This window comes from Triturus cristatus, chromosome 3_1 (genome assembly GCF_964204655.1).
Source record: "Triturus cristatus chromosome 3_1, aTriCri1.1, whole genome shotgun sequence".
Classification (NCBI taxonomy): Eukaryota; Metazoa; Chordata; class Amphibia; order Caudata; family Salamandridae; genus Triturus; species Triturus cristatus.
Genome location: NC_140583.1, coordinates 617,609,044 through 617,681,132, shown reverse-complemented (window position 1 = coordinate 617,681,132; position 72,089 = coordinate 617,609,044).

The window sequence follows — 72,089 nt, the reverse complement described above, 5'->3', positions numbered from 1 at the left end:
TTTCGATTATATGTTCTACATTGGCATCGTCTTTTTTGATTTAGTATTTCTCATTCATGTTTTTGACCTCTCTAGATTGATTTATTGAATTTGCTATTTACCATATGGAGCATGTTTTTTGGCCGTTCATGCCTTGATTTCATTTTGAATATTTTGGTTTTTTCACATTTATTGGTCCGCGATTCTGGTCCCAATTTATCGTTTTCCATCAGCCTTTTCCATTTAATTGTTTATTAGTTATATGTTTTTGATTTTGTTACCTGGTTCCATTGGTACATGCTTGTCGAGTTAAATTACTTAGGCTTGTCTATACCAATAGACTTCTCTCTCTTCTCTTTTTATCAGTTTGTCTATATGTTTCGCTATCGGTATATTTGCTTTTCTTACGGGCCCAGTCTGTTACGCCCTCTACCTTGATTCGCTAACGATATGGGAGGGGCCTACCTGGAGAACTCAAATTCGGCTTTGGCGATAGAGTCTCCCTCGCAACCATTTTCGTGGGATTCGCGCTATTTGGATTACGGCCGATTGAGCTCCGACACTGAACCTAATTATCAAGGTAATTTCTGTGTGTGTGTGGGGAGGGGTTTTTTCGAGTCTGGTCCTCTGAGTTAGCTTTACATTTATAGCTCGGCTGCTCTTTTCGCGCATCAGTCTGGGATGTTTGGTTTTGATTTATTTTTGTTTTCCCTTTTCCCCTTGTTTACATTTTTCAGTTAAATGACCTTTATGGCCCTGCTACCTTGAAAACGCCGCTTGTATCCTGCGATTGCTTGCCTTTCGAAGCGGGCTCGTGGACCTTTATGGCCCTGCTACCTTGAAAACGCCGCTTGTATCCTGCGATTGTTTGCCTTTCTAAGCGGGCTCGTGGAACAGTTATCTGGGCTCAGGTGAGCTGTTTTTCTTTCATCAGGCGTTTTACATTTATCTGATTATCTCCTTCGGTTTATAGGTAGGAATCCCCCTAATGTATCAGCTTTGTGTCTGATTATGAACGTACAGTCATTCTTTAGTGAATTGCTTGATTCCCTCATCGTCTTTTGTGAGACTCGCGCTTGATGTTGAATAACACTGCTCCACCCAATTAAGAACCTACAGCGTTTTTGTATTCATATCTACATCTTCGTTTTCTGGTTTCCTTTCTCTAGATCCCAGAAGGGCATCCTTTTGGATTTGTTCCCCGTTTACCAAACCGAAAATAGGATAGAAAAATAGGAGAAGTGGGGACAGCGTTTAATCTATTTCCTGTCAATATCTGCCTGATTGATCTACTCCTAGAACCTTTAGCTCCTGTGGAATCTAGGTAATTCCTTTTTTTATTCCTTTTTTTATTCTTTCTTTTGTTTTCTCTACACTTCTTGTGCTGCTATACCGACAGAAATGTTTAGGTCAAATGCAGTTATTTCTTTTTTTTTTAAGTTCAGCATCCTCTGACCCATCCCGTACGGATATCGAGCAACGGGTGCTTATTGCTTATTTCTTTCATTTTTTTGTTTTTCTATTTTTAGTGGAATTTGATTTAGAACATTTGCACGGAACATCCTTGTACTTTTTCAATTTCAACGCAGGTAAGCTCCTATGTGTATATATATCCCTGCGCCCGTTTATGTCTGTTTGTCAGTTTGCATAGTTCCTTTATAAAGTTTAGATAGATGCCTTTGGATTCGTCCTTTTCATTGTTTCCTTCTTTCATTTTTTTATTTTTTCTTCCATTTTTTTCACCCGCTCTTTACCCTTTCAATTGCTGCTCTGGTGCCTGTTTATCATTTTCTAAATCAAATGGTATTAAATAGAAAAGTTTATCCATTTACCCTTAAGGGTTTGACACTCATGTTGGAGTTTATCACTTTTGGTCGCCATATGGCATACATTTTGTTCGTTATGATGATTTTTGTGTCTCTGTATATATTCCTGATGTATTTCTTTGTCCTATTTTATTTTTATGTTGATGTTTATTCTTATTTCAACAGGTCCCATTTTGTGGGGGTTTGTTTCTTACGCCCTGAAGAAGGTGGTACTCCTGAGTTGGAGTTGTCTCACCGAAACGCGCGTCGGCGTTGTTAATTAGGCCCTCTCCATTCCCATTGATTATGTACTCTAGATAAGTGTTTCGACATTTATCCTGAATAACCATCAGAATACCTTGGGATTACCGATGCTACTGCTTTGAGTTGGGCCCACGAGAGTCTTTGGTCTTTTGTTGAATGAATTATGTAATGTTGTATGAATGTGAGCTGTTTGAATTTGAGTGTATGTAGTTTTGATCAAAAACATTCCTTCTCCTTTCTCCCCTGATTGGGAACCTGTTTTTGTCCTCCATTCTGTGGCATATTCTTTTTTGTATAAATTTCAGATATTTATTGTGTGTGTTTAACACCTTTATTTTTTGTTATAATGCACTATGTGATTCATTCATTGTGATTATGTTTGTAAAAAAATCCAACAAATTCTATTTATGTATTACAAAAAGTGATATTAACAAATGAAATAAAAAAAGAGTTGTATTATTCAGTTTGGTGACTTCAAGCGTTTGCATGCCATATTACCTTAATCCGATTTGAGTGTCATTCTCCGCTTATTTTATGTATGATACACTGTACATCTCTCAATTATAGGGGTAGAGTTTACTCTGTTGTTGCTTGGTTGCTAGGAAGGGACACTGGTTCCCTAGGAAGTGGGTTTCTTCGAGTAAGAGTATGTCTGGGTCGTATCTTTGGGTGTATTTCAGGGCTGCGGTACCCATGATTTTGTCAAGCATGCCATTAACGTTCCATGACAGAACTCAGAGGGGGTTGCCCTTATGTAACCTCTGTGTCATAGTCTATGTGTGGGGTCGGGAGACTACTGGGGTCCAGACCCTCGAGGGGCCCAGGCCAGTCTGCAAGCAGTTGCAATTTGGGGTCCTGTCTTACGGTTTGTGGAATTTATGTGTGTCTGTGCTGGTGAGAGGATGACGTGTTGTGAACACTCAGCAGTAGAGAACTAAAACATAGGACAATGGTCCCAACCCTCCTCCCTACTTCTCCCCACCCTATACTTCTGGAACTGAAGCCTCTGTCTCCCTGTAAAGTTCAGTTTAAAACTAGCTTGCTTACCAAAAACGTTTAGCTAGGAGGTTGCGTGGTGGACCCCTCTCATAGTTCGGATGTGCACGATGCATCGGCAGGTTACTGTGATTTTGTACCATAGTCGAACTTTTGAGCCAAACACCAAGCAGAGCTTGGACATCTAGCTAAAGTCTTTGGAATGGTCATTTCTGTGTTAGATCGCAGGGCTCCGGGACAGGTCCGTTTTGGTGTATCAGCTGCTCAAGGTCCTGGGGGGGCTCCCTCCCTCGGGTGGGACCACTAGGGGGTCAGATCATTGCTGGGACCGAGATCAGGCAGACTTAAGGTGTATTTTTCTTGTTGACGCTTGCCAACTTGACGTTGACGAACGCGAGCGAGGAAATAAACTCTGCTATGCTACGAGAAGTGACCGTTTTTTAGAACTCTGTGAGCTCTGCGTAACGTGGATTGCGGAAAACTCCGTGAGCGGAGTTCACTGCCCAGAACGAATATCAACAATTGTTTGATAAGAGGATGAAACATGTTATGTGATGTTATATTATGTTATTTTGTGTTAAGTTATATCAACAATTGCATGATGTGATGATAAACAACTCAATTTCTCTGCCTTCTCCAATGATATTTAGCACTATTCGTTGAAAACTAGATTTTAAGTCATTTTCTGCATCTTATACTGGTTGCCTGGATTCCACATATGCTATTTTTTAAAAGTGATCATGCTATGTTATAAACATGATCCAAGGCAGACGTAAGAGTGGAGTGATCATTTCTTTATCAGTACCTATTAATTCATCAAAATGCGGATGATGATCGAACCTCTTAGACATAAGTTGGCCAAAGGCCCCACAGTTCTTGACATGCCTCAGTCTGGCTTCAAGTGTACTAAGGGAACTAACCAGGAATTATGCAATTCTGCAGATAGACATTTTATGAATACTCATAAATTTGCTGCATTTGTCACATAATCCCCCATTTGCTGCATAATTTACCAAAAAGCAGATACTAGTTCACACTAATTAAAGAGTGCTGCACGTAGTTCTGCACTGTGCCTGATTCATTGCAAAGATCACCTTTCAGTCGCTGATTGCTGCATTAAGGTGTTAAAACGGTACTAAGAGTCACAACTGTGTCCATACATTATTATTAGTTGTTCAAGGGACAACATTGAAATTATACTGCAACAGACGTTGCCACATTATATCCTTTGTTGCCAAAAAACGTCGTCAACTCTGCAGCCTCATTTTATTATTTGCTTTTCCTCTGTTGCATAATTCCAGGGCCCTGGGTATACCCAATAACTGAGATGGAAAAATTAGCCAATCTGATGCACACAGTGGGTAATTTTCCAATACCTACGCATTCAGATTTCTAACATGTCATTTTTTCCAAATGAAAGTAGCATCAAACTATACATATTTCCATTCATAGCTAAAATCTTTGGGTTCTTCCACACCAGCTTCTTTATAGTTCCAGTGTTTAAAGATGATAATTGAATAAATCCTGACAATAGAATAGCTTATCAAGATTGCGCACCAACGTTTTGCACATGGAAAGGAATTTTGCGAACTAACCTATATGCTAATAAATTGATCTAAAAAATTCAGAATCATAGTGGGTTGCAAACCAACCTACTTCAAGAATATTTATGAGATAGGGTATAAATTGCAACTAAGATTGGATCCATCATATGGACGGTGGCCTACATGTCTGTGATCACATTTTAAAGAAAGCCAACTTTTTATTTTAATGCTGCCTGCTTTTCTTAAGGGAAACGGGGCTAAATTTTAAACTAAAACATTTTTTGAATAATAATTTTTGAACTGGCAGTGGTCCCGTGAACCCACGCCACAACAAACTTTTTGTTTAACATTCACAATGGCAATAATAGGTTAATGCTTCCTCTAAGGTGTTGATAAATTGTCAATATTGTGTGCCTGGAGTTTGGTTGTAAAGCATTGAGACAACCAATAATGAATTGCTATTTGGAAGGGATGCTCTAAACACTCCCCTTCCAAACAGCAATTTGGTATGGATTTCTAAATGCATTTTGTGATCTGGTAACGTGTTACTGAATTGGAAAATGGGTTTAGCGCATCTATGCACATGGTTAAACACAACATTTAATAAATGTTAGTAAATGGAGTACCCATACGGTAAATATTTATCTGGTCACATCACTCCAAACTGCTTGTCTGACACATTCTTAGAAGCCCACTCTGAATACCTAAAGTACATTTTTTAGCAAATAGAGAAACCCTAATACATTCATAAAGATGGTATGGTATGGCAGGCGGTCCAAATTTCTACCATACAAATCATATAATGGTTCCAAAATCATCAATGGTCTATTGATAGACCAGCCAGAGCAGAACGTTCCCATGAAAATCTGTGCAAACTCCCTCTATCAGATCATTACAATATATGCCTCACTCACCGTTTTCTTCCCATGATCACAGGGCAGCGTGCATTTTATATTCCAAGAAAGTGTTTTTTTAAGAGGGCCATCTTTGCATAAAAAATCTCAGAGTTTTATTTTCCAGGCAAAATGTACACATTTATCAATTTTGTTTGACGTTAAAGTCTTGTTTTCTTTTTTGTCATAGAATTTTTGGATGGTCCACATCTGATTTGAAACCAGAAGTCAGGTGGTCACCCTAAATACGTCTAGGAAACCCCTGACCGATCCAAGGCTCAGAGAAATACCTGCGACCCATGAATATCAATAAGCACTACTGTGATGATGTTATGTTAGTTGCTCTTGCAATGAGTATGCCACCCAAAGTTCACCCCTGAGAGCTGAAGGGAACATGGGAGGAAGGAGGAGGAAAGAAGGAGAGAACAGTAGAGGGAAGGAAGGAAGTCAGAAATGAAGGAAGGAAAGAAGAAAACACAAGAGGAACTAGGAGGGAATAGAGAATAAAGGGATGGTAGAGGGAAGGAAGGAACGTGGTGTTAGGTTGGTTGTTTTCATTGCACCTCTGTCATTCTAAGTCCACTTTATTGCACTGAGGGGCAAAAAGTTAAGGAAAAAATGAAGTGAATAAGGAGGCATACAGGGCTTTTCTTATGGATTTATATGGGGCACACAACATGCCTCATTGCTGGGGGCTTAATTAGATTTGAATAGAGTGGATTGCGGTAGAGTTAGGCTTTTTCATAATCAATTGTTTCACGTGTAAGGGTGGATTTACGAGTTCCAACTCCCATCGAGACTGCATTTTGCCAGGATGGGCTCTGGAACTTCCTGCAGGGAAACAAATAAACAAACCTCTTGGCAAAGACTGAAGAGAGAAAATATGGGAGAAGAAAGACCAACAAGACAGACGACCTGGATATAGTAAAGGAAAAAGACTGGAGAGACTCAGGAAGGAAGAAGAAAGAGTAACAAAGAAAGAGAGAACAGACTAACAGGATAAAAGGGCAAAGTGGAAAGGGATCATAGATTAGAGAGAGACAGAATGAGAGAAAAAAAACATCAAAACAGAAAAGGCAGATTACCAGGATATAGTAAAGGAAAAAGGCTAGAGAGAGACAGGAAAGAAGAAGGAAGAGTAATAAAGAGAGAGGAGGCAGACTACCGCAATATAAAAAAGAAGGAAGCACAAATTAATTATTTGGCGAACAGGTAGAGTGAGATGGGGACTGCCAATGGGAACTACAACTCTGTTGAAGTGCCCAACCTTGTCAGGAACCATGAGGAATCTGTGAATCCTGATCCAGTCCCAGCAGAGAGGACACGGAAGATGAGTGTGGAGTCTCCGCCACACTGGAGAGACCTGCTGATCAGCCACAGTACAGGGAGTTTGGGTCTAGGGACCATAAATAGTATATTGAAGAGAAAAGGGGGCGGGTATTGAAGGGTAAGACAACCACAGGCTGGCCCCACAAACATAATAGTGTTTTAGCATCCTTCCCTCTCCCAGGCCCACAGTCCAGTTCAGCCTAGGAAAGAAAGTATGACAGATGACCCTCAGAATTGAGGTTACAAAAAGAAAATAAACATATAGGAAAAGGAAATAAAAACCGAGAGGTGTTAAGTAAAAGGAAAATGAAACAGAAACGGAGAGGTGGCAAGTAGAGTGTTTTGTTTTTGTTTTGTTATAATGCAACTTACCTGTTGTCTTTTGCTATTGGGGAGGAGGCCTCAACCTAGAAGAACCAACCAGTGTTTTAAAAAAAAATCTTTTTATTAAACAGGCTCATAATATCTTATACAATGCATTACAAGCACACATAATTTACTGTTTCAATACATTGGTGTCTATAAAGTTTAATTGTAGCCAGCACCACATTTAAAGTACAGCCCAGTTTTGTTGGGTTATCACATCCTTAACTTAACATTGGTTAAATCAAACAGTTTAAGACTTGGGTTTGCCTCAATTCACAGATTTCGCCTATTCCCCCTGACTCGCACACTGCCAATATCCCTCCTAGGTTTCTATAGGTCTCCCAGGGGGACCATATTTTATCAAATTTTTTCTTATATCCCCTGCTATTGTATATAACCTTTTCCGCCTGGTAGCACCAGTCAAGATCAGTCTCCCATTCGGTCACAGTTGGGGAGATGCATGACCCACATTTACACGCTGTGTTACGCTTAGCCACTCCGGCGGCGGTGTCGAGCCAGATTCTCGTGTACCTCAGCCAGTCTTCCTCTCCCTTGATCAGCAGCAGGAGACCCTTGGCCTCCAAAGGCATCTCTGCTCCTGTTACCCTGGAAATTATTTCCACCACTCCCTGCCAATAGCGCGCGACCACTGGGCATTCCCAAAGTATATTAAATAATGATCCCTCAGCTTGGCATCCTCTTATGAAGTATGCTGACTGTACTTTGCCCCATTTGTATAGTAATGTGCAAGGCTAGTACGAGCGATGCAGAATTCTAAGCTGCATCAGCCTAAATCTAGACCTCATTGCTATCTCTCTAGGACCCTGGGTCTACTCTCCATCTTCAAGAGTGCCCACATCTGACTCTAAAGCTGCACGCTGCAGGTGTCAGGAGATCCGGCATATTATAGATTAGTTGAACCAACCAGTGTTGAGGAGGAAGAAATAGCAAGGATTGCTTGAGAAAGCACTCATAGACTTTTCTTTGGATTAAGACTCTTTTTCGGTAAAAAAATAAGATGAGAATAAACTGTTTGTGAATCCTTACCCATTCTTAGCTGTTGTGTTTAAGCCTACGTCTACAATGAAGTGGAGCTCTCAATGCACATCTTCACTAGAATAGGCTATGTGCCTCAATATAAGAATCACAAAATGGCCTACCCTTCCTCAAGCAAAAATAGGACTACTTTTCATATAGTGAACCCTCTTTCGGAGAAAATGCACATTCTTGCACCTAATTCATTTGGTTGACCTGTACAGAGGTCATTACATCTCTCCTTCCCTCAGATTCACTTAACTATCTTAGGGTGACTTACTGAGAAAGATAAAAAAATGCTAAAAGTGCTCCTTTTTATGGTAAAAGAGAAATACTAATATTATCACAATAAAAAATCCATAGCAATTTTATTATAAAACTAAGAATTATAAGAATGATTGCTTTTTGTACTATTTAATACCTTACAAAGACTTCTAAAACTTAAAGTAGAACTATTCCTCAAAGATTATTTTTACTGTAACTATGCAACAAAATACCATACTTCAGAACAATCTCCCTTTAGAATATGTTTCGGATCTTCAAAACAATCTCTAATACTGAATACTACTTTAGTTTAGTGAATAACACTTTCATTTGGCAATTTCTAGAAAAAACCAAAATGCACAATACATTGTTCATAAAGTGAAAACAGGAGGACGCAACAGTAAAATGTCGAAGTTGCACACTTTCGAATTAAGCAGTTTCTGTTGAAATCCCAACTCCTCGTTCCTGACCAAAGTGTAATCCTAGCAAATCCCGCTGCCTCTCTCTACAGCTCTTTGCTTCGCTGACACACATTGGGAACCAAGAAGCATTCAGTTAACAGATTGTGAATTTAGAACAAAAAGTCCTATTCATATGTGATTCAGTGGACTACAATGACGTCACATACATAATGATAATGCTGCTTACTTTTATAATGTGCACCAAAAAAGTGAATTGTCTGTTGTTGTATCACTCGTGACAGCATCACATGTGGGTGTATTAACGCAGGTGGTTTTTAAAGTTTTTATTACATTGCCACCGACAGCAAAAAACAAGTATACAAAATGAATCAAACTTTTCTCCTTACCAGAGCCGAACAGGAACCCAAAATCAGCCCTGGCAAAAATGTTATTCCAGCCACCCCAATACCCGGAGGCCGAGCCTAAAGATGAACCTATAGGTCTTTCATGGTTTGGTCCTGGCGGTCCATAGATCTTTCAGAGCAACCCGAGCCAGGAGCTCGCTGGGGAACAAAAAGAGAGGCAGAATGGGCAGTCGGGGCCACTGTTTTTCTATGCATTATGCAGTGCAACATAAGGGCCCACTGTTTATCTATGCATTATGCATTGCAACATAAGTACGAAATCCATAGAAGAGATGAGGATGGAACACAAAAAATGTACACCACCACGAAGACCAAAATACCTTAAAACACCCCTAAACCCATGACAACTTTGTCCGTATCTTGTGCACGGATTTCTTCATTTTGCAGTTTGCTTTTGGTGACAGCGGCAGTCTAACCTCCATTCAAAATAGGCACATCCAAAGTTCGAACAACAAACCTCCGACATGTGCAGTCTAGGATTATTTTTTGATCAGACAGTTGCACATGCTTGTATAAATGATAACTTGTTTTTATGCAGTGTTGTCATTTCTAAACGCTGCAAATAACGAGTCTTATAATTACGCAATTTAATAGTACCAACCTCAGACATATGAAAGAGCATTATTCACCATTGAGCAACTAGTTTCCAGAGCCATACTGACCATAAGACTGAAGAGCCCCTTTCACTATTGTGGATGTGTGCATGACTGTCTTACTGTACACAGTGACAATTCTGCTGCATGCTAGCAAGGGTAAATGTCTACTCTTGGCTCTATATTTGCTGATTAGATCAATGCACTTGTGCACGGACATTTTGTGAGCTGTCTCTGCTTTTCCGAAGCAACCCATATGCTAATAGGTCGTTTCAGAAAGGGCCAGATGTACGAAGCAATTTACCTCTTGCAACCGGCCCATCGAGCCGTTGGCGACCGGTAAAATGCTTTGTGGCATTTACCAACCCTATTTTCTCGCAAAGTAGGGTTTGCAATCGCTATTAGGAAGGGACGTGTCAAGGACGTCCCTTACAAAGAGCGAGTCAAATGTTTTGCAACTGGGAATGCCGTCACAAAACATTTGCAGTTACCACCAACTTCAAATTGGTAGTAACCCATTCGCAAACGGTAACTCCTTCCCCTTTGTGAATGTGGTCGCCAACATTTTTTAAGAGCAGGCAATCGTCCTACGGACTGCTGCCTACTCTTAAAAAATGAAAAGGAAACTTAATTTTTATTTTTTAAATGCATCCCGTTTTTTAAATGCATCCCGTTTTTCTTCAGGGAAACAGGTTGCATTTCAAAAAAAAAAACTGCTTTATTTAAAAAGCAGTCACAGACATGGTGGTCTGCTGACCCCAGCAGGCCACCATCCCTGTGAGTGCCAGCCATGCCCAATGAGTCGCAAATTGCGACCTGCCTCATGAAGATTAATGAGGCAGGTCCGTTGCGACCCATTGGGAATCGCAAACAGTATAAAACACACTCATGCACATGCATCAATGTAGGCTTTTGCGATTCCTTAATTGCAATTGTTAAGGAATCGCAATTAAGGAATAGCAAAAGCCTATGCATGTAGGAATCGCTATGAAATTAGCGATTCCCAAACATTCCTTAATTGCGACGTGCAAATTGCGACTCGCAATTAGGGAATTCCTTCCCATTCATTCCTATGGGCCTACAGGCCCATAGGAATGAATGGGAGATGGCATGCGAAATTTGCGAGTACCAATAGGTACTCGCAAATTGCGCATGCAATTTCAAGGGTGCAAGGGTGTCCAAAGGACACCCTGTTGCACCCCTGAAATTGCTCTGTGCACACATGTTGCGTACACACATGCTACACATGCATGTGTGTGTGTAACCTAAAGTTTTTTGCAAATTACCATCAAGTTCAACGTCATGCTAATTTGCGCCCCCTAGTAGCGAAATTGCTATTTTAAAGTGGTTCTTGCATTGCATTTAAGGAATCGCAAATTGCGATTCCTTTGATGCAATCGCAATTTGAGAATTCGCAATTAATTTCGAATTCTCAAAATGTGAGTGCCTTGAACCTTGATGCATCGCAAATACCCCTTTTGCGCTCACAAAAATGGTTGCTGCATGTACCTGACTGTTGTACATAGATGTTTGTAGCAAATCCAAAAATCCTCTATTAAGAAATCGCAAACAGAAGTCTATGTACATCTGGTCCAAAATCTTTAGTCTCAGGGAGTCCCAAACCCCCTGCCTAATAAATATTAATTAAGCAGACCACAATCCCTTGGCCTTTGCCTGTATTCCCAAACGGGAAACATTTTTCTGTTAAAGGAAGCCATGTTCCTTAAAGGAACCAGTACTGCTTTTACAAAAATATATATTTCCTGTTTGGGAATAAATCAGAAGGAGTCGGCATTGCTCCAATGCCTGCTCCCACGCCGAGGTTGGCTAGCAGGATTCACAAAGGGAAAGCTGTTCCAAGGGACACCTCCTTTGCCAATCACTTACCTCCTCCTTTGAGCTGTTGGTAACTGATCAATGTATCCCAACCATAATTGCGGTCACAAACCAATGATAAATACCATTTTGACTGGTAATTAGCAGGAAGTGTCCATTTGACGGCCCTTCCTTGGATCACAAAATACATTTTGCAGTCAAAAAGCCTTTTCTGACCCGTAAAACGGGTTTTGTAAATAAATAAAAGGCATTTAGCAGTCGCAGACCCTCTGGATTTGCGAATTGCAGGGCTTGCAGCTGCGCAGTGACTTTGTACATTGGGCCCAATTGTCTCTTTTTTCCAAAAAGAAATGCTCTGGCCCGCAGCAGGTGTCCACGAAATTCTGTGAGGGCAAGCAGCTGCCCGTCTCAGCGAGGGCACTCTCTTACTCCGCGTTTTGTTTATATTCCTTAAGCACTATTTAAGCAGAGGGCAAGGACCTACTGACCAGAGAGAGTCACATGCAAGGGCGGTGAATGGTCACAGAGCGAGTCTTTCCTCTCCCCACCAAACCCCCCGATCGAACCGCCTCATAATCTGCAAGAAATGTCAGGGAATTGAAGAACCCTTCACTAAAGCCTTTTTTCAAGGTCACATGATATCAATTCCTTTGATGACTTCAGGATCAAATCGCATGTGAGGTCACTTTTTGTGATATCGTACGGGTCAGGGGTCACGGGATGTCATGGGATGTTGATGTCATCGGAGTTTGAAGTTACCTTCTGCCTCAGACCTTTTGGTGAATAATCGACGCCCATGTGTACAAAAGCGACTGATTAAAGTTTGGAACATAATATCGATCACGTATCTTAAGTTTAATTCGTGGAAAGAATAAACATCGACACTGTACTTGAGAATACTAGAAATTAAGCTGTTTAGCAAGCGAACTGTTGAAATCAAAGAGATAAAGAACTGGATGGAAGAGAATAAAGCTATAAGCAGGCTAACATATAAAAACACAAATAGTACACGTAGTACTTCCACCAACTAAGCAAAAGTAATAAAGCAATTCAAAGTAACAGTTCGCAGTAAAGGCCCCAAAAGATCTGAAAAATGTAAACACAATTGAAAGAAACCATTTTTAAAAAGAAGGTCGCAGAAAATCAGATCACAATAGGCGAATCCATTTTTGGTATCGATTACTGTGCTATTTTCCATAAAGAACCTAATTAGGAGAGATAATTTAATAGAGATAATCGCCACAACGTTACCACTGGTTACCAATATGAATAAATCTAATCATAGAATCGCGTATATACACTTTAGATTTTACCCTGAAGTTGTGATGATAATCCCTGTTGATTCTAGATGGTTCTAGCCCCATCTAGTGGCCAAAGAACTGAAACTCTGCACAAAGCAAGTTTATTGCAAGCTGGGTTCATTGATTTTATTTCATGTGTGTTCCGGGTGCTCTAGGGACCTGTCATTTTGTTTCATTTTATGCAAACATAATCTCGTTTATTGGTCATTCCATACAATTCATAACGCATGTTTTTCTTATGCTTAATCTGATTGCATAATGTTTACTTTAAATAGTCTAGCGGCAGCTGTGACTGAATACATGTCCGAGCCATGTGCACCCAGCAAACCTTGCGAACAACCTTCACAGAGAAGATCGTCTACATGTAATACGCGTAAAACACAAAATATTCGCAACAATTACGTGTATTATGTGTGAAAAATAACACAGTTTTGCTTACCCTTAGTGGTGGCCATGGAAATAATCAAATGAAAAATTATTCCAGAAACCTAAAAATTGGAGTGGTGTTGGCTGAAAGGGGTTGGTGTTAAAAGAGACAGAGTCAGTGTTAAGTAGGCTTGGCTCTCAGTGCATATGCATTATTTTAACAAGCTCTGGGGCGCATTTACAAGAAGCTAGTGCTGCCACAGCATAATTTTTTTGACGCAGCGATGGCGCAATCAGTGTTCCACACCGCTCAGTATTTACAAACTGAGGCTTTGGCCCCAATGAGTCAGTTTGTAGAAGCCTGCGTCACAATATACCTGCAGCAGATATAATGTATGCAGGGTAGGCATTCCCATGTTACAATCCACATAGAAATGACGCAGTATAATTGACAACTTTCACCGAGTCACTCTATGACTTTACTGCGTCAAAATCCCTATGCCTTCTCAAACCAGGCGTAAGGATTGACGCAGGGATTTTAACATGGGACTCGCTTCTATGTTCTATGTTCTGACACATCTCTGGAGTTGCATCAGTCTTGTAGTGACCAGCTGTTCACTGTTCTAGCGTTTCTCTGTTAATGTAAATACCAGCCACTTCCCGAGGGCTGGCTTATAGAATCACCCCACACCCATCCATCACAGGTGTCACAGGAGATGTGGCCCTGTCAAAAAAAGGGACCGGCCGCACATGCCCTGGGCCAGTTCCAGACACCCTCTATCTGAGTCTGTGTTGTAACTGTTCCTTTATGGGGGCCTAGGGCTCCGACACATTACAACCAATACCAACAATGCATCACTTTAATGCCAAAAGATGCATCAGAATTTCTGGCGCATCTGTGAACCCTTGCGCCACGAAGCACTGTATTGCAAATACAGTGCATCCATGGCATCGTTAGCGCATTTGCGGCAGGTGCAAGAAATCTTATGCATCAATGCCGATGCGTCAGTCCTTGTAAATATGCCTCTCTGTCCTTAAAGACAAAAAGAAGAGGAAATGCAATGATATTCGAGCTTTCATTACTACTCACAAACATGCTACATTTTAAGAAATCATCAATTATAAAGGCACTTGCTGAAGAGATCTGTTTGTAAACGACTGGTCACAGGTTTGAATAGTTATAAAATAGGTGAGAATGATAATGTGCCTTTTACAGAACATGCATGTAACATGTAGGTCTCATGTTAGCATTCTAGTTAGACAGCCCAGTGGGTTAATGTGCTGTTGTAGATAACATTATGTAATTTGCAGATGACTATTCCAAACTTGATATACCAGCTGAAGAATCCAAGTGTCAGCTGCAAACAGGGCTTACATTTGAATCTTGCAGGTTTTAACTCAACTTGATTAAAAAGGTAATTTTTCTTTGGTTAGCAATCATTATCTAATAATACGTGCCCCTAAAAGTTTTTGTCTTATGCGCTTAATAAATTGTAAACATTTATAAATGTATAAATTTTTGTATAGTTACACATAACTTCTATACACAAAGCACATTATACCGACATATCTTTGATACAAACAGAACTCACGTAGACAGACTCAGTGAACATGTATGGACAGCACAGAAAGAGCCATACACCTCACATACATAAAGAGGACATATAGATCTGCACACCTTACATTCATACATACCTTGAAAAAGTAAGATGCTTTCATAACACAGTTAATCTCTTCGCCAACTTGTGAAGTGAGAAGCAGAGTAGATCTCCGTTGCCCTTTAAGGGATGTCAGGCTATGCTTCCTTACTTTCTGCTACCTGTTCCCAGTCAAGGCATAACTCGTATAAAGGGAATCCTTGATATGAGGTTAGAAAGTGAGTCCCACCCACCCAGCCCACTTGCAGGTTGCAGAGATTCACACAATGATTGTGCATCGACGCTGCTGCGTTACTTGGCGCAGTGATTCCTGGCGTCAGCTCACTTCACCAGCTCACAGTCACTACACTTGGCTGGGACATGGTTCTAATATGAAAATACCTGCTACAACTAGATTTCAGAGAGTTTCTGCTTGTTAGAATTTGTGAGGATATGCCATCTAGTCACCAAACGTGTCACCTCTGTGCGACTCCCTAAAGGAATTCTAAGAGGTTCCCTCTAAGACATCAAAACAGGTTAAGGGGTTTCCAAAAGGGCATCAGGCGGAGAGCACACCTTGCTCTGGATAAAGGCTCATGGCACAGGTGGCAGACAGGGGCTCAGTGGATAAGAAGACTGAGACTAAGGGTGCACCCACTCACTAGTGGCTGAAGTTTGCGCAGTTACTTCTGGGACATCAAAGGTAGCGACATTATAAAAGCATTGTTTCCCCTTTGGTCAGTGCCTGCCAATATTTCGTGTTAGTATTGACTTCCAGCTTGTTACTTTAGTTCCCACCTAGCTTGGAGTTCACTGTTGCTATTTATCTTACCTCCACAGTTCCCCCAGGGCCCATGCCTTTTACACTCACGCTACTCCTGTGTTGTGCGGTTTGTGCTCTATTACATATTCGCCTCTCCCTGCCCTGGGATCAAGGATGGATCTGGTCTTCCTTGGGCTCGTTACAGCCTTTTACATCGAAGAGGAATGTGAGTTATACACTAAACCCATATTCCATTCCCTGGCATTCTGGGTCAATGTTGTTCCCTTCTGGGTCATCTCTGGGTCAGAGGAAGGTAGACACTTGTCTCAGAATAAGGGGCACACCACCGGTACCTCGACGCTACTCTATGCTACCACTGCATATATCCATTATTTTTTTCTACACTGTCTTCGTTGAAGTACTGGTAGAAGAAATGGTGTAACTAAATAATGCAATGGATGTGCATGCAATGAAGCACATAATGACAAGTAATGCAGTAACTAATGCTATAGGAATTTCTGGGGGCATCAAAAACAAAGTGCTGGATGGACTGCTTGGATTCATCTCAGCCACTGGCAAACGCTTTGCCTGCATCCCAGTTCATTGCTTTTTACCCACCATGCCACCTCAGTTTGGATCTAGGCATATGCAGATCAGTCTTGACCCTACTCCCATGGGAACAGTCCAGCCCAAACGGCCAGGCCAGGTCCTTCCTGAACCAGAACACAAGTAACGCAGGACCGGTTTCGCCCTTATTAGGGATCATCAGCCACGTATAGCTTGGTTCCACTGGCACTGTGAGCATGGGATCCAGGTCTGGGCAAATCCGTCACACTTAGGGAATCAAAAACACATTGATGGATGGAATGCTTGAATTAATCTCAGCTACTGGCAATGCACATCCCAGTCCATTATTTACCCAGTGCTCACTGTGCCAGGACGTGGGTCCAAACAGAGGTGGCATGGTGGGCAAAAAATGATGGATTGTCAGTGGTTTATTTTAATTCAAAGTGTCCCATTCATCACTTTGTTTTTGATGCCATAGGAATTTCTGAGTTCAAAACGAAGATTGTCGGACAAATCACAAAATGCAAAAATGCAAGTGAATTACTAAAGTGTGTAAATATGTAATATGCTGTTTATGTTAATTTTGCACTTAGTGAATACTTGTAAACAATGCACAAATGGTGCAATTTAGTGAGAGACTTGTGTACATGTCATTTACATAGCTTAAAGCGTTGCTTCTAGTCAAATCTATTACTTTTTTGTCTTCACACTTGACAACACACTCACCCTATTCGGATTAATTAAATTGCACAGATTTGGAATTAGGATTGCAACATTTTCTGTAATTTGCAAATGAAAAACTATAGACAGTTCATCCAGTGCATTTCATAGCCAACTACGTAAACCAACACTTCGAACATACAGATAGTCTAAAAATGTAATGAGACAAGATTTATTTTTGAAAAAGCAGTCTGTTGCTTAATTCCACTTATACATATTCGTCCTTTGTGACTTTAGCAACGTGTCTGGTTTGATGAAGATTGGTTGGGAGTTTGGGAGATGGAAATGAGATCTAGGGCTAAAATGAAAGCAAATTATCCTAGTTCTAAATCAAAATTCCCATTACAACGAATAGGTTTGTCTCCCCGTGCCTCGTCTCCCTTTTCATCAGGCTTAGGTGCGCTTAGAAATCAGCTAAACCAGAGAATTGAGTGCAATAAAATAAGCTGACAACTGCAAACAAACTGGATTGTAGTTCCCATGGTAATAATCCTCAGCTCTAAAAATGACTCAATTTTCTTCCCGTCAAACAAAAGATTGAATTTAAGACCCTTTGCCTTGTTCATAAACCTCTATGCAGTTCACCCCCATCCAACCCTTAACGTGTTGCTCAGTAGTGCCCCACCAGAAGCCTAAGGTCATCTTTCCAGCACAGTTTCTCAAAATATCTGTCAAAATAAAATATTTTACACCAACGAACAACCTCCATCTGGAATGCTCTCCCCCCTGTTCTCTGTCAGGAAACCAAAATCTTATCCTTCTGCTTATTGTAGTGTGGCCCCTGCAAAGTTGCTAGCGTGATGTTGCATAGTGTGATCAACCAAATATCTCACAAAACATAAAAATTAAGTAAATAACTCACCATGAAATTAATGGGTAATTATTTATAGCACATCAACATGGCAAGATGGTGTGAGAGAACGAGGTGAGATGAACTTAAGAAATTTTGTGACTGATGTATCAAAATGACATTTTCTGATTTCTAAGTAGCGAGTAATACTGATTTGCTATTTAGAAATTGCAAAATGTTATTTACTAAGGGCCATATGTATCAATGTCAGGTTTTGCGATTCTCAAATAGCAAATTTTTGAGAATCGCTATTTGAGAATCGCAAAATGCTATGTATGTAGGATTTGCAATAATTTTTGCAAATCCTACATATTCCTTAATTGCGAATTGCAAATTATGATTCACAATTAAGGAATACCTTCCCATTCATTCCTATGGGCCTAGAGGCCCATAGGAATGAATGGGAAGACATTCTCAATTTGCGATTCCCAATTAGAGTATCGCAAATTGAGAATGTAATTTCAAGTCTGCCAGGGTGTCAAAATGACACCCTGTTGCACCCCTCAAATGAGCATGGATGCACATGTGGCACACATACATGCCCTAAGGGCATGTGTGGGCGCCAAATTGCCACTTTAAAAAATGCAAAAATCTAAATTTTTGAAAGAAATCGCAAATTACCACCAACCTGTAGTTGGTGGTAATTTGCGATACCTTATGCCATATTCGCACAACTTGGGTGCTTCATACATTGCATTTAAGGAATCGCAATTTGTGATTCCTTAAATGCATTCGCCAAATAAGGAATCGCAATTTTTGCGATTCCTTAATTTGCAAGACAGTTGTGCTTTCATACATAGCACTAGGCCAAATTGCGAATGCAAACGCTGAAATTCTGCGAATTTCAGCGTGTGCGATCGCAATTCGCCTTGATATATATGGCCCTAAGAGACCAGTGTCTTAAAGAGCAATTTCTTAGGAATCTCTATTTAAGAATACCAAATCGCTATTTAGGAATTGGTATCATTCACAAATAGTGAATGTCACTGTGTCTCATATTTATGACATCACAAAATTAATCAGAGACTCTAGAAGAGTATGTTACGCCATATGGAAGAAGTTTTGACAGAGGTAGAAGGAAGAATCCATTGCCATCCACCCCCATCCTCCATCATGGCTAGCAAAAATTCCCAGGATGAAGGAAGCAGGAAGGAAAAGAAAACTTAGCAACTAAGAACTTAAAACTTTTGACAGGCGAACATGCCATTGAAAATGAAAAACCTTTTGGCAAGTCATCAGGAACTGTTAGGGAGGCTACCAAATGACAAATCCGGGCACATATCTAGCAGAGGATAAATGTGTTTGGTCTGACAAACAGTAGTGTGGAAGAAATTTAAAAAAGATGGTATGAGCTACGGTCATGCACAAAGGAAAGACTTGTGGCAAAAAGACAAGATGCTTCACATGCTGGAGGAGGACCAAGTACTGAACCTTTAGCAACACCCCTAGAGCAACTGATTGAAACTGTTCTCCAAATATGTTTGGATATACAGCCATTAAAGTAATCTGCTTTTGTGCGATTTCATCGCTTTTTAGAGAACCCCTGCCTGAATCTGGATACTCCTGATCCTTTATACACCTCTTCACAACATAGAGGCTATATTCTTGTCCTGAGGAAGACCCGGTGTGATGTTTTTATGGTTTAAATCTTTTTATTGTAGATGATGCAATCATTAACAATACACCCCCCTACAACCATTGGCTGGTGGGGAACATCATTCTCCAAATCAAACTTTATGAGAAAGGAAAGAAATGAAGCAGGAAAGGATTGAAAGAGAACAAAGATGAGGCTGAGAGAGGCAGAGAAGACTGAGGACAATTAACCTGCCACTGCAAGCTGTGTGACTCGGTAGGGAGCTAGGGCTGGGTGTCCTTCGGCGGAGGCTGCGGGTTTGTCAGGGTAGTTGCAGGGAATCGCAAGACATGTAGATATCGAGGGCAGGTAAGCTCTATGAAATCTGAGGGTAAGTTTGCCACGGTTGACCCCCAGGCCTTATCGAACTGAGGCAATGTGTGGTTGATCCCAGCTTTGATACGTTCCATCCCCACAACCTCCCACAATTTATGTAGCCAATCTAACTTAGTCGGTATGTCGGCTGTGCCCAACCTAGCCAGAAGAACCTGCTTGGCAGCCCCTAGTGCTAGAGTGATTGCCCTGCCCCTGCAAGACCAGAGAGGGTATGTGAGAGGATTAGGTAGCCCCAGCAGGATATAGCTAGGAAATCTAGGGAGTTACGTCTGATAAATCTGGTCGATTATGGGCATAATAGTCCCCCAAAATGCCTGTATCTTAGGGCAATGCCACAGAATATGAGACAGTATACCCACCTGCCCGCAGTTGCGCCAACAGAGGTTGCCATTACGGGGCTTCCATTTAGCGACCCACACCGGGGAAAAATACCAATAGTGTGCAATTTTGAGGAGCATTTCTTTCCCTGAGGTACTACAAGAGGATGCCCGGGCCCTGTTAATAATGTCAGCCCACTCCTTAGGGGAGAACTCCTGACTCAGTTCTGTCTCCCACCTATGCTGCGCTGGGGATTTGGCTTGTGTCCTTTCCCTGTTGAGAAAGCCATAGAGGTCCGACAGAAGATGTTTGTTGGAAGTGCGAGTAATGTACCAAACTTCAAACTTCGTGAGTAGCCGACCTGCATGCAAATGGACCTGCGGCTGAGTGACCTAATGGCATAGCGCCAAGTACTGCCAGTACGCTTCCTTAGGGATCCCGGTGTGAGCCACCAGTCGGGGGAAATCCAGGATTCTACGCTCATCAAAGAGATCACCGATACGTTTACAGTTTGCTTCTGCCATTTCAAGTAAGAGTTTCCTACGAGGGCCGGGGGTAAGTCTGGGTTCCCAATGAAGGGGGTCAAGGGGGAGATAGCAGAGGACAGCTGGCACCTCTCTTGGATCCGGTTTCACACCTGCATAGTGGCACGCAAGACTGGGGAGGCGTAGGCACCCAACGGTCGGTGACGTATTGAAAGCTAAGAAACCTTCCAGATGTGGATCCCTGCCACGCCCCTATCCATAGAACACCAATGTTTTTCCGATTCTAGTTGTTACTATTCAATCATCCACCGTAATTGGGCCGCTTCGAAGTAGCGCCCGAGATGTGGGACACCAAGGTCGTCTTGCCGCAGGTACGTGAGATGACGGGCCATGCATGGCTTTTTCCAAATAAAGCTGTTAATAAGGTGCTGCATTTGAGCCAGCATCGTAGGAGGCGGACATAAGGAGAGCATATGCATGATATAAAGCAGACGAGGCAAAATCGTCATGTTGGCGGCCGCAATCTTGCCCAGCCAGGAGAGGGCGTGTTTCTTCCAATTATTCAATTCAAGTTGGACCTTGGTCAGTGCTTCCATTTAGTTCACCTGAGCCATCTTCGCTGTGGTAGAAAAAATCCAGAGTCCCAGGGGGGTAATATTGGTAGCAGTCCAAGAAAATGGGATGTGGAGTGATAGTTGCCGGCGGTCCCCGTCTTATCCAGTAAGTGGAAAGTCTTCGAGTGCCATCCCCGCAGTTGCGGACCGGAATGAAACCTGATTGGTCGGGGTCTACCAGGCCTTGCATATGGGGGGCGGGTCTGGAGGCCAGAATACTGGTGAATATCTTCAGATCCACATTGAGCAGAGAAATGGGGCGATATGAAGCACACTCCGCGGGTCCTTTCCAGGCTTGGGAATGACCACCACCTCCGCCATGGACATCATGGGAGTAAGTTTCCCAGAGGAACTGAAAGTGTTAAACAGCTGAGCCAGAAGGGGGGAGAGGTGCGACGCAAACATTTTATAAAAGTCGTTCGGAAAGCCATCCTCTCCCAAAGCTTTACCAGCTGGAAGACCCTGGATGGCGTGCATGACTTCGTCAGAACTAATATCCGCGTCTAGATTGGCTGCAATCGAGGCCACAAGCGGGGTCACTGGTGCCAATTGGGTATATTCCTGGGCCACAGTGGGGTCCAGTCCATCGGTCGAGTATAGAGCCTTATAGAAGGCCTCTATGTCACCATCCGTCGTGAGTTCTGCGACCCGACGCGTCGTCGTCTCAGCCGCAGAGCGTGAGCCAAGAGCCTCCGCGCCTTATTTCCTCCTTCATAATAGCGCTGCTTAGTGCGGAGCAAGGCATATTCGGGGTGATCAAGGTCTAACGCCCGCAGCTGCTTCCTCACCTGTGTAAGTAGGCGTCGGGTTTGTACCGCCCCGTACGGCGATGCACCGCCTCCAGCTCCCTAATTTGATCCTCCAATTCCCCCCTCTTAGCATTGCGATCCTTATTCAGGCCCGCTGCAATGTCGATACAGCGCCAACTAATGACAGACTTCAGGGTGTCCCAAAGCATGTCAAGCCCCACCGAGCCCACGTCATTCACTTCCAGGTAGTTTTTAATGGCATCCTGTATCTCAGTAATATTGGCATCGTATGTGAGTAATTTGCGGTTGAGACGCCACAAACTCTGCCTTGAGAGCCCACCAGGGATGAGTAGCGTCAGGACCACCGGAGAGTGATCCGAGAACGCCGCCACCCTAATAAATACCTCATCAGTGGACACCGTTACCCTAGGCGAAGTCCAAAAAAGGTCAATGCGGTCGTACGTGTTATGAGCTGCTGAAAAAAAAGGTCTACTCCCGTGTGGTCAGAAAACAATGAAGCCAGGCGTCGGTAAGGCCAGCCTCGCTTAGTCTCTGAAGCATCATATCAGAGATGGAGCCCGTGTTTCCCACCCTGAGCGTCGACCTATCCAGCTCCGCAGAGGGAAGCAAGTTAAAATCTCCCCCAAATACGAGATCCTCATCAGGAGACTCCAAAATTAAACTTTTAATGTCTCGCAAAAAAGCCTCCAGGTGATCGTTGGGGCTATAAACCGAGGCGATCGTGTGCGTTCTCTGACCCAGTACCACACACAAAGCCAGAAGACGTCCCGCGACCTCTGCATGAATTCCCACTACTTTCTCCTGAAATTAGCTTAAAGAATCGCTACCCCTGCCTTCTTACCCAGCCCGAGGAAAAATATTGTCTGTCAAACCAATGAGATCTTAGCCGCTTCCAGTCCGCCCGCATGAGGTGAGTCTCCTGTAGGAGGTAAACATTGCACTTGGCATCTCTCAACAAGGCAAGAAGGGCGCCCCGCTTTTCCAGCAAGTTAAGACCCCGCACATTAAAGCTCATAATGACTACTTTAAGGTTGGTCATGCAGGGGTATGAAGAGGCTCAATTGTGCACTGACCTAACCTGACGCAGGGGAAACCAGCTGTAGCGGGGCACCAGGACTCCCCCTCCCACGACCTGCCTAGGGGCCCCAACCCTGACAGACCCCCCTACCACAGCGGCTCCAAGTAATGTCCCCCTAGAACGACAGGGTGGCCCCAATATGTGTATGGGAAGTCGGGTCCAGAGCCGCGAGGCAAACAACCAGCGCATCGCAGAGGTGTAGTAGCAGATAAAGCACGCAAACAGCCTACCCCTGATGCGTGCTCCAGAACTCCCCTCATCCCCAAGATTGCTCCCCTGTCCCCATCTCCCCCACCGCCCCCAGCTACCAAAGTCGATAAATCACCCTACCTGTCTGTGGGAAGACCGCCGCATGCTCTGACTGCAGGGGAGCTGCAACTCTCTCGTAGGTGGAAAATGAAGAAGGGCAGAGAGAAAGAAAAGAAAAAGAGAAAGAGAAGGAAAAGGAAACATAATGAGACTTCAAAGTCTTCTTCCAAGTAGAATGAGTCGCACCAATGTGCAGGGGTCCATGTGTCCGACGGACGGTCGTCACCATTCTGAAGGTGGGGCTCCCCCTTCCCCTACCCCAAGACCGACATCACAAAACGCTGGCTCGGACCATTCTTCTCATCATTGAGTCTCAGGACAGCAACTGTATGGGTTAGTCACCCACTTGGGCAGCGGAACCCTACCGGTCCTGCATCTGTCGCAGCAGAGCCTCCCGTTCCTTCTGGCGCTCCTCGTCAGAGGGCTTCGCCTGGGCACCCCTCCTGGAGCCCTGTCTCCTGCCCGATCTCCGTGACCTCCCTGAAGCAGGATCTCCCTCTGGCACATCCGAGTCTTTAGCCACTGTCAGGGCGTCCCCAAGAACCGCCTTTGCCTCTTGCAGGTTACGTACACCATGCGTTTCTTAGTTCCAGATGAAGGAAAGTCAGAACGGATGTCCCCATCTGTAGCATATTCCCCGCTCACGGAGGAAAGTCGTGACAGGTCGCTGCTCCTTATGCCGCTGAAGGGTGAGGAGTGAGAGGTCTTGGTACACCTCCACCTAAAGGCCCTCGCACTCCACTGTCAGGCGGTCAGGTAAAAATTTATTTCTGGTAATAGGAGTGGAGGCAGGTCAGGATGTCCTGTGGTTGGCCCGGGCCCAAAGCAGGGCGCCCAGCAAAATGCGTGCGATCTAGTGTAACCACCTGGTGACTTAGTTTGGAAGCCATGTGCTTAAAATGGCAGACAACCCAGTCCTCCAGTTTACCACCATCGGCTTGGAGTGGTTCGCCTTTGATGCGAATGTTGGAGCACCTCGAGCAGTTTTCCAGGTCTTCCAGCTTGAGACATAGCTCCTCATGTCGCTCTCGGAGGTCGATCAGTTCCCTGGCCTGTACAGTGAGCTCTTCCTCTCGCCTGTCTCCATTGCGCTCCAAGTTGTCCACTCTATCCCCCATCATGCCGAGATCCACCCTGAGCTGTTTAACTTCAGAAGCCAATTCTTGTCGCAGCCTGGCGAAGTTGTCTCGCAGCGCGCCAAAAAAGATGCTCCATAAATTATTTTGTGACGGGCTCGGCCACCTGGCCTGTAACTGTGTCTGTTGTGTCATCGCCGGGAAGAGAACCCTGAGGATCATTACTGGGCCGTCCAGTCTTCTTCCCACCTGGTTTCTGGAGAATATCCTAATGGAGACTTCCTTGACAGGGACTTCCTTTTTGGCTCGTTGAGTGGCCATGGCCGGCAGCTCACAGATGAGGGACCGGTACTCCGACAGCCACCACCAGTTCTCAGTGCGGGTGGTATCCCTGGTTCTCCTTAGGGATGATTCCCCAGCTCTGACGCACCCCCTGAGTGGCCACCGAAGAAGGTACTCCGGTCTGGTTGCCGCGTCTGAGTGCAGAGCTCTTCACCCACCAACCGGGCACTGCTGTGGAATTCCGGGGGGCCCGCTGAAGGTTGCAAGGGTCCCATTCACACTACCACCCCAGTCATGGCAGGCATGAGAATCCCACGTGTCCAAGGCCTCAGGATACCAAGGCTGACGCTGGAGGGCCAACTCTTGACTGGGCATCTCACCGCACCACCTCCCGCACCCACCGGGCGTCTTCACAACTGGCCTCGGGTAGTTGTCACCCCACCGGGTCCGGTAAACTCAGCCGCTTCGAGCCCTACTGCTGAGCAAGGCCCCTCCACGAGTCTCTGCATCGAGAGGGCCTCTCACTATTGTTGCCCATGCTGCAGGATACAACTACAGGAAGGGTCCTCCTCGGGCGGCAGGACCTCCCCCCGCTGCCCAAACCAAATCACCATTGCAAGGCCGGGCACTTGCAGGGTCCTCCCAGGCAGCACCGCAGAGCCTGTAGCGCGTCTGGCGCAGCAAATACCTCCCTGGTCCCGTGAGCTCCACTGGTACCAGCCCCAGCCATCAACTCCTGCAGCAGGGGGCCTCGCTGTATTCAAATTGCCCTAGCAAAAATGCTGTATCCAGGGTGGAGGCCCTCTTGCAGCACCCAGGCCATGCTCTCACCGCTGGGGCCGTCCCGCTGCCCAGTCTGCTCCCCCCACCGGGGCTGGTTACTCTCCAGTTCCCAGGGCTTACACCATGTGCTTGTGGTGCGGCCATTGCACTGCAATCACTGCAGCGGGGACAATGGTCGCAGCGGTCTTTGCCGTCCCCGCAGCACCACCGAGCACAGCAGCTGAAAAGGCAGGCACCACTTACTTCCCCCCTCAGCGGTCGCCTCTACGTTGCCGCCTCAACTGGGCCTGCTGGGCCGCGTGGGCGCCCAGCGCTGAAATCCGCACCTCTCATCCGCTGCCCAGGGTCTACTCGTGGTCAGGGCGTCCTGAGACCACGATTCTGCTTATTAAAGCTGCAGATGGATGCACGATGTCGGCCTCGGCGAGCCGAGGCCCTGGAAAACGGTGCTACTCTGCCGCCATCTTGGCCACGCCCCCATGTGATGTTTTTAAAGAACACACGTTGTTGAGAAGTCGAAAAGTTAACAATACAATTAAGTGTTCCTTACCAGTACCCTACAAGTCTACCGTCACAAATTGAGGATATGTTTGAACATACTAATGAGCTTTAAACGGACACCCCACTGAGTAACTGATTTTGTGTTTCCTGTATACTGTCCTATGTGTGTTATATTGTATTACTTTCCATGTGATCACATTTTGTGTAAGGCACCAATTGATGTTGTAAAACAATCTTGTGTTTGTGATATGTAGCACTTGTGCTTTCTGCAATATATGAATAGTAATATACAGAGAAAATATGTTGTTTTATGCCGGTGGTGGTTATTAATGGATGTATTGAGTTGTTTATTAATTTTGGTATCACAACATTCATTGACAGGTCCAAGGTAATCAGGAAAAAAAGAACTTACCTTTAAAGAAATTGTGCGTTTCCTTACGGAACCAGTTGTTGTTGTATAGTTACAAATATGGGTAGGCACACTGCGCCACCGGTGCATCAAAAAAAGTGATGCACCGGCAGTGCAATGGCCTTGTAAATGAGGCCCATAATGCGTACTTTATCAAAAGAATCAATTATCATGACACTTCCCAAGAAGATAACCATCTTAAAACTCTCCTCTTACCAGTGAGGGAAAGGCCTAAATAGTGAAACATGAAAGAATCATGTGCACTCCCTGGGTATTCTGCCACTAAATCTATGATAGTGTGAACAGAATTGCAAACTATTTCAATATTCAGTGAATGGTGATTTTATTTTTATTTTTATGCAAATGCACTGGACCTCATTTGCAAGACCATTGGGCAGCTGGTGCGTCACTTTTTTTTGACACACCAGGGATGCAGTGTGCCTGCCAATTACTTACAAGGCCACGTAAAGTCACCCCACATGACTTTTCATGGCCTTGTAAATATGGGCCCCTTTCACACAGTACTCTGCGTGAAAGGGGCGTTACATGGGTGTTTCCAAATGACATCTGTGGAAAATGACACATTTCCAGATTTCTAGGGCCTCATTTACAAGGCCATTGTGCCACTGGTGTGTCACTTTTTTTATGAGCAGGCGGCACAGTGTGCCTGCCCATATTTACAAGGCCACGTAAAGTCACCCTGCATGCCTTTTAATGGCCTTGTAAATATGGGCCCCTTTCACACTTTACTCTGTCTGAAAGGGGCATTCCATGGGTGTTGCTGTGGGTGTTCCCACTCAACATCCATGGAATCTGACCCATTCCCAGATTTACAAAGTTTTGTAAAGCTGGGAATGCATCAGAATCCTACACCTCCCCAGGGGAGACATAGGAGTGGTGGAAAGAGGAGAAATACTTTTATTTCTCCTTGTGTTTTCCTCTTTGTATGTGTGTAGAAAGAGGAAAATGCCATCAATTCGGTGCTTAATTTGAGCCTGTGGTTTCCGGTGCTGGACACCGGCAGTTAACTATCAAGACCGGTGCTTGCGACACTTTGCCACAATTTAGAGATCACCACAGCAACAGTTAGTTATTAATTCAATCTATATTTAAAGACTATTACCTGCCGCCCAAGCTATTCCTATAGCTTTGGGGGACTGGAATAGTCTGAATTTTCACACTTGTTGGAGTGTGATGGTTAGTAGTTGTATTTTTACCATCACTGGCAGCATAAGAGGGGCAGTGTGTGGTGCAAGCTGCAGTGGGCACCTAAAGAGAGTCCTTGCACTTATTGTTTTTACAAATTAAGCACTGCATCAATTATTGTTTTTGGGCAGGAAGGTGTTCCTTCCTGTACAAAAACAATCATACCCGCAATGCAGGCAATCTTGGAACATGATGCAAGGGTGCCTGCGCTGCCTGCGCTGGTGCATGGCAGCCAGTTGGGCACCAGCGCTGGGGAAAGCGCACGGATGCGTTGTATTGTTGTTAATACAACGCATCACAGTGCACAGTGCTTTTAACCTCTTCAGTGCCCATGACGAGATAGTCTCGTCATGGAGCACGGTTGCGCTGTGCCCATGACGAGACTATCTCATCATGAACCCCACCCACTAGTGCAACGCCCGGCACAGGAGGGGGAAAGGGCGTGGCACTGAAGGGGTTAAAATGATGCAGCTCAGTACAGCAAAATGGCTTGCGGCGATGTGCTGCGTCATGTTTTTTGTAAACGAGGCCCTCTGTTTCTGAAGGAGGGAATGTGAGTGCCATCCACATATCCTAATACGTACAAAAACTGAGCAATGGTATACAAATTAACCTTAGTGGCATTAATTTCTGCTGGGCAACTTGGAAAAGAAATATGCAAATATATTTTAGATAACATGGCATTTTAAAATTAGCAAAAATCCTTCAAAGGCTCCTTTGTGATTTCCCTTCAGCTACTGCCAACATCCCCTAATAGCTACCTGAGGCTAGAAGGCGGAGGGAACAAGGCTCCTGTATGTGTGTGGTTAGGGCCTGAGTATACCGTGTTTGCCTTCCTAAAATTAGATTTTCCCCCTTTTTAGGTCTCGCCTGAGACAGCGCTTCAGCGCTGCTCTCGCGAGAGCTTTTGTAAATGGGGGATCTGGAAGTGCAAACGAGTGCTTTCAGGCCTCCAAATACAGTGCATGTGCGCCAGGCGCGCGCACCATTTGGCAGCCTGCACACCGTTTGCTTTCACTTTCGCGGGCCGCACGGCCGCTTTGATGTGATCGCGATCACGATCACTTTCACACAGTGCAGGTGCGCCGGGCGCGCGCACCATTTGGCAGCCTGCGTGTACATTTCGCGGGCGCTTTGATGTTCTCAGTGAGCCCCGCTCCAAGCCTTGAAAATCGACTCAGACCCCCTGCCCTGAGCACTAAATCCTTGACCCCAAACCTAAAAAAACCCAAGGCCCCCAACCTGACCCCTAATACTGTCCCTTCCGGCCTTCAAGATCCACTCAGATCCACACCTGCCCTTAGCCCTAAAACCTTGACCTAGTTTCCACAGCCGGCAGTAAACACAGAGGATGACCGTAGGAGCATACGTAGTGTAGTGAATACGTATTAAATAGGTATTCACTACGTATGCTACTGCGGCCATCTTCTATGTTTACTGCTGGCCTCTGTGACGTCAGGGCACCTTCAGAAAGGTTCCCAAGAGGCCCTTTGAAAGTCAGCTGTAAGCGCTTTCACAGCTGACTTTTAAAAGGGCGTTTTGGGAAACTTTCTGTTTGGACAGAGACAGATAGAGACAGAGAGGCAGAGAGACGAAGACAGAGGGAGCGAGAGAGGGAGGGAGGCAGAAGGAGAGAGAGGGAGACAGACAGAGGGAGACAGTGGGAGGGAGACAGAGGGCGACAGAGGGAGAGAGAAGGGGAGAGCGAGAGGGAAGGAGACAGAGGGAGGGAGAGAGAGAGAGGGAGAGAGAGGGAGGGAGACAGAGAGAGTGAGAGGGAAACAGAGCAGAGGGAGACAGAGAGAGAGAGAGAGAGAGGGGGAGACAGAGATAGAGAGAGGGAGGGAGACAGAAGGAGACAGAGAGAAAGAGAGAGAGAGAGAGAGAGAGAGAGGGAGACAGAGGGAGGGAGGGAGACAGTGGCAGACAGGCAGACAGAGAGAGGGAGACAGACAGAGGGAGGAGGGAGAGGGAGGAGGGAGAGGGAGGGAGGGAGACAGGGGGAGGGAGACAGAGAGACGGAGACAGAGGGAGACAGAGAGGGAGACAGAGGGAGAGAGAGAGGGAGACAGTGGGAGAGAGGGAGACAGAGGGAGGGAGACAGACAGAGGGAGACACAGGAAGACAGACAGAGGGAGACAGACAAAGGAAGACAGAGGGAGACAGACAGAGGGAGACAGAGGGTGACAGAGGGAGAGAGAGAGGGGGGAGAGAGATAGAGGGAGGGAGACAGAGAGAGAGGGAGGGAGACACAGAGAGAGGGAGGGAGACACAGAGAGAGAGAGAGACAGAGGGAGACAGAGAGAGAGAGAGGAAGACAGAGAGAAAGAGGGATGAGACAGAGGTAGACAGAGAGGGAGACACAGAGAGTGAGAGAGGGAGGCAGAGGGAGAGAGAGAGGGAGACAGAGGGAGGCAGAGAGAGAGGGAGACAGAGGGAGGGAGACAGAGGGAGGGAGACAGGGGGAGACAGAGGCAGACAGAGGGAGAGACAGAGGGAGCCAGACAGAGGGAGGTGGGAGACAGTGGGAGGGAGGAAGAGAGAGGGAGGGAGGGAGGGAGGAAGAGGGAGCCAGAGGGAGAGAGAGAGAAAGGGAGACAGAGGGAGGGAGATAGAGGGAGGAAGACAGAGGGAGAAAGAGGGTGGGAGACAGAGAGAGTGATACAGAGGGAGAGAGGGAGACAGAGGGAGGGAGACAGGCAGAGGGAGGCAAAGGGAGACAGAAAGACAGAAGGAGACAGAGGGAGACAGACAGCGGGAGACGGAGGGAGACAGATGGAGGGAGACAAATGGAGGGAGACAGAGGGAGGGAGACAGAGGGAGGGAGACAGAGAGAGAGAGAGAGCGAGGGGGGAGAGAGACAGAGAGAGGGAGGCAGAGGGAGGGAGACAGAGGGAGGGAGACAGAGAGAGAGAGAGGGAGAGGGAGACAGAGAGAGAGGGAGACAGAGAGAGAGGGGGAGACAGAGAGAGAGAGAGGGAGACAGAGGAGAGAGAGAGGGAGACAGCTGGAGACAGAGAGAGGGGGAGACAGAGGGAGGGAGACAGAGGGAGACAGAGGGAGGGAAGGAGACAGAGGGAGATAGAGGGAGGGAGACAGACAGAGGGAGACAGAGAAAGAGAGAGAGGGAGACAGAGAGAGAGAGCGAGGGAGGGAGGGAGACAGAGAGAGAGAGGGAGACAGAGAGAGAGAGAGGGGGAGACAGAGGGAGAGAGAGGGAGACAGATGGAGACAGAAAGAGAGGGAGACAGAGGGAGGGAGACAGAGGGAGGGAGACAGAGGGAGGGAAGGAGACAGAGAGAGACAGACAGAGGGAGGGAAGGACACAGAGGGAGGGAGGGAGACAGAGGGAGAGAGAGAGAGAGAGAGAGAGGGAGGGAGGGAGAGAGAGAGAGAGAGGGAGACAGAGGGATCTGGGGGCTCAGTGGAATAATGTGTCCACTGCAAGAAATGCGCATGCGCGGGCGTACGCGCATGCTCATTTGTCAGAAAAGTTGGAAACCAGGAAGAGGGAGCCCCGGAGACGCCACGCTTCATGTAAGTGGTGTTTAATTTTCTTTATTATAAATTAATGTTATCTTTTATAAAGGAGGGCGGGCGGGAGATGGGTGGCTACGCGAAGCGCGTAGTGTGCGTAGATTTGGGCACACTACGTGCTGCTTCACGTAGCCCCACTACGCCCACTACGCCCACCCTTAGTTACAGCCTGCGTGGTATAGCCCTCGCGTAGTTCACGCTGCGTGGTTAAGGCTGTTTCCCTTTTTTTTTTTACTATTCACTAATTACAAATGCTTAATACATAAAAATAACTATTCTCTAATACAGAATCAGTATTTATGATTCGCTAAATTAGCTTGCAAAATACAGATTCGGTAACTTTTCGGTATGTTGTGTTACTTTAAGAAATGTTTCTTTAGAGGCCTTTTTGTCCTTGAAAATTGCATTTTCTGCATGTGAAACCCCATTTGTGACTGATTACAAACGTTTAAATTGCTCCCACATCACCTTTTCCCTTTTTTCAACATCGGATTGAACGTTTCCTTCTGAGAAGCTTTCGAGGACATGCTCCCTTGAAACCGGTAAAATATAGTCGGTGAACCATGGCCTGCATCTCATTTCATAAAAAATATGTCTAGATTGTGACTGATGGTCCGCTCCACTTTACACAACCGAGAAGCACTACTGAAATATGCCTGCACTGACATGGAAAAAAATGTCCCATAGCAGCAAATACGCCACCCTATCAAATTAACCAATTACATCAAATTTCCAACCTCCAGAATGAGATGTACTAACTTGAAATGTGAAATGTTTCTTTAGAGGCCTTTTTGTCCTTGAAAATTGCATTTTCTGCATGTGAAACCCCATTTGTGACTGATTACAAACGTTTAAATTGCTCATACATCATGTTCCATATGGCATATCATCCACAGTAAACATAAAGTGAGAAGTCACTCTTAAGGTAAAGTCGCCCCATACATACACCAGCTGCACTGACCTCTATAAGTAGCATGATACCTTGAGAGAGTCTCACTCTCATGCTAACATTACTTTGGTTATAAACTAGACAATGGCAATATCCCACTACTAGCCAGTCAGTCTGTGGCTCCCACATCACCTTTTCCCTTTTTTCAACATCGGATTGAACGTTTCCTTCAGAGAAGCTTTCGAGGACATGCTCCATTGAAACCGGTAAAATATAGTCGGTGAACCATGGCCTGGATCTCATTTCATAAAAAATATGTCTAGATTGTGACTGATGGTCCGCTCCACTTTAAACAACAGAGAAGCACTACGAAATATGCCTGCACTGACATGGAATGTCCCATAGCAGCAAATACGCCACCCTATCAAATTAACCAATTACATCAAATTTCCAACCTCCAGAATGAGATGTACTGACTTGAAATGTGAATCCTCATCGGCCCCAGTCTAGGACCGTCATTTTGGAAACATGGGGCCAGATGTATCAAGAATTGCTTTTGCGATTCTTAAATAGAGAATTTTACCAATTCGCCATTTAAGAATCGCAAAATGCAATGTATGTAGGATTTGCCCAAAAAATTGCGAATCCTACATATTCCTTAATAGCGAATCGCAAATTGCGATTCGCTATTAAGGAATACCTTCCCATTCATTACTATGTGCCTTGAGGCCTGTAGGAATGAATAGGATTGCATTCGCAATTTGCGAGTACCAAATAGGTATTCGAAAATTGCGCATGCAATTTCAAGGGTGCAAGGGTGCCAAAAACACCCTGTTGCATCCCTGAAATATGCATGTGTGCACATGTGCCGCACATACATGCCCTAAGGGCCCTAAGGGCAAATGTGGATTATCATTATATGTGCGCTATATGCCACTTAGAAAAATGCCAAAAAGTGCATTTTTAAAGGAATTTGCAAATTACCACCAACTACAAGTTGGTGGTAATTTGTGATTCCTTAAAGCCAGGTCGCAATTTTTTCTTGCTTCCTGCATTGCGTTTAAGGAATCACAATTTTTGCAAAAATTGTGATTACCTATTTTGCAAATGCCTTTTGGGATGATACATCCCAAAAGGCTTTTTCCCGTTCGCAAACAGGCCGATTCTGAGAATCGGCCCTTTTGCGAACGCGAAAACGCTTGATACATCTGGCCAAAGCTGTTTTTCAAAATGAGAATCCCCTCTTGAAATTAAGTGAGGGTCCTTTTTGCAAATTAAGCATATGGTTTGAAGATCATTCTAAACATAGCCGATTTCCAAACCATTATGTCACCTTCCTACAGGTATCCTGTGACCTAGATATATAAAAAAAACAACTCTCTTCTTTGCCCTAGGCTTCCCTTGAGCTCATCCCACTAAGTGGGGGAGAGGATTAGGACTAGATCTGTCGACCTCGGCGCTGGGGAACCAGATTCGAGTCTCTGCAACAACGCTCAGCATCCTGTGATTCTGGGCAAATCACTTAATCTCCCCATGTCTAACAAAAAAATGAATGTGTCCATTTGTAACGAAACTGGTTCTCATGTAAAACGCTCTGATACCTGATATCTTTGGGTCTACTTCGCGCTATATAAAACTAAACAAAAAATAAGACCAAACACAAACTCCTGTCCTTTCCCATAGTCTGTTTCAGGTGTCTTTATTCTTCACCTGCACCGCAGGGCGTTGCTGGGTCAAGCCTGCTGCCTAGCTCCTTTCTTTTCATTTTTCTTTGTTTTTTGGCCCTTCTTGGCTCAGCAGGGCTAGTAGGATCTGTTGTTTAAATAAGGCCAGGTCTACCATTATGTGCAGAAGCGAAGAAAGATGTAAGCTAGAGGGGAGGGCTGAGAGGACCCTGGAATTTTTAACCAGAGTCCTTCTGGATGTTATTTCAAACTAAAGCCCGTGTTGATGTCTTCATGATTTGATATGTTGCGTTCTCTGGCGTTGGTGTGTCTGGTGGGAACACGTTTGGAATATAATGCTCATGCACATTGTCAGAGAGTTAGGATTGGGGCATGGTAAGTTGAGGAGGTAATGCACTGATTACTTACTGGTAATCTTCATCACTCTAATGACCCTTCCATGCCCCGGTCCTTACACCCCACCCTCCCTCTTTTGCTCACAATCTCGAGCCATAGTGCTTGGGGATGAGAGATGATAGTAAAGAAAGGGAGAGGCTTTTTATGGGCCCTCTTGGTGGGAAGACACACATCAGATATTAAATACTAGGAGAAGGGCCATCTGAGTCATGACATTACCTGTACTGCTCAGCGCGTTTCTGACGAAAGTGCTTCAACCAACACGACAGCTGTGTTTTATGCAGAAGTGAATGCCAGATGGGCACCATATCCTGGCGCCCAATTTGGCGTTTGTTTTTATTTCTTACAAATAAACCGCTAAAGGGGAGGTTTGTTTCTGTGAAATAAATAACCAGTGGCTCCTCATTATTTTTAGCAGCAACACATTCCAATTTTAAATATTGACATATATCAAACCATTTGTGACTTCCATTAGCAGAAAACACAGAATTGAGTATCATCATCTAATTTTTCGGGTGTCTGCAGTACATTTGAGAGTGGATATCTAATGGCATTTCTGTGAGAATATGTCCAATAGTGTCTCAGCATAATCACTAAGTGCCAAAGCCCTTCTTTATGTAAGCAATTCAAGGGCATATTCTCAAGGATCTATCGCCGAGTTATTGGCACTTTATCGCAGCCAAAGTCGCGATAAATTTATCGCCCCATTCACAAGCTGGTGCTAACAGCCGATACCACCGCTTTACCTGCGATAGAATCTGCAAAAAACATTGCCACAGATGACCCCGGCAACTATCGCTAATAAGATGCAGAGTAGGCGTTCCCGAGCAAAAAGCAGCGACAACACCACACCTCAACATTCTCAATGACCAGCCAGATCGGCGATAAGACCACAAAACAGGCAATAAGGCGCTTTAGCAGCAGGAAATTAACACCTGCTCTGAACTGGTGCAAAGTCGGACGACAACCTGCACCAGAAAAGGGAGCTCAGACCACAGCCACACCTGAAGACCAACAGATGCCATGATCATGCAGCTCGGAGCCCCAACAGGGCCACAACACACACCGCCATCACCTCCTGGACCCCCACCCCCCAGACCCCACCCCCTGAACCACCACAGAGGCAGCGCAGACAAAGACAGCAGACCTTCAGGAAATGCACCAGCCTCACAAACCTAACACCAGACAATGTCATTGCCCACTACAGGCTCAAAAGGACAACCATCCTCCGCATCCTGACCATCATTGCCCACAGGATGACGGTACCAACACAGCGTACAACCAACATCCCACCTCAGACAAAGCTGCTGGCTGTGCTGCACCTGTTGACCTCTGGTACCTCCCAACCAACAAATGCCAGAGTCGGAGGAGTCTCACAGCCAGCCCCATCCATAGTTCCTCCCACTTGTCCTGGATGCCATCATCACTTTGGTACCCCAGTACCTATACATCCACCACAATGCGCAGGAACAGCTGGAGACCAAGCAAGGACTATGCGCCATAGATGGATTCCTGCACGTGTTGGGAGCAATCGACTGCACACATGTCCTACTTGTGCCCCCTGCCGACACTGCACACAATTACCGTAACAGAAAGCACGTGCATTCCATCAATGTGCAGGCAATAGTGGACCACTGAGGACTCTTCACCAATGTCATCGCCAACTACCCAGGCAGCGTGTATGATTCCTACATCTTCCGCCAGTCCATCATCAACCAGCACTTCCAGGATGGCACCTATGGGAATGTGATAAGTATCAAATTAACACACCTCACACCTCAACTCCACAATCATGCAACTCACAACTCTGGCAATGCACACGTTACAAAATCATATACAACATGCCAAACAACCAAACAACATGCCCACCCACCAGACACGACAGCACAACTTACTGTGGCAACCTGGGCTAGCCATGTACATGAGACATCAACGGCATGACACCTCAGCCACACAATAGCGGAATGTGGGCAGAGGTGGGAACCAGGCATGTGCGAAGGATGCAAGTGACCCATGAATGAGATTGTACACAATGCCAAGTGTGGCGGAGATGTGCTGGGCAGACTGCAGTATGCAGACCACAGACATATCCATGGCTACATGCACTGCTGTTGTTTGGAGTGTAGTGGACAGTGGACGCAACCATGTCACCCCAGCCAGTGGGGAAGATCGCGGAAATGTAGCTTGTGGCGTTCCCCCCTGTAAGCGTGTGCGGAGTTGGCTGGCCCGGTGTACGCCAGGTCAGAGTAGGGGTGTAAATAAAAAGCACGTAGCTCTGGGTGTGGTTCTCTTCCAGGAATGCCCAACGTGTCTGCCAGGGCAGCGCCTCCCACCCGGCCACGAGGCCGATGCCGTGAGCGGTGTTGCCTGCGATCTTGTGCACCTGCTGCACCCCGGGCCGGTGGTCCCCGAACCCGTCTTGCCCGCCCCTGCGCAGCCAGGCCTCACTGCTCACCTGCCGACACCGGTGTGTGTCAAAGAGTGCCCACCATGTGCCGACACAAGCTCCAAGCCCGAGGCCCGTGACTTTGGCAGCCACCTTAGACCATCACGGCCTCCGCTACACAGGCCCGCTGTACTCCTTTCTCGTTGACGTACTCTATCGCTGCCTCCAGCCTACACTAAGATCAAGTAGGTCACACATTTGGAACTGAGTCTTGATTTCTCAATGGCAGAGTTCATATCATTGCACGTAAGGATAAGTGTAAGAGGAAGACGCGTTTGGGTCTGGAGTTAAAAAGGATCATCGTTACGGAGGTGATCGAACACTGCCAACAACTGCTCTGGTGTCACTAACTCTGTTCATCACGAGCCAACGACACGTGGCTGTGGGACCCTGCTGACCGCTGCCTAGGGCCTACACTGCAGTCGAGTAGGTCACACATTGCGAACACAGGGGCATATCATCAAAGAGGCGATAAAAAATTATCGCCGCTTTTGCGTCGAAAAGCGGCAATAATTTTATCGCCCAATCAGCAAGGTCACGCTATCGCGTGAATCCTTGCATTAGCACCTGTTTTCTGAACGCCCAGCTTTGCATCTCTAATGAGATGCAAAGTGGGCGTTCCTGCCCTGACATAACTAGAGAAATGTCGCTAAGCGACATTTCTCCAATTATCAATGCGCACGCTAACCTGCAGAGCAACAAGCAAAGTAGCGATAACCTCTGTTATCGCTACTTTCCTTACGCCTGCTTTAAGACTGACTTAGCCATGATATCCTATGTAAGGTGGATATCATGGCTAAGTATGTCTTGCCCTATCATCAAGCTATCGCCTAACTTTGTGAGATTATCGCTGGATTTCCAGCGATAATCTCACATTTGGCAGTTATCGCTTGGAATTTTATCGCTTTTGAGATAAGCGTTGCTAATAGCACGCTATCTCAGCGATAAAATCCGACGTTACCCCGGGCGATAATTATCCTAGCGCTAAGTGCACTTAGCGATAATTATCACCGGTCCTTGATGATATTCCCCCTGGTCTTGATTTATTTATGGCAGATTTGATATCATTGTACTGGCCTCATCGCAGACTGCATCCCCTTTCAGCTCCAGTGCCACTAAGTCTGTTCCCCGATATCCATGGACACTTTCTGGTTGAACTTTTGTGGCGACTCAGTCTATGGACTGGGGGTTGTCTTCATCATCATGTTGGTGATACTGACTTTGTGGCAAAAACGAGGCTGTAGCATTCCACTCCTCCGTTAGCCGCTTCCGGCCGGCTTCTGACCTCTGCATTATGCCCTGGAGGACACCTTCCACTGTCCCCCAATACCCTCCACTACATTCACCTTCGAACAGGACCCACACAGCTCGCGTGGCCCTACTTCAGTGCACTGCAAGTCATCGTCCCGTGGCGGTGTGCCTGTGCTGGCCACAGTGCATCTCGGGCCACTAACTCTGTGCAGCTCAAGTCATGGGCCCTGTCTAAATGAATGTTGGATGGCCTCTGTGTTGATGGCCTGGGCATCATCAACGCCATGTGTCTGTGGCCCTGCGTTGTCCGCTGCCTCCGGCCTCAACTGCGGCCCACCTGGGCTCACTCATCAAATCGAATCCTGATGTGCCCGGACGTCGCATCACCGCAGGATGCACACGCCACCACTGCCAGGACCAACTCCAAAAAACAGGTGCCAGAGTCGGAAGTGTCTTACTGCCAGACTATCAGAGTTGCTCCCACCTGTCGTGGGTGCCATCATCAGCTTGATACCCTGCTCAGCTCCTCAGGTGGCACTAACTCAGTGCACCACAACTCATGGACCATTCTGGTTGCGTATTGGGTGAACACTGTACTTTCTCCGGCTACCACCATGATGCTTCACAGTTGTTTCTGTTACGCTGGTGTTTTCTGTTTCCGCTTTAATTGTGATCACTGATCAAGTTGTTGCCAGCACCAACGATTCCATGAGGGCTGGCTTACACTCACCGCACACACATCCAGCACAGGTGTCACTATACATGTGACCCTGGCAATAAAGGTGTCGAGCGCACGTGCCCGTAGCCAGTTCAACGAACTATCTGAGTGTGGCCGTGTGCTCATGATGTATGCATTAGGGCCCAGGGCCCTACAACATTACATTGTGCCGTGTACAGCGGACGTAGCCATGTCACCGCAGGCAGCGGGTGAGACCTTGCATATGTAGCTTTGTCGTCCCCCACTCAATACGTAAGAGGAGTGAACTGGGCCGGCGTACGCCAGCCCAGCGTGGGGGTGTGGATGATTATCCCGTGGCTCTGGGTGTGGTTCAGTACTGGAAATGTGCAAAGGCATGTGTCTCTGTCCCAGTGTGGGTCTCCGTTGGGGAGTGTAGGTGGTCCCTGATGGGACTTAGACACCCATGTATGTGATCTAGTTCGGCTTCCATGAGGTAGAACCCCACCCGCACCTGTTTGGCCACCCCCTTCTGGCAGCCTGACACCTGGCCTTGGAATGCGAAGTGTGCTTCGGTGGGGCTGCTGGGAGCCAGCCGTGGTGGTGGGTGCGTCCAACTGTCTGGTCTGTGCAGGGGGTGGGGTATCCTCGATGCAGCTGGGCTGCCCTGCTCCTGGAGGTCGATTGCCTAAGATGTCCACGAACTGTTGCAGGGCATCGGTGTTGAAAGTGTGGAGGTCCTCTTCAGCATCACTGTACAGTTGTCTGGTCTGCTCTGCTGGAGGTGTTGTTTGTCCCTCTGCAATGTGAAGGGGAGATGCTTGTTGACATTGTGTTGGCATGTATGTTGACACATTGTTCAAGTTTACATACACACTGCATGACAATGTACATTGTGACTGTTTGGTAGGACAGTGGACATTTGGACTACATGATGTAGGTGAGGTTGTACATGTACATTTTCATCTCACAGTTTCCTGCTATGTCAGATATGATTGGCCATTTTCTACACACAAGCGGACCCAGTTGTGTCCTCTACAGTGTAAGTGTTGCACTGTGTACCACATTGTCGTCCATGTGGATGTGCTGTCATTGCTATGTGTGTGTACTGCATTCTGGGAGAGTCGCCCCTGCAGCTGTGATTTTGCTGCCCCTTATCCCTTGGAGGCGGTGTGCCTTTGACTTTTGTGCTTTTAAGGTGCTGTGATGTTGGCGACTTGGGTCATTTGTGCTCTTGGACGGGTTTTGTACTCTTGTGCATTGTTCGTCTGCAGATGTATTGCTGATGTCAGTGGTTGTTTGTGCACGTGGATGTGTCAGCATGTGACCTGCTCCTTTACGGATGTGGTCCCCACTCAACCACCTCAGTCTCGTGGCGTGCACAATGTCATGGTGATTGTACTCCAGCCATGCAGCTTGTCATGTAGTGTCACTTGCATTGTCAGTGTGGCTCACAAATACGCATCTTTGCTGTGTTTCGCACGGGTGCATGTGTGTGTTGTGGAATTGGTGATGTGTGGGGTCGGACCCCTTTGGGCACATGGTGGACGGGGGCCTACTTGATGTTTGTATGTGTGCTGCAGTGTGCCACGGGGATCAGGGACATGATCTAGGGTCACTGTGGGTGTGTGGTGTGCTACACGTCGTTGTGCATGTGTGCCATTGTGCCCGTCACTCCCATTCCCCCAGTCCCTGTTCGTTACTCACCCTGTCGATGTTGTGTCAGGTCATGTCGAGCACTGTCCGTACTCCCAACTCCTTGCACCATCTCCACACTGATGACTGTGCCCACCATTTGCTCCAGCTCCTCCTGTGGCGCAAGACACCCACCTCCAGTCGCTGTTGCTGCCTTCCTGTTGGCAGTGGGTTTCTGCTTGGTTTGGCTTTTCACATCATGCCAGCGCATCTTGGCCTTCTCAACTCTCCGACTGCATTCACGATAGAATGCCATTTTTTTGTCTGTGTTGCCAATGACATGGTGGAGGTGATGGACAGTTGTTGTTAGTGTTTTGTCACCTCCGTGACGACGATCCGTTTGTCATGCGGACTGTACCCTGTCTTCCTCTTCCTCTTCTCCTTGACCTTACCCGACCCCGAGGTTCCTTGCTGGTGGTCTGTGGGACTTGTGGGGTTAACGTTGACCTGGGCACTCAGTCCGGGTGCATCCATGTTGCTACGCAGTTTACTTTGTTTTTGGTGTGTTTTTCTTGTTCTGCTTTTATAGTGCATTTTCCCGCATGACACGTGGGAATTGCAGGTCTGTCGCTGGTTATCGCTGATTTTTGTATCACGATTGGCCTCATCGCAACTTTTTTCGCGTTCATGTTTCGTATTTTTGCGACGTCGCATTGATTTTAATGCGGTCATTTGACGCGTTATCGTGGGACTATCGCATGGTGCCGCCGGGTTGAGAATACTACATCAACATGGCGTTGTTTTACCGCGATAGACTGGGATATGCAAAGTTGCGTTAAGCTAATTTTGCGATGATTATCACACATTCTTGAGAATATCCCCCCAAGTATGCAGAAACTATAGGTGACAATTATATTTCAATCTTCTCACTACAGTATAACAGGTGACATAACACATACATGCATGTAGTAGTTTCACCAAGTGGTTAAAGCATTTTTAGTATTTTTTGTATTAATCTTTGGAAGCTATAAAAAAGAGAGTTCAAAGCCAACGCAGTCTGTTGGAATGAGGAAGCATGGTTGTTTCCTTATGTGAGTGGCGTCCAATCCATAAACATGTGCTTCTGTAAAGCAGCCCTTGATCTACAGAGAAGACCCCCTTCTCTTTCATCCATCCAATTCACTCCTAATCTCAGAGAAATTGATCATGCAGTTGTTGGACATTTGTTCTACTCTGATCTAAAAATAATTAGATCTGACCTATCACCATTGGTCTATTTGTTATTTTATTTATTTCGCTGCTCATTTTTCTTAATACTTTAAAGTTCTGGTTATAGATTTGTGGAAATATTGCAGCTCACAAGTATAAGGGTGACACATTGCAGCCTCTAAAACCTGCCTCTTTACGAGCTATGTTCATGGCTGCATCCAATCCAACCCTTGCTTTATTGTTATTCTATGTCTTATGGTGTCACCAGCTCAAATTGGCCACAAAGCAGTTTAGGACATTTGCTGTTTTGAGAATGTTGAGGTCTAGGGGAGAACAGACATGGCTTCAAGACCTCCCTAAAATGAAAGTACAAGGCATGTTCTTCAAGAGGTGCCAATGTGATGCTCACTGAAGTGATACATGCAGAAAAGTGGTCCTGGCTTCACTGCTAAGGGCCAAAGGAGGAAATAGAGCCAAGACGGAGCATAATTCATTGTTTCCTAAATTACGCACCATTCCTCAGAGGCAGGGTCACTTGGCGCTGGCCTGGAGGGAACTGGGGGGGGTGGTAGTTTAAAATAACCTATGCGTTAAAAGCACATGTTGCAAAGTTGCTTGTGTGTCCAGCAGTTTTAAGGCAACAATAAAAATGTCAAGATAACTCTGGTGATTAATGCTCCTGCTGAAGAGAGAGCCGACTTTTGTCTAGTAGCAGTTCTGACTCATCATAAATTAGCGCAAAGGCTTTAATGTGCCTGCTGCAAAGACCGTGTACCCTGCAGATCACTGAACTGAAGTGTGAGTGAATTATGAAGAGCACTTTAAAATAATTAAATGCATGTGAGAGAGGGGCTATGGAGAGATGAGGGGCACTCTTGGAGGCCGGTAGTGAGGGAATTTGTGGAGAAGGACCTCATTGGGGTGGGTGCCAATAAAGACTGTAGCACCCGGCACCACCAGCGCTAAAGGCGGCCCTGCTCACTGGCTCGCAAGCGCACTGTTCTATCCAGCCTGTTTCTGAGGTCCGCACCCAGGGTGATCTCCTAGTGTTTGTGCAGTCTGGCATAGGACCAGAAGCGCTTGATCTCTGTGCACGTCATCTACTCCAAAGTGTGCACTGCGCTCTAGGTGGTGGTTGCACCAGGGTGGCACATTATCAGGCCCCTGCTTTTTACCAGGGGTGAGGATGTGGGGAACTTAGGAGGTTGCGCCGCTCTCCACCGTCACCTGACAGGGTTACATACCACAGCTTGTCTCTTCAACTGGACAAATGGACACTTAGTCCTAAACTGGGGAAGTCACAGCAGAAAGTGCCCTCTAGGTGTACCTGTCATAATGAGATTATACAAACTGAGTGTATCTGCCATACTGTGTTATGCATTTTATCAATATCTACAATTCTGGGATTGTAAAAACTGAGACTGATATGAACGTGTGAACCACCCTAGAATAACGAGCTGCAGGTTGGAACCACACTTGTACTTCGCAGAACCCTGCCATGTTTAATCAGCCACAGACACACATATGCAGCAGTCTGATGATATGTCTGGCCCCAGACACACATATGCAGCAGTCTGATGATATGTCTGGCCACAGACACACATATGCAGCAGTCTGATGATATGTCTGGCACCTTGTAGGTTGGCAGCGTTCGCATTAGAAGCACCCAGCAGTGTTCTTCGGCATTCAGGCACTTAAGAACCCCTCCACCCATCCATGACTGCACCACTTGAGTTGACATATAGTTGGTGATTACAGCTGAGTATCTGCTCCAGTGAACATGTGTTGTGTTTTATTCCTCGTCCCTTACCCACTCATTTCCCCTCCTTGATGGCTGGTTCTGTGTTTAGAATGCTGCTGGCCCTGGGGGTCGGGAGAGGAAGGCAGTGTGGCGCGAGCGGCTGGAGGCAGGCCTGAGACTCCTGTCACTACTAGTGAAGAAATAGATGTAGGTTGAAGCAGATGCATTAAAGTAAGTTATATATAATAGCACCCACCAGGAGTATGTTGGCAGCCCGAGTCCTCCTCAGCTGACTGTTGGAATCCGCTGCCCACCAAGATTGTGCTTTACTTCACACACCATAGAGACAGACGGCAGTCTCTAGGTAGAAGGCATTCAAATCAGGACATAGCGCCCTCACCGGAAATAAGTGAAGCGCTTCACAGGAAGTGCACAGGTTTCGTATTGACGATAAGTGCATACATAGAACAGCTACTTCTCCACCTCCAACAACAACTGCCCAGGCAAGGAGCCTTTGGTCTGAAGATACTTTGGGAGGCAGAAGCATCACAATCAGGCCAGATAAAAGTCACAGAATCTAACAGAATTAATATACATATCTAACACATATCCCTACCTAGAAATAAACGAATAATGTCTTACAGAGTCTATCTATGGGAAGCATGAGGAAAGGAACAGGGTGGTACATGGACATAGGGTAAGAATCATAAATCACATCATTAGTCAAAGCACAAATTTGGATAAAACCACTTGGTTAGCATCTCAGTTTAAAGTTTCATTATCCAATCTTTCACATAGCAAACCTGTTTTATCTTTTGGAACAATGGTTATCTTGTCTTTGTTCCACTACTTACCATCGTATAGCACCACCACATTACTCCCCATATCTATCATTCACTTTGGAACATTAAAATGTGAATTCCCTTTCCTCATGTGACCTGAGTTCTTAACTCTGACAAAGACGCCAACTTCTACTCTTAGCCCACGTTTCTCTTTAATTCTTTTGTAGCGCATGCCTCACCTCCACAACATGAGTAAATGTGACCAACTCCTCATCCATGCGAGCCCTCCATTCCTTTCTTGAAGATGAATCAGCATCCCTTTGTATCACCAAGGTAAATCTGTCATCTCCAGGGTGAAAGGGGGATTTTCTTCAAATTGCCCACACCATTTCTCATGTGTCTTCTCCTACTTCATGATATTCACCAAAGAAATTGCAACTTGTCCTTGGTTTCCTGATTCAGATACTCCACATGGCCATTGTTCGGTGGATGGTACTATGACATTTTGACATGTTTGGGTACCGACCAAATTGAGAAAAATATTAATTTGTACAAACATTAACTGTGCCCCATGGTCATAATTTCTTCTGGATAACTTCCATGTTAAAAACATCTCTCATGAACTCTATCAGACTCTTCGTGTTGACATTCTTAACAGACTTTATCAACAGCCACATAGTAATTGACCATAACAATGGCATTTTTGGGGGACTCCCCCAGAACTGCAAATGTATGCTTATGTCTAGTGCCAGGTTGCGGCAAATTTGGTACCTGAATCGTTGCACTGGCGAGGGACTAGTATGAGGTTTGTTGCTCAGCTTAGAATATAGGCAATGCTGTTCTTCACAAAATGTTGTCATACCGTATCATCAGTGCTTTAAATGAGCCGGTACTCACCGGTACTAAGTACCAGCACTTCTACATTTTCTGCCGTTGAGTACCGGAACTTCTCCATGTCCAAAGAAAGTACCGGTACTCATGGGGTAGCATGCCAAGCTCAGTGAAGTTTGGCATGGGCAAAAAGAAGCGCAACAGACCTGACGAGTCAGTCCGTTTTCGTGAAGCACTCTGATAATCGAGTGCTAATCTGCCCTCAGTGTGCTAACTGCGGGCGGCCGGTATGCATTTATTCAGAGCTGGCAGGAAGTTTGGTAGGGGCCCGAGTCACACTGTGATATTTGACATTCAGGCTCTCTGGAGTCAATAGCACTGTAGGTGCGCGAGCAGAGCCTGCTAATAGGCATATTGTCACTGTGGGAAATCTAATAAAGGATTCCTGCTGGCATAGCACAGTACGGCTGTACTTGTTTGAAGTCAGATTGAGGAGAAAGGTGCGGATAGTGAAACTGTAGTACAGGCGATGGGAATCAAGGTTTGTAATGTGGGCAGCAGCCAGGGATGGATTGCCAAAGCACATGGGCCCTGCCTGAGTGTCACCTGTGGGCTTGTTTCATGGAGGACAACCACCCACAATATCCTACTGGCCACCTAGCCCCCACTATGGCCACCTGACTAGGCCACTATGGAATGTGTAGGCGGGCCGCAGCACAAAACGCTGTGCTTAGAGGTGGGGAGCTGAGGCGAGTGAGAGGTCAGTTTTGTAGCTGTAGTTTTGGGCCGTCTTAACCTCAGCCCAGACCTCACAAGCAATGCTATTCTGCATTGCTTCCTGCCATTCCGTCACACTGTGCCTTGATAGATGTGGTCAGGGCGGGGCAGGTGTTCCTCTGGTCATTAGGCCATTCAGAACTCGGCCCCTGCGGGACACGGGGCACGGTAGGTGGAACAACTAAACACAAAAGCAGTGTCTTTGCAGTAGTCCTCTGCCAAGCACTCCTCACACTGAGGCCATGGCAGGCGTGGGGAGCAGAGAGTGTGAGGAGGCTGAGAAGCCACACAGGGAGGCCAGGCCAGTTGTTGTGACCTTAGGGCTGCTCAGCAGCCTGAATGTTGTGTTTTTCCTATGCTCCCTCCCAGGAAGAGCTTAACATTTATCCCGTAGTAGGCGTGGGAGTGCAGGCACTATTCAGAGGCCTTTGGAGAGGCCAGGTTTGGCTCTACCTTTTGGGCCGTTCCCAGGTCAGCCCTAAGGGGCTAGCCCAGTGCAGAAGCAATTTGTTTCAGGTGACCTGTCTGCCAGGCCATTACATTCAGGCCATGGTGGGAGGCCAGGTGAGGTTTTGGCGCCATTGGGACATTTTAAGCTCGACCCCAATTGCAATAATTAGGTTACCTGCACATGTTCCGCTTTTCAAACGCCAACAAAAGAACTTGCCAAAAAGATCTGTGCTTTATCTGATAACAGTTTTGACTCATCATAAGTTAGCACAGAGGGTTCATGTGCTTGCAGCAAAACACAACATGCTGACCGCAGATTTGTATTTTATGTACATAGGCATGTGGGTTACTAGTTTTGCACACCAAATAAATCTCAATCAAGTTAAATGTGTGCCCCTGGCCGGGTCCCTCAGCACTTCCCGTAGGCCCGCACCCATTGCCCGCCCCCGCCCAAGCCCCACCCCCTGCCCAACCCCCACCCACTAATCAACATCATAATATGATGAGTACCTGCACTTATTTTTTCCATTTAAAGCACTTTGCATCATCCTCTTCATGGCCTTGATCTTAATGTGCTCCTGGCATGCTGGTTAAAGCACCCTTCTCCTCATTCACACCAGAGTCACTAGTAAACCCTCACGTCTCTCTAGACACTTCTCATATGTCAACACATTATCAATATCACCACATGCTTTGAGTTCACTCTCAGTGCTTCATAGCAGGCCACCCACTGACAAGACATTCTTTAACCTGCCCTAAAGCTTCATTCAGTCATATCACCTCAAGGTGTCACTCAACACTGTACCAATTTGGTTCCTATGCCCACCGCCTCCTTACACTCCTCCTGTCTTTCTTCCCTAACCGCAACATCACTCAGTGGCAGATGTAATTGAAAAGCAGCTGCAAAGTTCTTTACACCAGGAACATATTTCAATTGATACTGGAACTTCTGGAGTCTACATTGCCACCTAGAGATTCAAGGAGTTGCTTTTTTCTTTAATTTTGGAGTGAATAAATCTACCAAGGGTTTGTGATCAGTCTTCAAAGCAAATTGCAATCTGCACACACGTCCTGAAATACTGCACACCGCACATCGCTACTGCTTCCATTTTAAATCAACGAATATGGTGATTCTGCCCTTGGTAGCGCTCTTGATGCAAACACCATGATTTCCTGATGTTCATCTTTTCTCGTCTACATTATGACAGCTCTCAGATCTATGCAGCTTTTATCTGTCAAGTTGTCATGCTTGTGTTGATTCGATCTTATCAGATAATCCAAATATAAAGGTTTCAGATTAAGATCGACAATAAATCAAATAGCATAGTCAATTAAATAAGCCTTTTTGAGACAAGATTATATATAAACCATGAAGGTTTATGAAAGGTTTAAGATCAATATAGAAAGCAAAATATAGTTAGTTAGTCCTTCATAGGGAATCAGCATAGAGCTCATTCAAATGCAGCATGAGTGTCACAAATCTGATTCCCAAGAGACAGGCAAAGCAAGCCTGGCTCCCAAGAGACAGGCAAAGCAAGCCTGCTGCCCTCTGGATCGAGCCTTCTTTTATAGCAAAATACACAGTAAAATAACACAGTCAGCATGAGGTGAACATATTGATACATAGGCTCGGCAAATCATGATACAGGATAAAATGAAACAATCCCTAACGTCATCCTCTAAATGAATAATAATGAATCCCAGTATCATTGGACGTGACAATGCGAATCTAGGGCCATATCTTCAAGGACCGGCGATAATTATCGCTAAGCGCACTTAGCGCTAGGATAATTATCGCCGGCTAACGTGGATTTTTATCGCTGAGATAGCGTGTTATTATGTTATGTTATGTTATGTTATAGTTTTGGTAAAGCACAACAGCTGCCCCAGCTAAGAGGCGTCCCGGCGCTAAGGAACCACAGACGCTATACTGAGGAAGAGAGGAGTGGGACGGACAAGAGTCCTAAGGGAGGGGGAACAAGTGGGTCTTAATGGCCTTCCGGAAAGTAGACAGGTTTTCCAAAGAACGGATGTTCAGTGGCAAAGCGTTCCAGAGTTTAGCAACGCTTATCTCAAAAGCGATAAAAATCCTAGCGCTAACTGCCAAACGTGAGATTATCGCTGGAAACCCAGCGATAATCTCACAAAGTTTGGCGTTAGCTTGATGATAGGGCAAAGCAAACTTACCCATGATATCCACCTTCCATAGGATATCATGGCTAAGTCAGTCCTGAAGCAGGCGTAAGGAAAGTAGCGATAACAGGGGTTATCGCTACTTTTCTTGCCGCTATGCTTCATAGCGTGGGGCTTAATGATAGGAGAAATGTCGCTTAGCGACATTTCTCCAGTCATGTCAGGGCAGGAACGCCCACTTTGCATCTCATTAGAGATGCAAAGCTGGGCGTTCATAATTCAGGCGCTAATGCAAGGTTGGACGCGATAGCGTGACCTTGCTGATTAGGCGATAAAATTATCGCCGCTTTTTGCCCGAAAATAGACGCAAAAGCGACGATAAAGTTTTATCGCCTCGTTGCTGAAAAGCCCCCAAGTTACACTCATAACAATGACAGACATGAAATGACTGGGCTCATTGAGCATGGAGCAGGCAGAACCTTCAGCAGTTGCACTAGAGAGGAAAGCTTCCTCTGAAGCTCACTTAGAACAGCATCTTATCATGAAAGGGAATGACAGAATCACAAAACACATTGCATGCAATAATATTTCTGTGCACATTTTGCAGCATGCGGAGACTGTAAGAATGAAACATGGTCATGTGTGAATTTCAAAGTGGACACAGGGCCTAGCTCGGACAGTGTGCAGCAAGTTGGATACAAATGCACATTATTCATGCCAATAAGTAGCCGTATTTTTAAATTGAGAATTTGCTCTGACACTTGTCAAAATGCATCAGAGGCTTAGGAACCACTATCCCCTTCTTGACAACCACACGTGAACTCTTGCATACCTCTTTACACGCAAACCTCACATTATTCCTCATGTGCTCTGTCTAGTAAGGAAATGCTTTGCTGGCAGAATGTGTAACAAAGCTGGCATAATGTTCTGCCTGCCCCTGAAAGAGCTCCTCTAGTCCTTGTTGGTTGTGGGGCGGCTATGATTGTCTAAATAAACTCAGCCTTGGCTCCACTGGTTTCTACCACACATGATGTTCAAAATAGTCCACACCCTCTTTAGCAAACTTGTACTTTACCTTGTAAATAGAGGAGACAAAAGACCATAGCACACTGCTGCCCTCTGCTGGTTATATTTAATTATAAACGCAACTCTGACGAATTTCTTTTCTTTGAGTTACCCATACGCTAGCATTTATTCAGGCCACGCTTCTCTGGACGCTTCTCTGGGTCGTCTCCCAGGAATGTTGCAGTACTCTCCTCTTGTCAATATTTAAAAAAACTTTCAGAAATTCTTGAGCTTCTTCCAGTCCTCTAAGCAGTAACATATACAGATTGCATCACATAGATTCCTCAGTCACTCTGTCAAGAATGTATAAATCACCAACACATCATCTGTGAACAGTCTCATCTGCTGCAATGTGTTGTTTTAGGGCTGCCAGATGTCTCCTACGCGCTGGTGGGTGGCTGTTTTCTTCTTTTAAATTTTTCTAGCTTTTTTTTAAATTTATGGATGCCTTAAATCTAGTAGACAAGCATTCTACCTGTTCCTGCAAGTCTTTGGGTTCTTGTAGAAACTAGCTTGTTGTTAGTGTTACAACTTAAGCAGATCAATGCATTGATGTAGGTTGAAGTAAATGTATTGAAGTCAGGAGTCTAGGAGACACTAAATTTATAGGGGGGAGGCAAGGACAGCCTTGTGGACTTTTCATTGACCCTACAGATAGTGCCCGTCGTCTGGGAGTTGCAGGCTTTGATCTTCATGCACCAAGCAAGCAGGGGTGGGAGCGAAAAAAGGAAGAATAAGCAAAATCTTCTCAGGACATTCATAAACCTCAAATGCAACTGAACTATCACTAACCATTCGTTTTGCTGCAGGCAGTTGAAATAAAATCCTGAACTTTTGTTTGAAAAAACAAATATTTCTTGAACCGTTCAGTGTGGAGAACAAATTCTTTTGCTATTGTCTGTATGCCAAATGATTCTATCATCTCTTTATACATGTTATGATTCTGTCTTTTCTGAGACATAATTAACCTTAAGCAAGTTTTCAGTTGGTAAAAATCAAGAAGTTTCTCTCAGCCTCAATAAAGATACTGGAATAACTAAGAGAACCTGTTGTAGCTTCTCAACCTATGTTAAAAAAAACTCTCTGTTGAAGCCATTTTTTTCAAAGTATGTCTGCAAGTTCTGGCCGTGAAAAGTACTTAAACATACTTGATAATACGGTTAAGTGAGGTAAGGGAAGCAAATGGTCAGTTTCTTTATTTCTGTATTGCGCAATAGTGTATTGTGTGTGTCTCTATGACCATTTTGGGGGTTTCAGTCCATGCTGCCATTCTCTGCAATAAGCCCTCAGTCTTTTTGAAAGACAAAACTGAATTCACACATTACATTTTAATGTGTGTGATTAATATATCATGCTGTAAGGAAGTCACCATCCCTCTATTACCTTGCCTATAAGTGAACTGTACTCTGTTGCTATTCTTTGGGAGTTAGTTGTATAAATTGAACTGAAATATTTAAAACCCTCTTTAATGGTAAAGTTAGATTTTAAGTCACAATTCTGCAAAAACCACTTTTAGAAAGTTGCAATTTTTTGTCGTAACCATTTGGTGCCTGCAGCTTGTGTCCTGGGTCACATGACTGGCAGTTGGCCTGTGTGTATTCCTCCAAGACAGTAAGACAAAGGGGGATTAGGTGTTGGCAGGATGGGAGGAGTGGACCTGTTCCCTGGCCCAATTACATTTCAAAGGGACTGTCTCATCACACTCACAAAGAACTTGGCACTAGCCTATTGTCACCCCAGGCCTCTTGGAGCATGGCAAGGGAAGGAAGGAGATTCCAGAAACAGATGTGGGGGAAGTCTAGAAGGTTCTCTCACTTCAAAGGCTGGCACTAGGTATAAATATTTCAGACCGACTCTTCAGTACACTCCTGGACCTACGGAAGACTACAGAAGGACTGCCTTGTACTCCAGAGTACCAGCCTGCTGCTTGTTTCTAAGAGGACTGCCCTGCTGCTTGAAGCATGCATTGTTCTTCAGAAGACTGCCCTGGTTCTTGAGGCCTGCCTTGTTACTTGAAAGAGAGAGGAATATATATTTGAACCCAGGGCTACCAGAGTATCTCTAATGGTCAGGTGGCTAACCTCCTTTTATGAGTTACAGGATCACAACAAGCTCCAGGGGCTTCCCTGCACCTGCCCAGCTGACCTGCGGCAACTGGCACTGCCTGGCCCTGCAACTGGACCTGCCTGAGCCCTGCTGGCCTCTGCTGGAGTGATTCTCAAGAGGTTTCCCCCAAGTCCTGGATCCTTGGCTGGCATTAGTTGAGCTCCTCCTGTAAAATCCTGAAGCTTTGAAATCTGCGTGCATGACTTTGAAAAGGTAACCTTTTACAAAAGGACTAACCTGGTACCTGTATCTGGTCTGCACTCCATTGTAGTCGGCCTAAACATATGAATTTGGCCTGGATAGTGAGCAGATAGCCACAGTTAGAGCTTTCTGCTTCTTAATGCTATTTTTACTTAAACCTTTATAATCGCAGATCTCCAATTCTACTGATTGGATATTTGTCATTTTAGTCTCATTTTATTTATAACATTTTTCTCTATTTTCTAAATTGGTGTGGGGTTTTCACTTTACTAAAGTTTGAGTGCTACACAAATACTTAACACAGTACCTATGAGTTACGCCTGATTGTGTTTGTGCCAAGCTACCAGAGGGTGAAGCACAGGTTAATTTAGTAGCTTTTGTAGTTCAGCCTGACCAAGACTGTGGTTGTTGCTTGAGGAGGACTTTTACCCCACTATATCAAGAATCCAATTTTGGGGGCGTGGCTCACAGCCACGGAAGATGGCCGCAGGCTGAGTGAGCTGCGCTAGCCGAGCGTGAAACAACTCCTTACATTCGTCTAAGTCCTGTCATGGTGGGCCCGTTCTGAGTGGTAAACGGTTGGGGAAGCGTTGGAGCCCGAATTCCACCATGCTCCGGGCGCGGATCGGCAGAGGTGGAGCCGTACACCAAGCGACTGAGGGAAGCGAGAGCAGGCAAGATGGTGGCCCGCCAAAGCCCGGAGGAGTAATCGCCACTGCGATTCCGGCGTTGTGGAGTGGGACAGGCAACTGCTTGCGCTCTGCCAAAGGACGGGGTGCCGAGGTGGTGGCATCCAGCAACGACGACACCGAGAGAGGCGGTGAGAGTGCGGCGGACCAAGGAGTGGGTGCGGTGTGCTGAGAGGCACTCAGGCGGCCCCCTGTAGGCAGCAAGACAGCAAGACAGCGATCGAGAGAAGCAGCAGTCCGTAGGCCTGGCCCGGCAATTAGAGCCGCCCGACGGGCGAAGAGAGGGTACTCACACCAAAAGCCGGCAGCAGCGAAGTGCCCCAGAGGCAATAAGGTGGAGAGCCCCCCCCCCCCCCACAGACTGGTGCTGGGAGCGCGGCCCCCGGGGCTGAGAGAACCCAGTGCCCATGGGAGCGTTGAAGCCAGTGTGGTGCTGGTCAGATTGTGGAGAGCCCCTGGCCTAACACGAAGGTACCAGTGGGGGCCCCCAGACAACTGGGCGGTGGCTGGCCGGTTTGCAGCTTGTGCAGCTGGAGAGGCCGGTGCTTCCACTTCCCCCTACTCCCTGTGCGGCCTGGTGAGTGGAGTGCGACCCTGGGGGCGGCAAATCCTGGTCCCCAGAAGGTGTGTGACGGCTGCAAGGACCAGCTTACGTAGAGAGCGGTGAGTGGGGCCAATCACCACCAGACAGCAGGGGTGGAATTCGGCTTGGGGCAGTAGCACCAACGGTGTACTGCGGGAGCCCGGGGCACACTTGGACGGTTCCATGTCCGAACCAGTGGAGTGGCACAGGCGAGACACCCACCCACCCCTACCAGTGCCGGATATAGCAGACCTGGCAGTGGCCGGCGGACAGTGGCCCCATTCTTCCACAGACTCAGTCATGGGACGCACCAGGGGACCAGGGCCCGGCCAGGCCAACCAGATTGATAGATACACTGTTGCCATGGGGCGGGACGATGGAGCGATCGGAAGAGACCTGCATGATGAAGGGGTGAACAAGGCCCTGACCCTACCCTGAGAGACATTATGAGGGTGATTGGCGAGTTGAAAGGCACGCTTGAGCCGAAACTGGACACAGGTACCGAGGAGGTAAACCTCCTGCAGGCAGACTTTCGCAAGATGTCCGATAAGGTAGCCACAGCAGAAGCAGACATTTGGGGGAGTTCAAGCCAAAATGAAACGCTTGGAGGAGCAGGTGTTGACACTCACGAAAAATCAGGGGGATATATATGCCCGGCTCGAAGATCAGGAAGGTAGGGCCCGACGCAACAACATCCGAGTGGTGGGGGTGCCGGAAGGGATGGAGGGGCCAGCAGTAGACCTCTTTCTGGAAGACTTAATTTTGAATCAAATCAAGCCGAAACGTCTGTTGAAATATTTCTCCATTGAGCATGCCCATAGAGCGCTGGGGGGTAAGCCCAGGCCGGAGGCCCCTTCGTGCACCATTATTCTCGTATCCTGAACTTTAAGGATCGAGACGCCATTCTGCAGGCAGCACGGATGCACGGAGACCTCAGACACGAGAATGCTCCAATCTGGTTTTCCCCAGACTTCACGCTGCAAGTGCAATGCCAGCGGCGCTCCTTCGATGGGGTGAAATGAGCCCTTCAGGAGCAGGGCGTGAAGTATATGATGCTCTTTCCGGCCCAACTCAAAATCCTCGACAATGGAAAGGCATACTTCTTCGAAAGGCCGGAGGAGGCAGGCGATTGGCTGGAGGCCTGGCCCACCGTGAGCCGCAAGGGAAGACACAGGCTACAGGCGACAGACCAAAACGGAGAGGAGTTGGACCCAAAGGTTGGGAACTCCCCCAGTGAATGGCTACGACAACAATGGACAGATGAATAACTGTTTAGACACTCGTCAGCAGGTATAGACTGATGTGTGGTCCTATGTGGGGGAGGGGGCGGCTATTTATGGGAGGGGGTGTCTTTGATCTCGCACCTTAAACATTGGGGACCGCGCCGTGGACTCTTGCTGCTGGACATAAACACTGTGGACATGAGTCATTAGTTGAACTTGGTGGGGTGAAGGTTTCACGGAGAGAGGCATAGATTTGTTGGGTTAATGGGATGTAGTCATGGGGCTGGAAAATTCCAGTCAGCAGTCAGATATCTTTTCACGCTGGAGGCTAGACCACGACTCCTTACGAATGGGTTTCTGGGTTTCTCATGGGCGATAGGCACTCTGCAAGTTAGGGAGGTGGGAGGTTGGGGACTCACCTAGCAGGGATGCAGGGAGGGGAGAGTTGGGTTTGTTGTTTGTTTTTGTTCGCAGGGGGGAGAAGCTACACTCGAGACCTATACATCCAGAAGACAATGAGGGCTGTTGTGGAGATTATGGTGGGGGAATGGGATGACCCCAGTGTCAACAGTCAGATACAACGTCAATGGGCGACCCGGCAACTGTAAAGATTTGGTCTTGGAATGTGAACGGGCTGGGCAAAAAAAATAAAGCGCAAGCTAGTGATGCAATAGGCATTCCCCAGACGTTGTTCTCATTCAGGAATCGCACCTCAGGGGAAGCAGATGTAAAGCCTTGGATTGGTTTGGCTATACCTTGGTAGTGCACTCTGGGTACACATCTGGGGCCAGGGGTGTGGGCATCCTCATACGTAAAGCGCTGCCCTTGGTGATCACAGATACATGGACGGACCGAGCAGGGTGTTTTGCTGCAGCGGCGGGCAGGTGGGAGGGGCGCCTGTAGGTGTTCGGCTCATGTTATATACCGCCGGGGCTCTACTCGGTGACCCTCCCACAACTTAGTACACTCATAGCGGACCTGCCCGCAGGAATTCTACTCACTGGGGGGGACACAAATGCAGTAATGTGCCCAGAAATGGACAGGTCTTGCCCCCGAAGGAGCGTACAGGGGAACGGGGCCTTGCGGACTTCACAAGGGCACTGGGCCTGGTTGATCTATGGAGGGCGCACAACCCCTCATTAAGGCACTACACTTTCTATTCGGCCAGGCATGGGTCCTTCTCCAGACTTGATTAATTATTCACACACACAGATAGAGTGGGGGACTTCTCAAATGTCTATAATATGGCGAGGGAATTTCTGACCATGCGTCGGTGTGTGCCACGCTCAATGGCCCGGTCATTGATAGGGCGACCTTCCCGCTAATAGATCCGTGGCGACTGAGAGGTCCGTTATTGACTGACAAGATCAGAGAGGCTCCGAGCACTATTTCAAAGAAAATAAGGGGACGGTGCAATCACATATCACACTTTAGGAGGCCTACAAGATGGTGCTGAGGGGGCAGGCTTAGGCGTTGATTGGGGCACAGAAAAAGGAAAAGACCCTGCACTGAAGAGAGATTAACCAAATGGAGGGCGAGGCCGAGACGACGTCAAGCACTGAGGCCAGCATCGCTTCTATGATGTTGGGGATAAGGCCCTCAAACTCTTGGCATGGCTGGGGAGGCAGGACAGGGAAAGGACCTGGGTAGTAGGGATCTGAGATGTGGGGGGAGTACTGCAGACCACCAGCTCAGACATCGCAGAGGCCTTCGTGGTGCACTTTGAGCGTGTATACGCCCCAGTGAGTAGAAGGTCGGCAGCTGACTGCGAGGAATTCCTTAGAGATTTCAACATGCCAATGGTGCCCCCGGAAGCTTATGACGCCCTAGAGGCAGACCTCACGGTAGAAGTGCTGGGCAGAGCATTGAAATAAGTCAATGCTGAAACAACGGGACCTGCTGGCCCTAGCGGAAGGAGAGGGTCAAGCATATGCGCTAGCCATCCAGCATCACTTCTATGATGTTGGGGATAAGGCCCTCAAACTCTTGGCATGGCTGGGAGGCGGGACAGGGAAAGGTCCTGGGTAATAGGGATCCGAGATGTGTGGGGAGTACTGCAGACCACCAGCTCAGACATCGCAGAGGCCTTCGCTGTGCACTTTGAGCGCGTATATGCCCCAGTGAGTACAAGGTCGGCAGCGGACTGCGAGAAATTCCCTAGGGATTTCAACATGCCAACGGTGCCCCCGGAAGCTTATGACGCCCTGGAGGCAGACCTCACGGTAGAAGAGCTGGGCAGAGCATTGATTTCGCTCAAGCCAGGGAAGGCATCCGGCCCTAATGGGCTACCGGTTGAAATTTTCAAAAAACAGGCAACAATCAAACTTCCACCGCTCCTAGAGATGTTGCGGGGGGGCGCGAGAGGTGGGTCATCTCCCAGCGGACCAAATGGCAGCTACGGTAGTGGTCATATACAAAGAGGGTAAACCGGCAGATCAGTGCAGCTCCTATATGCCTATCTCCCTCATCAACGTTGTGGCCAAGGTCCTGGCGAAGGTGTTGGCAGACAGGGTTCTATTGGTAATTAAAGACCTGGTGCACGCGGACCAGTCAGGGTTCATGCCGGGTAGAAGCATGAGACACAACCTGCGACGGCTGTATGGGTTGTTGCACATGACCGAGGGTGATGTGTCCCAGCAGACTGCCCTAATGTAATTGGAGGCTTCAATGGCCTTTGATAGTATCTAATGGCCATACTTGTTTATGGTCTTTCAGCGGCTGGTCTTTGGCCCTTCCTTTTGCAGCTAGATCAGACTCCTAGACGAGGGGCTGACAGCATGCGTGAGGGTAAACGGCACCTTGTCTCGGTCCTTTCGGCTTCGGAGAGGCACGCGGCAGGGGTACTCTCTCTCCCCGCTCTTGTTTGCCCACAATTTGGTTAAGAGGGGAAGCCATGATTAACCCCTTCGCTGCCAGGCCTTTTCCCCCTCCTGTGCCAGGCCTTTTTTTGGCTATTTGGGGTAGTGCGCGCTTAGGCCCCTGTAACTTTTTGACCACATTAGGTATCCACGCCAAATTTGCGTCCTTTTCTTCCAACATCATGGGGATTCTAAAGGTACTCAGGGTTTGTGGATTCCCCTGGAGGGGTCACAGAAAAGAGCCAAAATACAGCAAAATTTTGGGTTTTTTTGGAAAAATTGGAAAAACGGGCTGCAAATGAAAGCATCTGGGTTTTTCCCTGCAACTGTTATCAAACAAGGGTTTGTGGGGTTAAAATCACCATTTTCCCAGCTTTTCGGGGATACTTGACTTTTGTCAGAAACCCAACATTTTTTACACAGTTTTGGCATTTTTCTGGGACATAGCCTATTTTTGCTATTTTTTGTGCTTTTGACCTCCTTCCAGTTAGTGGCAGAAATGGGTACAAAAGCAATAGTGGATCCTGGAAAGCTATACATTTTCAAAATGAAGACAACATTCTGAATTCAGCAAGGGGTCATTTCTGTAGATCCATCAAGGTTTTTTTTATAGAAACAAACAGTTAAATGTAGGATAAATTGAAATTTAGTTGAAAAAAACAGCCTTTTGTGTCAACGTTTTCACCTGTAACTTCTTCTAATTATGACAGCTCTTTGAAAGCAATATACCGTTGAATCCGCTGGACATTACTGGTTGTGGGGATATATAGGACTTGTAGGTTCACCAAGAACCAGACGAACCCAGAGCCAAAAACTGAGTAGTAACTTGCAATGGTTTTTTATTATGTACCGGGTATATAGTAATTATTCTGTAAAAAAGTGTACATGGAAAAATCGGTATGAAAGACACCTATGTATTTCTGAAATGGGAACAAAATATAGAGTTTAGAAACAGTAGATATTTGCAAATTTCTGAAATTGGGAATACTCATACTAGCATGAGAATTATCAGTCATTTTTTAGAATGACTTCTTTTTTACACAATATCTTTCATTTGGAAAGCAGAAATGCATGGAAAGTCAATAGATAATAACAGTTCCTTTACAAATCTGAATTACCCTAAGTCTCCCAATAAAAATGGTACCTCACTTGTGTGGGTAGGCATAGTGCCCACGACAGGAAACGGCGCAAAACGCAACGTGGTCACACCACATTTTCACAATGCAAAATTACCCTTTTTTTGCAAAGTGCCTAGCTCTAGTTTTTGAACCCTAGCTCTGCGGGCACCTTGGGAAACCTAGCAAACCTATACATTTTTGAAAACTAGACACCCAGGGGAATCCAGGATGGGGTGACTTGACTGCCTCCCACCAGGGTCTGTTACCCAGAATCCCCTGCAAACCTAAAAAATTGTCAAAAAAAACACATTTTCCACACATTTCTGTCGTGGAAAGTTCCGGAATCTGCATGGATCCACAAATTTCCACCCACCCCACGTTCCCCAAAGTCTTACGAGAAAAATGGTACCTCACTTGTGTGGGTCGGCCTAGTGCCCGCCACAGGAAACGGTGCAAAACGCAAGCTGGTCACACCTCAATTTTGCAGTGAAAAATGACCCCTTTTTGGCAAAGTGACTAGCTGTAGTTTTTGAACCCTAGCCCTGCCGGCACCTAGGGAAATCTAGCAAACCTATACATTTTTGAAAACTAGACACCCAGGGGAATCCAGGATGGGGTGACTTGACTGCCTCCCACCATGGTCTGTTACCCAGAATCCCTTGCAAACGTAAAAAAATGACAAAAAAAACACATTTTCCCCACATTTCTGGGATGGAAAGTTCTGCAATCTGCGTGGATCCACAAATTCCCACCCACCCCGCGTTCCCCAAAGTCCTACGAGAAAAATGGTACCTCACTTGTGCGGGTCGGCCTAGTGCCCGCGACAGGAAACGGTGCAAAACGCAACGTGGTCACACCTCAATTTTGCAGTGAAAAATGACCCCTTTTTGGCAAAGTGACTAGCTGTAGTTTTTGAACCCTAGCCCTGCCGGCACCTAGGGAAACCTAGCAAACCTATACATTTTTGAAAACTAGACACCCAGGGGAATCCAGGATGGGGTGACTTGACTGCCTCCCACCATGGTCTGTTACCCAGAATCCCTTGCAAACGTAAAAAAATGACAAAAATAACATATTTTCCCAACATTTCTTGGATGGAAAGTTCTGGAATCTGCGTGGATCCACAGATTCCCACCCACCCCGCGTTCCCCAAAGTCTTACGAGAAAAATGGTACCTCACTTGTGCGGGTCGGCCTAGTGCCCGCGACAGAAAACGGCGCAAAACGCAACGTGGTCACACCTCCTTTTTGCAGTGAACAATGACCCTTTTTTGGCAAAGTGACTAGCTGTAGTTTTTGAACCCTAGCCCTGCCGGCACCTAGGGAAACCTACCAAACCTATACATTTTTGAAAACTAGACACCCAGGGGAATCCAGGATGGGGTGACTTGACTGCCTCCCACCATGGTCTGTTACCCAGAAGCCCTTGCAAACGTAAAAAAATGACAAAAAAAACACATTTTCCCCACATTTCTGGGATGGAAAGTTCTGGAATCTGCGTGGATCCCCAAATTTCCACCCACCCCGCGTTCCCCAAAGTCCTACGAGAAAAATGGTACCTCATTTGTGCGGATCGGCCTAGTGCCCGCGACAGGAAACGGCGCAAAACGCAACGTGGTCACACCTCCATTTTGCAGTGAAAAATTACCCTTTTTTGGCAAATTGACTAGCTGTAGTTTTTGAACCCTAGCCCTGCCGGCACCTAGGGAAACCTACCAAACCTATACATTTTTGAAAACTAGACACCCAGGGGAATCCAGGATGGGGTGACTTGACTGCCTCCCACCATGGTCTGTTACCCAGAATCCCTTGCAAAGGTAAAAAAATGACAAAAAAAACACATTTTCCCCACATTTCTGGGATGGAAAGTTCTGGAATCTGCGTGGATCCACAAATTTCCACCCACCCCGCGTTTCCCAAAGTCCTACGAGAAAAATGGTACCTCACTTGTGCGGGTCGGCCTAGTGCCCGCGACAGGAAACGGCGCAAAACGCAACGTGGTCACACCTCCATTTTGCAGTGAACAATGACCCTTTTTTGGCAAAATGACTAGCTGTAGTTTTTGAACCCTAGCCCTGCCGGCACCTAGGGAAACCTACCAAACCTATACATTTTTGAGAACTAGACACCCAGGGGAATCCAGGATGGGGTGACTTGACTGCCTCCCACCATGGTCTGTTACCCAGAAGCCCTTGCAAACGTAAAAAAATGACAAAAAAAACACATTTTCCCCACATTTCTGGGATGGAAAGTTCTGGAATCTGCGTGGATCCACAAATTTCCACCCACCCCGCGTTCCCCAAAGTCCTACGAGAAAAATGGTACCTCACTTGTGCGGGTCGGCCTAGTGCCCGCGACAGGAAACGGCGCAAAACGCAACGTGGTCACACCTCCATTTTGCAGTGAAAAATGACCCTTTTTTGGCAAAGTGACTAGCTGTAGTTTTTGAACCCTAGCCCTGCCGGCACCTAGGGAAACCTAGCAAACCTATACATTTTTGAAAACTAGACACCCAGGGGAATCCAGGATGGGGTGACTTGACTGCCTCCCACCATGGTCTGTTACCCAGAATCCCTTGCAAACGTAAAAAAATGACAAAAAAACACATTTTCCCCACATTTCTGGGATGGAAAGTTCTGGAATCTGCGTGGATCCACAAATTTCTACCCACCCCGCGTTCCCCAAAGTCCTACGAGAAAAATGGTACCTCACTTGTGCGGGTCGGCCTAGTGCCCGCGACAGGAAACGGCGCAAAACGCAACGTGGTCACACCTCCATTTTGCAGTGAAAAATGACCCTTTTTTGGCAAAGTGACTAGCTGTAGTTTTTGAACCCTAGCCCTGCCGGCACCTAGGGAAACCTACCAAACCTATACATTTTTGAAAACTAGACACCCAGGGGAATCCAGGATGGGGTGACTTGACTGCCTCCCACCATGGTCTGTTACCCAGAATCCCTTGCAAACGTAAAAAAATGACAAAAAAAACACATTTTCCCCACATTTCTGGGATGGAAAGTTCTGGAATCTGCGTGGATCCACAAATTTCCACCCACCCCGCGTTCCCCAAAGTCCTACGAGAAAAATGGTACCTCACTTGTGCGGGTCGGCCTAGTGCCCGCGACAGGAAACGGCGCAAAACGCAACGTGGTCACACCTCCATTTTGCAGTGAAAAATGACCCTTTTTTGGCAAAGTGACTAGCTGTAGTTTTTGAACCCTAGCCCTGCCGGCACCTAGGGAAACCTACCAAACCTATACATTTTTGAAAACTAGACACCCAGGGGAATCCAGGATGGGGTGACTTGACTGCCTCCCACCATGGTCTGTTACCCAGAATCCCTTGCAAACGTAAAAAAATGACAAAAAAAACACATTTTCCCCACATTTCTGGGATGGAAAGTTCTGGAATCTGCGTGGATCCCCAAATTTCCACCCACCCCGCGTTCCCCAATGTCCTACGAGAAAAATGGTACCTCACTTGTGCGGGTCGGCCAAGTGCCCGCGACAGGAAACGGCGCAAAACGCAACGTGGTCACACCTCCATTTTGCAGTGAAAAATGACCCTTTTTTGGCAAAGTGACTAGCTGTAGTTTTTGAACCCTAGCCCTGCCGGCACCTAGGGAAACCTACCAAACCTATACATTTTTGAAAACTAGACACCCAGGGGAATCCAGGATGGGGTGACTTGACTGCCTCCCACCATGGTCTGTTACCCAGAATCCCTTGCAAACGTAAAAAAATGACAAAAAAAAACACATTTTCCCCTCATTTCTGGGATGGAAAGTTCTGGAATCTGCGTGGATCCCCACATTTCCACCCACCCCGCGTTCCCCAAAGTCCTACGAGAAAAATGGTACCTCACTTGTGCGGGTCGGCCTAGTGCCCGCGACAGGAAACGGCGCAAAACGCAACGTGGTCACACCTCCATTTTGCAGTGAAAAATGACCCTTTTTTGGCAAAGTGACTAGCTGTAGTTTTTGAACCCTAGCCCTGCCGGCACCTACGGAAACCTAGCAAACCTATACATTTTTGAAAACTAGACACCCAGGGGAATCCAGGATGGGGTGACTTGACTGCCTCCCACCATGGTCTGTTACCCAGAATCCCTTGCAAACGTAAAAAAATGACAAAAAAAACACATTTTCCTCACATTTCTGGGATGGAAAGTTCTGGAATCTGCGTGGATCCCCAAATTTCCACCCACCCCGCGTTCCCCAAAGTCCTACGAGAAAAATGGTACCTCACTTGTGCGGGTCGGCCTAGTGCCCGCGACAGGAAACGGCGCAAAACGCAACGTGGTCACACCTCCATTTTGCAGTGAAAAATGACCCTTTTTTGGCAAAGTGACTAGCTGTAGTTTTTGATCCCTAGCCCTGCCGGCACCTAGGGAAACCTAGCAAACCTATACATTTTTGAAAACTAGACACCCAGGGGAATCCAGGATGGGGTGACTTGACTGCCTCCCACCATGGTCTGTTACCCAGAATCCCTTGCAAACGTAAAAAAATGACAAAAAAAACACATTTTCCCCACATTTCTGGGATGGAAAGTTCTGTAATCTGCGTGGATCCACAAATTTCCACCCACCCCGCGTTCCCCAAAGTCCTACGAGAAAAATGGTACCTCACTTGTGCGGGTCGGCCTAGTGCCCGCGACAGGAAACGGCGCAAAACGCAACGTGGTCACACCTCCATTTTGCAGTGAAAAATGACCCTTTTTTGGCAAAGTGACTAGCTGTAGTTTTTGAACCCTAGCCCTGCCGGCACCTAGGGAAACCTAGCAAACCTATACATTTTTGAAAACTAGACACCCAGGGGAATCCAGGATGGGGTGACTTGACTGCCTCCCACCATGGTCTGTTACCCAGAATCCCTTGCAAACGTAAAAAAATGACAAAAAAAACACATTTTCCCCACATTTCTGGAATGGAAAGTTCTGGAATCTGCATGGATCCACAAATTTCCACCCACCCCGCGTTCCCCAAAGTCCTACGAGAAAAATGGTACCTCACTTGTGCGGGTCGGCCTAGTGCCCGCGACAGGAAACGGCGCAAAACGCAACGTGGTCACACCTCCATTTTGCAGTGAAAAATGACCCTTTTTTGGCAAAGTGACTAGCTGTAGTTTTTGATCCCTAGCCCTGCCGGCACCTAGGGAAACCTAGCAAACCTATACATTTTTGAAAACTAGACACCCAGGGGAATCCAGGATGGGGTGACTTGACTGCCTCCCACCATGGTCTGTTACCCAGAATCCCTTGCAAACGTAAAAAAATGACAAAAAAAACAAATTTTCCCCACATTTCTGGGATGGAAAGTTCTGGAATCTGCGTGGATCCACAAATTTCCACCCACCCCGCGTTCCCCAAAGTCCTACGAGAAAAATGGTACCTCACTTGTGCGGGTCGGCCTAGTGCCCGCGACAGGAAACGGCGCAAAACGCAACGTGGTCACACCTCCATTTTGCAGTGAAAAATGACCCTTTTTTGGCAAAGTGACTAGCTGTAGTTTTTGAACCCTAGCCCTGCCGGCACCTAGGGAAACCTAGCAAACCTATACATTTTTGAAAACTAGACACCCAGGGGAATCCAGGATGGGGTGACTTGACTGCCTCCCACCAAGGTCTGTTACCCAGAATCCCTTGCAAACGTAAAAAAATGACAAAAAAAACACATTTTCCCCACATTTCTGGGATGGAAAGTTCTGGAATCTGCGTGGATCCCCAAATTTCCACCCACCCCGCGTTCCCCAAAGTCCTACGAGAAAAATGGTACCTCACTTGTGCGGGTCGGCCAAGTGCCCGCGACAGGAAACGGCGCAAAACGCAACGTGGTCACACCTCCATTTTGCAGTGAACAATGACCCTTTTTTGGCAAAGTGACTAGCTGTAGTTTTTGAACCCTAGCCCTGCCGGCACCTAGGGAAACCTAGCAAACCTATACATTTTTGAAAACTAGACACCCAGGGGAATCCAGGATGGGGTGACTTGACTGCCTCCCACCATGGTCTGTTACCCAGAATCCCTTGCAAACGTAAAAAAATCACAAAAAAAACACATTTTCCCCACATTTCTGAGATGGAAAGTTCTGGAATCTGCGTGGATCCACAAATTTCCACCCACCCCGCGTTCCCCAAAGTCCTACGAGAAAAATGGTACCTCACTTGTGCGGGTCGGCCTAGTGCCCGCGACAGGAAACGGCGCAAAACGCAACGTGGTCACACCTCCATTTTGAAGTGAAAAATGACCCTTTTTTGGCAAAGTGACTAGCTGTAGTTTTTTAACCCTAGCCCTGCCGGCACCTAGGGAAACCTACCAAACCTATACATTTTTGAAAACTAGACACCCAGGGGAATCCAGGATGGGGTGACTTGACTGCCTCCCACCATGGTCTGTTACCCAGAATCCCTTGCAAACGTAAAAAAATGACAAAAAAAACACATTTTCCCCACATTTCTGGGATGGAAAGTTCTGGAATCTGCGTGGATCCACAAATTTCCACCCACACCGCGTTCCCCAAAGTCCTACGAGAAAAATGGTACCTCACTTGTGCGGGTCGGCCTAGTGCCCGCGACAGGAAACGGCGCAAAACGCAACGTGGTCACACCTCCATTATGCAGTGAAAAATGACCCTTTTTTGGCAAAGTGACTAGCTGTAGTTTTTGAACCCTAGCCCTGCCGGCACCTAGGGAAACCTACCAAACCTATACATTTTTGAAAACTAGACATCCAGGGGAATCCAGGATGGGGTGACTTGACTGCCTCCCACCATGGTCTGTTACCCAGAATCCCTTGCAAACGTAAAAAAATGACAAACAAAACACATTTTCCCCACATTTCTGGGATGGAAAGTTCTGGAATCTGCGTGGATCCACAAATTTCCACCCACCCCGCGTTCCCCAAAGTCCTACGAGAAAAATGGTACCTCACTTGTGCGGGTCGGCCTAGTGCCCGCGACAGGAAACGGCGCAAAACGCAACGTGGTCACACCTCCATTTTGCAGTGAAAAATGACCCTTTTTTGGCAAAGTGACTAGGTGTAGTTTTTGAACCCTAGCCCTGCCGGCACCTAGGGAAACCTACCAAACCCAGACATTTCTGAAAACTAGACACCCGGTGGCTTCCAGGGAGGTATGGCTTGCGTGGATCCCCCAACGTTTCCTTACCCAGAATCCCCTGCAAACCTCAATTTTAGCTGAAAAATTCACTTTTTTCACACATTTTGGGGTGGGAAAGTAGTGGCATCACCGGGCTCACACAAATTTACCACCACCCAGCGTTCCCCCAGGTCTCCCGGTAAAAATGGTGCCTCACTTGTGTGGGAGGCCCAAGTACCCGCGGCAGGCAAGGGCCCAAAACGCAGTGAGGCGACATCAAAATGGCCTATTGCAAAACCACCTAGTTTTGCAAGGGGGGTCACTTAGGTTTTTGGCCCGGTGCTCGGCGGCCATCTAGGGAAACCTACCAAACCCACGCATTTATGAAAACTAGACACCCGGCGGCTTCCAGGGAGGTATGGCTTGCGTGGATCCCCCACCGTTTCCTTACCCAGAATCCCCTGCAAACCTCAATTTTTGCTGAAAAAATCACTTTTTTCACACATTTTGGGGTGGGAAAGTAGTGGCATCACCGGGCTCACACAAATTTACCACCACCCAGCGTTCCCCCAGGTCTCCCGGTAAAAATGGTGCCTCACTTGTGTGGGAGGCCCAAGTACCCGCGGCAGGCAAGGGCCCAAAACGCAGTGAGGCGACATCAAAATGGCCTGTCGCAAAACCACCTGGTTTTGCAAGGGGGGTCACTTAGGTTTTTGGCCCGGTGCTCGGCGGCCATCCAGGGAAACCTACCAAACCCACGCATTTCTGAAAACTAGACACCCGGCGGCTTCCAGGGAGGTATGGCTTGCGTGGATCCCCCAACGTTTCCTTACCCAGAATCCCCTGCAAACCTCAATTTTTGCTGAAAAAATCACTTTTTTCACACATTTTGGGGTGGGAAAGTAGTGGCATCACCGGGCTCACACAAATTTACCACCACCCAGCGTTCCCCAGGTCTCCCGGTAAAAATGGTGCCTCACTTGTGTGGGAGGCCCACGTACCCGCGGCAGGCAAGGGCCCAAAACGCAGTGGTAAATTTGTGTGAGCCCGGTGATGCCACTACTTTCCCACCCCAAAATGTGTGAAAAAAGTGATTTGTTCAGCAAAAATTGAGGTTTGCAGGGGATTCTGGGTAAGGAAACGTTGGGGGATCCACGCAAGCCATACCTCCCTGGAAGCCGCCGGGTGTCTAGTTTTCAGAAATGCGTGGGTTTGGTAGGTTTCCCTAGATGGCCGCCGAGCACCGGGCCAAAAACCTAAGTGACCCCCCTTGCAAAACCAGGTGGTTTTGCGACAGGCCATTTTGATGTCGCCTCACTGCGTTTTGGGCCCTTGCCTGCCGCGGGTACTTGGGCCTCCCACACAAGTGAGGCCCCATTTTTACCGGGAGACCTGGGGGAATGCTGGGTGGTGGTAAATTTGTGTGAGCCCGGTGATGCCACTACTTTCCCACCCCAAAATGTGTGAAAAAAGTGATTTTTTCAGCAAAAATTGAGGTTTGCAGGGGATTCTGGGTAAGGAAACGTTGGGGGATCCACGCAAGCCATACCTCCCTGGAAGCCGCCGGGTGTCTAGTTTTCAGAAATGCATGGGTTTGGTAGGTTTCCCTAGATGGCCGCCGAGCACCGGGCCAAAAACCTAAGTGACCCCCCTTGCAAAACCAGGTGGTTTTGCGACAGGCCATTTTGATGTCGCCTCACTGCGTTTTGGGCCCTTGCCTGCCGCGGGTACTTGGGCCTCCCACACAAGTGAGGCACCATTTTTACCGGGAGACCTGGGGGAACGCTGGGTGGTGGTAAATTTGTGTGAGCCCGGTGATGCCACTACTTTCCCACCCCAAAATGTGTGAAAAAAGTGATTTTTTCAGCAAAATTTATGTTTGCAGGGGATTCTGGGTAAGGAAACGTTGGGGGATCCACGCAAGCCATACCTCCCTGGAAGCCGCCGGGTGTCTAGTTTTCAGAAATGCGTGGGTTTGGTAGGTTTCCCTAGATGGCCGCCGAGCACCGGGCCAAAAACCTAAGTGACCCCCTTGCAAAACCAGGTGGTTTTGCGACAGGCCATTTTGATGTTGCCTCACTGCGTTTTGGGCCCTTGCCTGCCGCGGGTACTTGGGCCTCCCACACAAGTGAGGCACCATTTTTACCGGGAGACCTGGGGGAACGGAGGGTGGTGGTAAAATTGTGTGAGCCCGGTGATGCCTCTACTTTCCCACCCCAAAATGTGTGAAAAAAGTGATTTTTTCAGCAAAAATTGAGGTTTGCAGGGGATTCTGGGTAAGGAAACGTTGGGGGATCCACGCAAGCCATACCTCCCTGGAAGCCCCCGAGTGTGTAGTTTTCAGAAATGTATGGGTTTGGTAGGTTTCCCTAGATGGCCGCCGAGCACGGGCAAAAAAGACAGTTGACCCCCTTGCAAAACCAGAACGTTTTGACATTGTTTCTACAACGTGAGAATTTTGGCACAATATTGCATGGACAATGTGACCGATATTTTGAGGTTTGCAGGACATTGAGGATAAAAAACCTTTTTGGAATTCACAAGAGAGACATCACCATGAACTCCCATGGGTTTACGACAATATTTACAGTTGGTGGGTTATTTTTACATGGAACATACACCTTGGCAGAGAAACTAAAAAGACAAAGAATCCTGCACAGCCACCTATTCCTCAAACGCACACACATGCTGGTTGGATTTGGCACGAGGGCGAGTGATGGTTCAGTATATTAAATTTTATTAACAAGAGATTTCACAAAAATGAAATGCACTGTCAATAATTCAATGGAGAAAAAACTGAACCAATGACTCACAGCTTGTGAGCTGTAAAGCCACGTCAAGGCACCAACCGCTTTACATGCCATTCACACACCTTTCATACGTGATACACACAAGACCATTCGCACCACCAGGCACAAAAACAACACATTACAAAATTCACAAAAGGGACAAGGTACACCCTGCTTCAGAAAGGCAAATATTACTGCACAGCCATCTAATCCTCAAGCACACACACATACTGGTTGGATTTGGCACGAGAGTGAGTGATGGTTCAGAATATACAATTGTATTAGCAAGTGATTTCACAAAAATGAAATACACTGTTAATAATTGAAAGGGCGAGAAACTGAACCATTGACTCACAGCTCGTGAGCTGTAAAGCCACGACAAGGCACCAACCTCTTTACATGCCATTCATACACCTTTCATACGCGTGAGACATACAAAACCATTCATACCGCCAGCCGCGGGCCCATCACATAACAAAACTCACACCAGCACACAGCGCCATTCAAGGGCCCATCCCTTTCACACGCCCACATTCCTGACACAGCAACTACACAAGCAGATGGATTGCGTGGAGTGGCACTCAGCTAGCAGTGTGTGTAGTGACCAGCAGCAAGTCACTACTCACACAGCCAGCCGAGCGCCAGTCCACGCACACCGCTAGCCGAGCACCAGTCCACGCACACCGCTAGCCAAACACCAGTCCACGCACACCGCTAGCCAAACACCAGTCCACGCACACCGCTAGCCAAGCGCCAGTCCACGCACACCGCCAGCCAAGCACCAGTCCACACACACCGCCAGCCAAGCACCAGTCCACACACACCGCCAGCCAAGCACCAGTCCACACACACCGCCAGCCAAGCACCAGTCCACGCACACCGCCAGCCAAGCACCAGTCCACGCACACCGCCAGCCAAGCACCAGTCCACGCACACCGCCAGCCAAGCACCAGTCCACGCACACCGCCAGCCAAGCACCAGTCCACGCACACCGCCAGCCAAGCACCAGTCCACGCACACCGCCAGCCAAGCACCAGTCCACGCACACCACCAGCCAAGCACCAGTCCATGCACACCACCAGCCAAGCACCATTCCACGTACACCGCCAAAGAAGTGCCAGTCCACACACACTGCCAACACATTTAGGATTTTTTTAGACAAAAATAAAAACACAAACAAATCACAAATAGATACAAATCTACAAACACAAAATCAGAAACTAAACACATTGCACTAACGCCAACCTTGAAACAGAATCAAATTTTTCAAAGAATACAAACCAATCAGTTAACTTTACCACTCATGATTGCTCCCAAAAATTCTTTTGTGTATGGTACGCTCTAAAACAAGCAGGGACACACAGCCCAGGTTTAGATGGACAGTCGGAGCAGTACATACGAGACTCCTTCCTCTTATCTCTTCGCCAACAGACTCTACATCTCCTAGTGGGAAAATCTTTTGCCGGTGTGGGAGGGATGAAATCAGGAACGTGGCGATCTTTCAATCGAACCACATCCTCCACCACTCCAAATCTAGGAACACTTGCCTGTTCCACAACAACAAGGCTAGCTATCACAGAGTGCTGAAACTGAAGAAATGTCAACTTTGACGCAGGAGAACACTCCTTGAACACAATAAAAGCATTGAACATTGCTAATTCGAAGAAATGGATGGCCAACTTCTTATACCAAACATAAGCCTTCCGAATAGCAGAGTAAGGTTCCAACCTCTGATCTACTCTGTCAACACCACCCATGTGCTTATTGTAGTCTAGAATGCACACAGGTTTGCGCACTTCAGCAACCTGACCCCAAACAGCCACAGGTGAAGTACTCTCATCATGGATGGTAGTCACACATCCCTCCTGTCCACAAATTTTACAGCTAGTAGTTCATCACTACGCAAGGAACTGCACTGCCCCCTCTGAAGTTTTTTGCAAACAAGCTCTTTCGGATAAGCTTTACGGTTAGAGCGGATTGTGCCACATGCAAAAGTGTCCACTTTATACAATTCCTTAAATAATTGCACAGCAGTATAGAAGTTATCAAGGTACAAATGGTGGCCTCTGTTAAACAGTCTCCTAGCAAGATCCCACACAATTTTCTCTGCAACTCCAAAAGTGGACGGACAACCTGGGGGGTCAATAGCAGAATCTCTACCAGAGTACACACGAAAATTAAAAACATATCCTGTCCTACTCTCAGACAACATATACAGCTTAATTCCATAGCGTGCCCTCTTGCTAGGGATGTACTGCCTAAAAACCAAACGGCCCTTGAACAAGACCAAAGACTCATCAATAGATATTTCTTTCCCTGGAGTATAGATCTCAGAAAATCGATCCACAAAGTGATCAAGAACGGGCCGAATCTTAAAAAGACGGTCACAGTCAGGGTGATCTCGTTGCAACGCCATAGAATTATCAACAAAATGCAGCATGCGTAGCAAAAGTAAATACCGATTACGAGTCATAACTGCAGGAAATATGGCAGTTGCCAACAAGGGGCTAGTAGACCAATATGAAGCCAAGGTTGGCTTCCTTACCACACCCATCAATAAAGTCAAACCCAAAAACTTCTTAATCTCTTCCAGATATGTGGGAGTCCACCGGGTAGCTCTAGACTGGGGCCTAAGTTTGTCGCTGTTGTTCCTCAAAAACTGTTCAGCATACAAATTCGTCTGCTCAACAATCTCACCCAAAAATACATCATCCATAAACAACTGAAAAAACTGTATAGGCAAAAAGTTTTCACAATTCACTGTACACCCTGCATCACCGCTAAAGGCAGGCAACACCGGCTGCACCATGTTTGGATCAACCCAAAGTCCAGCACTTCCAGTAGGAAGCCTAGCAGCCTCAGACTGCAATGCAGATGCCTCTTGCACCATCGGCACAGCAGTTTCCTCCTCTAAGACAGGCACTTCATCCGCACTGAGAGTTGCTTCATCCACACCAAGAGTACCTTCATCTGCACTGAGAGTACCTTCATCATCCGATGATTCCATGTTGAGTGAAAACTCACTGCCAGAATCTTCCCCTCCCTCCTCTCCCTCAGACGCACTGTCAGTCTCATAATCATGCTTAGAGGAAGATTCAAGAAGCATACCGACCACCTGTTGAGCAGTCATTCTACGGCTAGCCATATTGCTTACTAATAAAGGTAACTTGTCAACAACAACAAACTCTTTGTAAAATAGGTAAGAAGCAAAAAGCACCTTTATCAAAAACTCAAATATACTCCAAAACAATACCACTCACTTGCCAGAGGCAGCTAAACTACTCACCACCACCAACTCTGTACAGACACAGTATGGATCAACAATATCCCATTAAAAAAGAAAGAGAAAAGCAATTACACATAAGACTATGCAAAACACATCGCAAAGAATTTCATGCTCAAACCACTAACTAAATATGCCGCCATTATGACATCACTTACACAAAAATTCATTCAGACATTATATTATTACTCATTTGGTGCAAATACAACAACAAAAAATTTCTTACCAACACAATGCAACTACACAAAACTGCAGAACAGCCACCGTCGAAAAGCTTTAGACTAGAATAAAAAGAAGAAAAAAAACTTTATTGTAACATATGCATATAATGCTCTAGACCATCACGTACTGCGCAAAATGTATTGCTTGACCCTCCCACTTTCAAAAAGGAAAGATCGATGGCCCAATCCTTTACAAGCAACGCGGCGAGAATCTGGAACTGAGCCTCAGCTCCGGACCACCCCCTCCCTCTTCCCAGTCCTTCAAAACTAACCTCAAAGTTCTCCTCCTGCAAAGACACTTCCAAACTTAATTCACACCCTCTCTATTGTGTGAAGGAAGTCTTTACATTATAGGAAATTCTGTTCTCCATGCCCGTAGAAGTGCCTACCCAGTGTGTTCCTGTGTTTTGCGTGTCTGCCATTTATTGCACTTTTATACCTCTACTTGTACTTTGTACTCTTTTGTATGTTGACACCACTACAGTACACCTGCTTGTGCTAAGACATCAAGCCTTCTAAGGTCTAGTGGGGCCTTCTACGGTGTAGCATGGGAATGTGCTCCCTCAGTACAGTGGTGTGGTGGACTGGTCATGAATGCAGAACCCGGTTCCCCATTTCCAAATTCAACAGCTCCGGCCATAGTGCCACATCCCCACTGAACGCCATACTTGCCCACTGAGAGAAACTCGC